At 41.5% G+C, this 72,089-nt stretch overlaps 1 protein-coding gene across 1 annotated transcript; it reads left to right on the forward strand.

Annotated features, from left to right (window-relative positions):
• The first annotated feature begins 7,556 nt into the window (after positions 1-7,556).
• On the forward strand, positions 7,557-34,096 carry pax2a (paired box 2a). The gene is given in 12 exon segments (XM_034152397.1): positions 7,557-7,954; positions 9,348-9,513; positions 10,549-10,746; positions 14,298-14,383; positions 14,547-14,666; positions 15,584-15,628; positions 22,388-22,533; positions 22,535-22,564; positions 24,433-24,553; positions 32,262-32,363; positions 33,803-33,889; positions 34,020-34,096. Coding segments are annotated over 12 exon segments (1,221 nt in total). The 5' UTR covers positions 7,557-7,911.
• Positions 34,097-72,089: the final 37,993 nt, after the last annotated feature.

A 72,089-nucleotide genomic window follows, 5' to 3' on the forward strand; every position in this document is an offset into this window, starting at 1 on the left:
CACACACACACACACACACACACACACACACACACACACACACACACACCTCTCAGTCCAGACCACACAGACTAAGCATGCAATTCATCCATGCAGCATCCATGTGCTTTTCCTGTGCAAAATTAACATTTCAAATTATAACAAATGTAAATTTCATTTACACAAAAAAAAGGATCTCCTAGTGTGACCACCCACAGTTTTATTGACAGTCACCTTTCCTGCTGCATTGCCAGGCCTTGAGATGTTTTATTTTGATGTAATCCTCAGCACCTTGGTAGCTCATTTCCTCACAGCTGGTTTAATGTTTTGGGAAGACGGGAGGTTTTGTTCCAATTGCATTGTACCGCCATTCCTATCTGCTGATCACACTGCGTCTCTGTGCTTTGTTCCTTCTGGAATATTCATAAATAAATGCTGTTGGCAGGCTGACACAGTCCCATCACAACGGAACGAGCCCTCTGTCTCTCATGTCTCCACAGCTGGAATGAAGGCTCATGGTGGCATTGCCCAGAGTGAGGCAAGCAGACAGCTTATTTTTCCACCGTGATTAGCCAAACTGTGCTGCTCATATACAAATGGAAATGGGATGTGCATGAGTGTCCTCCTCTCCTCAGCCTCTCTCTCTCTCTCCCTCTCTCTCCCATCTGTCAAGACAATAGATTTTAATCTTTAATCCATGAGCAGCCATTGAATACTTGAGAATTACAAATTACAGATGTTTTACTGTGTGTTTTTTCTCAGACGACACCTCCTGCCCGCTGTCGGTCGGGCCCTTCAGCTATCATGATGTTACCACACAAAGGTGTTCACACTCGAACATTTGCCACAAACAAATGTGTACAACAGAGACAGGGAGAGGGAGAGACAAACATACACACGTACTCACATTACACTCCCTCATTCTGTGCCATCATGGTACCATATGACACTGTCATCATTTGGTAATTAAACCCTTGCTGGCTTTAAATATGAAAAGCTGGCAAGAGTTGATGATGATGATACTGGCTGTCGCTCAGCCCAGATTTCCAGCAAACCATCCAGACACCAGGCAGGAAACATATTGTCCCGTTGTTGTCTTAGTTTGGCCGTTTCCCATTAGAAGAAAATAAATCTGATGCAAACTATATATTTTAAAAATGAATATGCTGTTAAGAGATAATATGGCATAGTATTTATAATATTGAAATAATTTGTCTAAAGCGCTAACTTCAGACCTCGGGGTGATAAATGATGGGCACAGCCAAGTTTCAGTGGCCTCGGAGTGAGGAGAGGGGGGTGGTGCCAGGGAGAGATGGGGGGCATGAAGGGTGAAGGAGGGAGGTTTATTTAATGTTCAGCCCATGAGCAAGTGGGACACTATTTAAAAAAAAAGAGGAAAGGAGGGGAGGAGGAAGAGGTGGCTGTGTGGTGGGGGTCTGAGAGGATGCAGGGTGGAAGTGCAGGTGAGAACTTTAGCTTTGTGTGGAGGGGAGGCAGGAAGAGAGGGTTTGAAGATACTTCAACATTAACCTGACCCCCACACCCACCCCACTCCCACAGCACGCACGCACACGCACACACACACACACACACACACACACACACACACACACACACACACACACACACACACACACACACACACACACACACACACACACACACACACACACACACACACACACACACACACACACACACACACACACACACACACACACACACACACACTCCCTCCCTTTCAGCCCCCTGGCAATCTTGAACAGAGTAGATAGCATTGACCAGTCTAATGGACTATGCCATAAGATCTCTCTCCCCCCACAACGCCGTCCAACCAAAATCACTCCTCTCCCTCAATTTTCAATCTGCCTCTCCTGCAGACTCCGGTCATAACCCGTAAATGTGCTGTGTGGCTCTGAGAAGAGCTTAGGTTCCATTACTGACAGCCCACACAGCTTTATGGCCATTTAAGCTTCTCGATTTGGGTTCCTCCCATTCGGATGTTCCTGCAGACCCCCAGTGCATCGCCTGAACAGATAGAGGGAAAAAACACTTATTAAGGTCATTAATGTCAAGATTACCAAGGCAGACTTAGCTCTTACTGCTGGAAATGTATTTTTAATACTCACAGCAATCAACAGTTACAATTTAAACACAACACTGAGTGTGTGTGTGCACCACCCTGTAAATCTAAGTTTGTAAATTAGCATAAATTAAATATATTGGCTATTTCTTGCTTGCTGTTGATTATTTTGGAGAATTTGGATAACTATAATTCCATAAACTGTTTATGGATTTATTTATTTTAAACAACATTTAATTGTATAGGTTATTTTATATATTTTCCATACAGGATTATACAATTTAAATTACAAATATAGATATTAATGTGCATCTTTTCTTCTGTTTTAAAGAAAGACATTGCAATGTGCAAGGTTAGCTAATGTTTAAATGACATTTCTAAAGAGTAAGTAAGGAACAAGTCCTTTTTAAGCTGAGTATCTCAGATATAAAGTGTTCCATAATATCCATTACAGGTCCTTGGTCCAGTGGCAGCCTTATTACCATTTCTGAACTCAAGCACTGTAAAGAGTCTTATAATACAGAATGTTTGTTAAATAGCCGATAGAGAAGCTATAATCTTTTAATGTTGAATTTTATAGCTTTATCACGCTCTGTCGTTCTTGTGGATATTGTAATATTGCATTTTTACTGGTTATTCATCTGTTAATGTTCCAGTTACTAAGTTTTATACTCTCCCTTATACTCTTTTTTGTATTCCTTCACACTGTTAAACACACAGAGAAAGTTTCCTCTGGGAAGTTTATGTATCTGTGTGATATCTGACTGGACTTAATCTCTTGAGAAGCACTTTGAGAAAACTGTGGGCAATGGTCAAAGCATTTGATAAGGAAAAATGCGAAGAAACTCAAAATATCAGATGTGTTCGACGAAGTAGGCTTGATAAATAAATGTATAAGTATTAAGTGAATTCTGAATGTTCACTATTGTTTTATGCCTCTATCCTTCCTGCCCCCACCACCACAAGGTGTGTGTGCTGTGTGTGTGTGTGTGTGTGTGTGTGTGTGTGTGTGTGTGTGTGTGTGTGTGTGTGTGTGTGTGTGTGTGTGTGTGTGTGTGTGTGTGTGTGTGTGTGTGTGTGTGTGTGAGTGAGTGAGTGAGAGTGAGAGAGAGAGAGAGAGAGAGAGAGAGAGGGAAAGAGACTCATTATAATTTAGTAAATGTTAACCAGTATTTCAGTGTTGTCATAAGCCTGCACTTGAACGTGCCTTAGCTTAGTTAACACAAGTTTATACAAATAAAGAAATCTCATTTTAATAAATCATTATTATCCAGTAGTGTTTCCAAAGCATGTTGAATGTTGGGCAACTTCATGACTAATATCGATTTATTATTCTGTGCTGATATTATTTCTGCTACAAAAATTATTTCACGAAAGAATACTTTAAAATTGAATATAAGCGTTTGATAGAATGACAAAGCTATTCAACCACAGCCCAAATCAATATTTTCCTGAGTTTTCAGACAAAACGGAGTTGCAATTAAATTAAATCCAGACTATTGCAAATATAGTTTTTTTATTATTATTATTTTATCGATATAGCTGAAACACTGCTCCAGCTGTTTGGTTACTAAAATTGAGGTTTTAAACACAATTTAAGCAAGTTTAACAGTTTGTTTAATTCAGCACCTGCAATGCTCTTTTTGTATTTACTTTATCAAATCCTAGTTTATTGGAGCCGGGTTGCTTCCGCTTTTTGTTGTCGCCTAAACCGTTTAGTTTTGGATGATCGGTCAAAGATTCTGACAACCAGCGGGGAGAAGCTCGACGCCCAGCCGGGGAGGGAGCGCAGGAGGCCGGACAGATCTACTGGGCTGCATCGGGGAGACGCACCATTAGACAAGGGGAGAGCCATGCCTCACAGCGCTGGTCGACCAGGTAAGGATTTCTCCGTCTGCCTCATACTAATGTCACTGTTTGTTTGCAGCTATGTATGTTGGAGCACTGTGTGGGACAAAACTGCGAGGAGGCTCCCTACCTATGTGTCTGGATTTTATTTTATTTTTTACTTGAAAATCAAACAAAGCATAGTTTTCTTTTTCTTTCATATTTTACAGTAATTTCCTCTGTTTCAACTTTTATGTCAGAAATTGCGGTAAATATTGTATATTTTGAAATTATTATTATTATTAATTTTCGTTGTTGCAAATAATTGCTCGTCTATTAACATCACCTAAGCTTGGGGCTGTAATTGAAAAACATAGATCACAATCTAATTCACCTCTCAATTTTGGGTTTAGATGAGAAGATCAATGGAAAACAGTTGTAATGATCTAATTAATTATGGCAAAATTAAAAGCAAGTACAAAATCAATCTGTGATGGTGTCGAGGATAGAGTCAAATTGATATCCATCTGCTCCCGTTATAAAGCACATGAATAAGCAATCTAAGGACGCAGCTGATATCCTGCAGTTTGGCATAGCCTTCCCATATGGCTGTGGGTGTCAGGAGACACCAAATCATTGTGGGGTAAAGAGACTCCCGGTATTATGCGGATGTTTTGACTAAAAGGGAGAAAAGGGGTCCAGGGGAAATGTATACAGTATTACAGTAAATAAATAAGAGTGGAGAGTGAAATGAATCACATCTTGCGCTTGAGTTTATTTAGTGTATACTTCACTGACACCTTTCCTCAATCTGGTGATTGATACTTACTTACATTTGTAATGGTGTAATATTCTAAATAGTAAAGAGGCCAATTGTTTAGAATTTGTATATGCTCATATGGTAAAAAAAATCGAAAACGAAACCTAAATAAACTAACGTTCACACAGAGAGCTTGCATGGCGAAAATGTTAACAAGCTTTACACACTCAAGAGTCAAACTTTTAACATGCAGTGGGAAATATAGTGGATCCCAAAGTTGGGGAGGCCAGGGGACCTTAGGGGTCATGTCAAAATGTTCCTATTTAAGAAAAAAACGTATTTTAATTCTTGAATGTATATCTATAGTCTGCAACTTCCACAAACAGATTTGTACAATCAGTTCAAATTTAATTTTAACATGTAATCACTGTGAACGGTGATCAAAGGGTCCGTCACATGAACAAATATGTGAACCTCAGCATCGTCTGAAGCTTGCAGTAAAGACACATCAGGAAGCAATATCGATTGTTGCGTTACAGGCCATATGTTTCAAAAAACGGATGAGAAGGATTTGTTTTGTCCTCTAAGGAAATTCATCATCCTCCCCTCCCGCCCTGTCTGCTGTCTTTCCACCTCAGTATTTTTATTTAAAAACCAAATCAACGGAATTTGTATTATTATTATTATTTGTAATATTATTATTATTTGTATTATTATATTTAAATGTACATTAACAATGGGGATAGTGTATTTTAGAGGAGATATTAATCAGAATATAGGCCTACATCTGAAATTAATTAAAAACAACCCATATGTTTGAAAAGGAACGATTGTGTGATTATTCACAGTGTTAAAACATATATAAGAATCAACTGTTTTCATAGTGTGTGACAACTGTGCCGAGGCTCTTTATTGTATAATGCAGTCACAAAAAAATCGAAAACAATAATCGCATTAGGTCCTTGGTGGCTGGGTTTTTAAAGGGGTGAATCAGGACTAACAGTTTCTTAATTATCACGCCGTTTGTTTTGCTGTAGTGCTGTGACATGGGGACGTCATCGTAGCAGTGCAAGAGGTACGGGGGGCAAATCGGGGTGTTGTGGGGGAAATAGCAGCAGCTTTAGGGCAAAAGTGCACTGACGTGTGAAATTACAGCCCATGGTGCTACATATTGTACCAGAAGCTCCCTCCCAAAAAAAAAAAAAAAAAAAAAAACAGAAACAAAAAGAGGAATCGTCCTCAAACTTGTCCAGAGGGCAGATCTGGACGCAACACAGAGTCCTTTTCCATAAAGACCACAACCCTTTAAATAACGTTATTATTATTTGTAATAATAATATTATTTATATTATATTAATGGTATTTTACAGATGCCTCTTTCAACAAATACATACATTATACTGAATACAAGAAGATTGCTGTGTTATAGGCTACGTTGTAAACCACGAGTTGGGTGACACTGTACACTACAAACACTATCCTGATATAATTATGCATAATGCATACAAATATTTTTTCAATTATATTTTTGCTTGAAAAACTGCAGCTACTTTAAACAGCAGTAATGTATAGACAGAAGAAAACATAGAGGCTGTAAAAATAATCACTTTTAAGCTATATGATTGTGTGTTTTTTGTCTTTGTTTCCCCTCGGATTGAGTCCTACCGGAAGATATTACGAGTGCATAATACAGCTACAGTAGGTTTCCCCCCCCCCACCTCTGACCCGGCCGGCCCGGCAGCATCGACCTACCTGCCTCTGTCTGAGGAGCACAGCGGGCTGTAACCTACTGTATGAGCGCCATCTACAGAGCAATGCTGCACACAGGCGGGGAGTGGATGATGATGGTGATGATGATGATGGCCTTCTGACTGACTCTCCCTCTGCAGGCTGCGAGCTCACCTTGCACACATCCTGTATGACCACACACGGATCAAAACAGTCAGGATAAAAAGTAGCAGCTCTTGTTTTTGCATCATTATTGAACTCATGTAAATACCTTTTTTGTTAAAGAATGTTTTCTGAATTATTTAGGAATAGGAATATAGGAAGATAAAGCATTGAGAAATTGCTGTAAAAACACACATTTTCAAAATAAAGATTTTATTGCAAAAATTGTAACTAAATTGTGATATTTGAGAGTTAACACTTTGAACCAGAGGCTCACAACGTGGGTAACTGGGCCTCTTGTTGTGTTTGCAAGATGAATAAATTGTTAAATGTATTTTTATTTAAATTATAAGAATAGTAAGATACATTATAATTATGATTTGTTTTCATATATCTTGTTTTAGGTTCTTTAAAATCACTTTTGAAAATGGTGCCAACATCAAAAATATTCACACATGAGTCCCAGTCTCATCAAGGGTTTCTATTGGGAGTCTTTCATATGAAAACATTTTAGATACGTCTCTTTAAACAACACACAGCAGCCTGACAGTGCTTTTACCTCTCTTCAACCCCCTGCCTTTAATTTCCTTGATTCTTCACCCCAAAGTCTCATCATTTCCCATTTCGTCTCCCTCCCCTTCCTGGCTGTCGGATGCAGGGACCTCCTCATTTGAGCTGCAGGTTTTTACGTGGGCGAATCACAAAGTGTTGGAATCTATTGCCTTTGTCTGACAAGTCATCCATCTCTATGCGAGGGGATCTGTGGGATGGAGGTAGGAGAGGGGGGGGGGGGGGGGGGGGGGGGGGTGATCTGTGGGACTGCAGCTTTTAGAAACAGACACACAAGGAGAGGGGTTTCATTCTCAGCCCAAAGCTTCGCTCAGGCACAGCCCATTCCGGAGGAGAGGGGGACGCACTGCTCTGTACTTCGCCGTGTCCATGTTGTTGTCATCTCCGCCCCTATCTGATTAAAGCACACAGCCCGCCGTCAGAGGAGAGGGATTTCTCGGCCACAGATTCGCAAGCGGACCCGTGGAGACTCAGTTATTCGCCTTTTTGTTTTTGCTCATGATGTCCTTAAAAGACAAACAGTGACACGGTTTGAGTCAATGTTGCTGCGACTGGTGCGCTCTGCACACGCCTGGGTCATGCTCTGCACCTGACAGCCCTTCAGAGACACTTTTGAGTTTAGACTTGAACAGGAGGAAAACTTAGCATCGCCCCGAGAAGTTGTCCACTGCCGCGGACTCTTCGCACACGGACTGTTGTTCGCTGCTCCGAATTGTAAATCTTTGTTTTTTCCAGCTTTAAGCTGCACCACAGAGGCGAAACGGCGACCTCAGTCGATTACCTTTCCTTCCTTTGCTATCCAATGGATATTCACTGCAAAGCAGACCCCTTCTCGGCGATGCACTGTGAGTATATTAACTAGTTTACACACGTTTGTGTTGTGACCATATTTTGAATTAATACAGTCTAAGTACCGCAGTTTAGGCTATGTTATGTTCTTTATTTTAGATGTTTAATATTTTAAGTCCATTAAGGCTTGTTATTTGCCATCGTTTTATTATTGTCTTAAACATGTTTGTATCTTGAGTTATTTTCCCAAAAGAATATTGGCAAGGGTTTGCAAGAGTCACTTGAAAAAATATATTTTGTTGGGTTAATGTAGGTGTTAATAAAAAGCAAAATAATAAGCAGAGAAAAAACAAATATATGGCTGCTAAAATGTTTTTAATATAAGGATATTTCTGGCTTATTCCTAGGAGCACGTGTCACAGGAGTTTTGTTTTAATTTTGTTTGCTAAAGCTTTATTGAGTCAGAGTTTAATCAAATTGAGAATATTTGAGCTGTTTTTAGCTACATTTTCTTTGAAGTTATAAATAGAACTTCCGAATTTAAATACAAAGCTTTTATTGCCTGTGAAATCGCAGATGCTTCAGACAAGGGTACGCTGTGTGTAAATAGATGTAACACTTTATTTATCTCCCACTTTAAAGTTAGATGTTTAGTAATACAATTGACGCAGTTCATCCAACTGTTAATTTTCTTCATGTTTTCTTCTCCATACGATATGGGTAAAGAAGACCCGGGCTGCGTGTAAATTATTTATTCCTCCTCATTCGCACCATCCGCGTTTGTAATATGAGTTATCAAAGCTCATTTTAATTATTTACAATAATTGTGCGAGGAAAATTAAACAGGTTGAAACATAATATCTGCGACATGTGTTAGGCTGCAGTGGAGGAGGTGCTCTTGGAAAATATTGCCTATTGCCAATGCACAGAGAGAAAGGAGTTTTATTTTTATTTCTGTGGTATCCAAAGAGCCATTGCGGTGTGCTTTTATTTTTCTATATATTTCATGTTGGTTGCTTGTTTTTTTAATATGTTCTATATTTAAAAGAGACACTAAAATAACCTTATTGAATTTTACTCTGCTGCTATATCTATCATTGTTAAAATTACGTTAGCCTAATATTATTACGACTATTATACATTGTAATAGTGTTTTTATTATTTAAAATCCTACCATTGTTTATTTAAATGTTTATAAATATATCTTTTTATTTCAGAGATAATGCAGCAAGAAATATTGGTGTCAAAATTAAAATGTGCATTTGTGCAAGTGTAACTCTTTGCATGTGCATGTGCCTGTGGATTATTCATGTGATTTAAACATTTAAACCAAAACACCCAAAAAATTGAAATGAACCTCCATGTTCTCCACCTCACGTGAAGAGAGCGCGTGTCTCCTGCAGGTGTGTAATGTTATGCTCCCCTGTGCTGCTGTTGTGTCCCACGCAGGGCACGGCGGTGTGAACCAGCTCGGCGGGGTGTTTGTGAACGGCAGGCCCCTCCCGGACGTGGTGAGGCAGCGGATCGTGGAGCTGGCCCACCAGGGGGTCCGGCCCTGCGACATCTCCAGACAGCTACGGGTCAGTCACGGCTGTGTCAGCAAAATCCTCGGCAGGTAAAAGGGGGGGATCCACTACCAACAGTGTGTCAAACATCAATCTTCTATAGCCCGTATATATGCGCACCCAGCTCTATTTCAGCCTCAGCCATCGGTTATATAGGCAGGTCATTTTTTTTTCCTTTCTCTATTTTTGCTTGAACACAGCAGTTCTGCGTCCGAGATGTTCTATCACCTGCAGCCCTGCAAGAGAAAAGCATCATAATCATGAAACAATTTAGGAGCAGATTTTACAGCTAAGCATTATACGGACAAAAAATATCACAGAGGAATATGAGGCTGTATTCATATTAACAGTGACTACAGGTGATAAAGAAAGCTTATAAAGTAGCACGAGGTCACTTTAAAACTGTATTTTCAAGTCTACACACACGAATGGGAACATGTCTAGCAGATTAGGAAAATAAAGCAGTCTACGTCAACTATAAACACACCTTTGAGTATCATAATCCTTTACAGAAAGCCCATAATACACACGTTATGTTCATATATTTTTCCATCAGTGTAAACGCTGCTTACATCCTGATAAATTAGGTCTACATCATTATACATCAGAGCACACATGCTGTGAGATAATATTTTTGAAATATTTTTTTCAGCTATCAGAAGGCATTTCAGAGGTATTTCATTTCACACACACTGAATGTTTGTCACCAACATTTACCAATAGGTCATGGTGGCATGTCGTGCATGCTACTGTAAACTCATGGAGATTGGAAATGAGGTCTAAACTGTGCTTTTACAGCTAAACTGTCCTTTGTTCTGTCCGTCTCACTGCTTATATTGTGTGATTTTAATTACACTGCTTTTCGTTGAAAAATCCGCTCTGTTCACCTTCCAGCTGACACTCAATTAGGCCCATAAAACAGCACACTTCCACACCAATACATTTAAGCCGCCATCATATTTTTAGGTTTTTTTTTCACACTGTGTACTAAGGTCGGCGGGGATTTGTTTACACACAACATATTTAAGCCACCTTTTCCATCCAGACAGACTCCATTCAGAACCATTCACTCTGTCCCCATGCAGGTACTATGAAACCGGCAGTATTAAACCCGGAGTCATTGGAGGCTCCAAACCAAAGGTTGCAACTCCGAAAGTGGTGGATAAAATAGCTGACTATAAGCGCCAGAACCCAACCATGTTCGCTTGGGAGATAAGGGACCGACTACTGGCTGAGGCCGTCTGCGACAACGACACCGTCCCCAGCGTTTCATCCATCAACAGGTAGGCGAAATAGCCGTTTTACATGTTATGTTGTCTTGAAAAGCATGCCGGATTGTTGCAAAGTGCATTTTTATTTATTTATATATGTGTTCACGCATGTAAGAGAAGATGTTTGAGTGGGAACAATAGAACAGAAGAGGAAACAAAACGCAAAAACCCCTTGCGTAAACTGGAAAAGTCCGTTTTGAAATAAGCACATAGTTATTTTATCTATAGTCCCAGCCGAGCCTAACCGGGGTGGTCTCACAAGTGCAATTCAATCTCCTTTGCGGCCCTCCACAACACAGCCAGCACGGGAGCTGAGGCTGGGGCCACGAAGAATCACATCTGTCTCGATAAAAACCGATCAATACCGCGTAACCAGATCCAAAGGCGGAGGGAAATACCCAACAAAGTCGTTCAATACGCGGACCACACTGCGACAGAAGCGGCAGCAGCCTCTTTATTACCAACCAATTGCTCTGTTTTCCAACACCGAGGTGAATGTGGAGCGACAACAGACCACACACTCCTATAGTGTAGTTGGACAACTCTAAATTATTACTTTTTTTAATTACACATTATAGTATTATTATAATAATTATAAGTACTAATAATTAATAATAATAAAAAAACAATAATAATATGTATTTTTGCACTTAACCTATATTTTTCATATGCAGTCTAACATAATTGTAATTACAGCATGATTAAAATGAATTCAGAATGTGACAGACCATATAAAAATCCCCCTCAAACAGTGTTGATCTATGGGTAAATGGACTATAAAAGAGTTTCTGTTCCACTGAAGCAGCTAAAGCAGCAGACACCCTACACCTTCACCTTTCCACATGAAGCGGGACAGCAGTGGACAGAGTATCTTTAGACAGAGGACGCCGGTGAAAAGCCCTAGTGCATGTGTGCAAAGTGAAAAAAGCCCCATAGTGCCTGCGAGTGATGAACTTTGGTTAGGAGGCACTGTTCCAGAGAGCTGGTCATCGGCATTACATTTTAATGAGCTGAAGAGAGTCTCATAACACATGCAGCTAAATGCAGGAGATAGATGAATCTTAACAGAAAAAGAGAAAGGAATATTATAAAATCAGGCTGTGATGGAAATGATGGTTTCAACAGGTCCTTTTCGCGCTGTTCACTTGTTGTTCCTAAAAGCAGAGGAAAATGTATTTAACTGTGTGTGGAGGCAATGTTTTATGTGTTACTATTAAAAAAACATTTCTGACCATCTGCTTGGTTTTAAACTGTGTGGAACAGCACTATTACAGGAATGTTGTGCACTGAAACTAAGTTGGCCTACGCATTAATCATTAACATCAGAGCTGGTGGCAATGCATAAAACTGCATTTTTTTATTCTTAAAGCATGTACTTACAAATCCTAACCTACTAAGTTTCATTCTTAAATGTCATCCCCTAAAACGTATATTAGCATTTAAGAATGGTTATTGATATTTATCATTATATATATCATGTCGAGAATGCAGCAGATTATTTTGGAATGTATATTAAAAAATCACACCTATCATTTATTATATAACTATAATTTCCAGGCTATTTTAAATGTCTACGGTTATTTCTTGTTCTCACTGTTGGTCTTAAATAAAGGGAGGATTGGGAAAGTAGAGAGGAAGAGGAATACAGAGGCAGTCAGTGAGAGAGAAAGACACAGTGGACCTCTGGTGGTCTCTGTGGTTAAGAAGCTGACCTCTGCTCTGTTGACTAAAGAGGATGTCCTGGCTTTAAACACATTTTTCCTGCATGAATTATTAAAGATTACACCGAGACTGGGTTGCACTTTGTTTTGTCGCTGCAGAGAGGAGTTTCCACCCACTGCAACATGCCCAGAGGACAGAGGTGAACCCATAAGGTCCTAAGCGGCTTTCAATCATATTGATCCACATTTTAATCTTTCTTTGGGGACTTTTTTTTTTTACAACACCCAAAAACCAAAGTCGTTAATTCACCCATCTAAATTGCTTATTCAATATCAACAACATAGACTTGAAACAAAGTCCTTGAATTTATGAGGCTCCCTGGAGTCATGAGGTCAGATAACTGTTGTGGTGAGATGTTAGAAATTCAAATAAAATATTGATGTGTGTTTTCTGGAGGAGGCTGCTAGCCTTTGTTGCCCTGCCTGAAGGAGAGAGTATGGAGGACACATGAGATAGTGAGGGGAATGAAAAAAAAGAGTCTGATGTACATTATTTGCCCCCGAGGAAGTTAACCTCGCAGCTGCCTGATTCAGAATTGATAGCTCATTGCTGGATGCTGCATGCACATGTGAAAGTCATTCGCCTCATCTGCAGTCTGTAAAAGTCTGTTTTTGTCACACCTCCCGAGTGAGAGGGCGTCCATGTGGGATATCTGTCTCTGCACAACGCTGCCTGTTATTCAATGATCTCACGTACGTCTGTCAATCAAAAGATTACCATAGTCATGGTTTAATGTAATGCGATCATGTCCCATAAGAGCGATCGCTGAGCTTGTGTAAATCCCACTGTACCTTTACAACAATCCTCATTTTAACACATGTAGCATTATGTCGTATTTTAAGTTTTCAGTTTATTGTGATGCCTTCTTTTATTTTTTACTTAATTAATTCAAAGAGCACCCCGGATTAAAATACAGCGGATGTGGCAGTGGTCTCAGGTTGGGCCAATGAGACACTATTGCTTTTCTGTCACATATCATTTATAGATCACCATTTGCATTTGCTGTTCCTCCCTGCCATTCGCCGTCAACTTTTCTATCCCGGTGTCCCAATCAATAGGCTCTGATCCTCAGTGAGCCTGGTGGATTCCTGTGTGCTACACTGAGCAACACAAATACCAAAAACTACAGCAGACGCCCGAGCGGTGACCGAGAATAAAGAGAGAAATAAAACATGATTTGGAGAAGAGTTGAGATAGAAAGAAGGAAAGAAAGAGATAAGGGTTTTGAAAGACAGTTATTGTAAAGTACAGTAAAACGTAGAGCACATTGGACAGTGAGCCCGAAATGAGAAAAGGGGATGAGGTGGTAAGAGAGAGGAGTTAAAGATCAGGTTTGAGAGATGGAGAGAGTACAGAGAGAGTGAGGGGAAAAGAGGGAGTGGGGAGCAGGAGAGGGAGATTATTAGACTTGGCCAGGTAGAGCCAGTGAAGCTGATCATTGAGGTGAATTGATGTGATTTCATGCTTTGTTTGCAAGATCATTCAGACCAAAGTGCAATGAAGACTTTCCCGCCACATCACATCTTACTGGTTTGGGGACTTTATCATATTTCTAACCTCAGAATCCAGCTAGATTGAATCCACAATCTCAGGGGGCAGCCCCCATTCAGCCTCACACAGGAGTAGAGAGATTGCCCCTAAAGCCCTAAGATTGGCTATTTGTGACAGAGGCCTGAATATGAGGATACGAGCGCCCCAAACGATGGAGCACTTGTACATGCACGGGTGTAAGTGGAAGTGATGTGCCGTGTTTAAGTGTCCCGAGGCGGCCGGGCTGGTGTGAAATCTCCATGCTCTGGAAGCAGTATTGATTGATCCGTGTCTGTTGTTCACTTTACCAGGATTATCCGCACCAAAGTCCAGCAGCAATTCCACCCGTCCCCCGACGGATCCGTGACGCCGCTCTCCACGCCCGGCCACACCATAGGTAAGTGTGAGGGAGGCTACACACAGATTACCACACAGTCAGATGAGCCGCGGAAACAGGAGGAAAACACCTAAATATAAACACAAACATGCATTTTGAAGTATATATACACCTGAACACACACATACTGTACACACACACTAACTCAGCTCTCTCCCATCAGTGCCCAGCACAGCTTCTCCCCCTGTGTCCAGCGCCTCCAACGATCCCGTAGGTTCCTACTCCATCAACGGCATTCTGGGTATCCCTCGCTCCAACGGCGAGAAGAGGAAACGAGACGAAGGTAAGGAAGACACAAGATCCCTTTGTTTTCCATCCTTCTAATTCTCTCCATCACTCGTCTCCTACTTTTTTTTCCCTGTGTGTGAAGAAGATGGCATTTATGACAGCGCTGCAGCCAAGTGTGTGTCTGTGTGCTGTCTCCAGTGACTTGTTATGTTGTATATCAGGCAGGGCGAGTGTTGAGAGAGTGTTGCGATTCAATCAGCTTTTTGATGCCCTGCGTTTTACCATACGCCTACAGAGCTGCATCTCAATTTTATACCATGCTCAGACGTACTGTAGATATATCTCATATAGCTGTCATACAACTATAATCCCCCTTGGCAAGGCATCAGAGCTACTGCTCCTCTATAACGTAATAAAACACAGAAAGAGAAGCTCTGTTGTGTATCTGCGCCTAGATACTATCAGTTAAATACTTTACATTTAATAATCCTGCACTGGATACTTACTGTAGATATATATTATTTTACTGAAGATAATCTAAAAAAGCATTAAAATGTTCTATAATAAAGTTTTTTTTAAGACTACCAGGGCAAGAAATGAGACTTAGATATGCTCAAAGATTACGTAAGTGGGAAGCCTATCCGGTCCAAGCCAGAATTTCCCATTCCTAGGCGAGGCAAGGCAAGAGAGTGGACACACACTGCCTGAGGTCTAATAGATTATCGGTTTTGCAAACAATTGGCTTTTTTAATGCCTATGAATTAACATGTCCCCGGTGGAGGCCTGAACAGGTGTAGGAACAGACCGGTGGAGGCAGGGAGGGGGCTGCATGTGTGTGTGAACATGTGTGTGTATATGTGTGATGCTGTTGTACTGTTTAGAAGTGGCTGATGGGATGAAATGGTTTAAAAATGATTCCAAAGAGCACTCATCAAAACAGGCCACTTCCTTCTTTTATGTTTCTCTCTTTAGTTCACTGGAGTGGCAACCACATGGATGGAAGGAAAATAGGACATTGTAAGTTGAAGTACTACCTTTTCTTTTGCTTTGGTCAATCAGACCACAACTCTGTCCTCTCAATTACTGTTTCTGCTCTTCCGGGGGTTATGAGTTTATGGGGACAAGGCGGGGAAACATTTTCCAGTAAATAATCTGCAAGGAAATTAAAATGAATTTAGCTAAAGTGACAGTGGAAAATCAGGTGTTCCATGTAATGGCATGCAGTTCAATATACAGTAAAGCACAGTATAGCTTATTTTGATTTTGATTTTGATTCTACACATAATGATTTAGTTTTTTGTTAACATATTTATTCTTAAATAATTCTAAAATGTAATTTGGCCTGCAGCCCTTGTCATTATTCATTATTGATTAATTTGAACGGCTCACAATTTTTTTTTTTTTTATTTTTTAGCAAAAGGCAGACCATTTACCTGAGCTAGCTAATACAATTTCAAACACAAAAAGTTACCTAGTCAGACAATTCACAAAATATATACATGCGTAAACAGATAAGTAGTAAGTAATAACTTATTTTTTTAAAGGGGAGCTATAGTGCAGAAAATATGTTTTATGTTGTTTAGAATATTGTACAAATGACTCTGTTGCATGTCTGTAAACAAATCAAAGATGTTATGCTTGAAATCGTCAAATGCTTGTTCCTACATTTTGATAATTTGACCACGATGAACATGAAAAAAAAGCTATGTACAGTTCTTGTACCACCGGTGGTGTGATGGTGGTGGCGTGTGATCCATGTGTGGCTGAAGTCAGCAGTTGCCCTTTGAAGAGGAAAAAGGTCCCCATTACTGGAGGGCTGTAGAGATAATGTAGTGTGACACGCGTTATGTACACGGGGTCCCCGTAAGACGAGCTTCAGGGACGTAGGTGCCATAAGAGCCATTAATCTGTCCTTGTCATGTGCTATTGCAAATTAAAAGTAGCATGTTACACTGGACGGCTTCAAGTGAAGATGGGGGGAGGTAAAAAAAAAAGAGAAGGTAGAGCAGCTGAATGAAAAAGTGGTTTAATGAGGGGAGGAGGGCGGAAGGAGGCCCTGGCAGCCTGAATCTCTGAAGATCTGCGCATGTTAGGTAGACACCTATCCATGGAAATGTGTACGAAGTGTGTCTGTTTGTATCTCTGTGGCTTCAGATGTTCCTCACACAGTGACATTTAAAAGAATTTGCAATTCTGCGGAGAGAAGCTATTAATTCACAAATTAACATCTCACCCCCCCCCTTCCTCTATCTTGGATGTGCAAGCGATCGAAAAGACAAAAGAAATAGCCTTAAGGGGGGAAAGAGAGTCTCAGCCCTATCTGAGGAGAGATTGGTTTGCATGTCTGCAAGCAACGATACCAATTATGCCAGTGCTGGGAGAAGGAGAATGTGCCCCCTCCCTCCCACACACAACCCCCCCCAACCTCCTCCCACCACCACCACCATCACCACCACCCCAACCCGAATCTATCCAGAGCCAGATTTATTTGTGTATCTCATTACAGGAAATGGAATGTTGTTCCTGCCAAATGCATTAATAGTGAAGTGGTGAAATTAGCCTGTTGTACAGCATGCTCTCACTCAGTCATTTAAACCTATGGTGGAAGTGGAAGCCAAGAAAAGACAGAGAGGATTGGGTGACAACTGCTGTGGGATTGTCAAATGTGCATTACAGCGCTAGAAGTCCATGCACTCATTAAAAAAAGTTTGGGCCTTCCAGTCGTTGATCCAAAATATTATGTAAAACATACCTGCTCTAGTTTGTTCTAGTTTAAAAAGGGAAATCTGTAGAGGTGTTGCTTTATGTAAATGCAGTGTTTTCCTAGTCTTAGCACACAGTGACAGGTTAGCCCTGCTGTTCAGGCAGGTTGATGTGACCTAGCTGTATGTATGTCTCATCGCTGGATGGAGCCCAGTGGAGCTCTGGGGAGGACAGGCAGTCGGGAGCTACAGTGATAAATTAGATGGAGAAAGCAAAGGTCATAACTTGTGATTGTAGCGTGGGTGTAGGATGAGTGTAGAAGGAGTTGATGATTGTGTGAGCGGGGAGAGAAAAATATGGCCTAGCAGGTTGTTCATTCATGACATAAAAGAAAGATCGCACCAGGAAGCCAGAGTCATATCCACCTTGTTCAATAGCCTAAGGAAAAATGAATAGAGTCACTGGTTTGATTTGTTCAAATTTGATACTTGGCCCTTTTTGGAGATCGTCCGGTGTGGATCTTTTAACACATGACCCATTTGTGGAGTTTGAATCAGTTAGTGTATGGATTTGAACCTGGGCCTACACTGGTTGGCTAGTCAAGCCAGTCCATGACAATGAGTCAATAGAGGATCACTTTAGAAAATAAATGCATCCAGAGCGAGACAGAAATAAATGGAATCATGAGCACCATGATGGCCCTGATGGGGTGTGTGTGAGAGAGAAAAGCCCAGGTTTGAGAGGGGCCACAGAGCGTAACATAGAGACAAGAAGCTGTTAGGCCCCCGACAGTAGAGGAAGACACAAAAGGGTCCACATTGCATTTCACCCCCTCCTCCTTCACTTCTCTATCTCTGTCGTTCTTTCTCTTCAACATTTAATTTCTCCTCTTATCGACCCCTTCCTCTTTTTGAGTCTTGCAGGTTAACCATTTGCATTCAGCAACATGGCTGCGTGAGACCCCACGTTTAGTTGTAAACAATATACAATGAGGGCCGTCACAAAAAATATTAGGAGAGGGAATTCACTCAATGAAGAGGAATCATGTCAGAGAAAAGTCAATTACGGGCAGCGATGCCGGGAATTAATGGAGCGATGCATTACTCAGCTTGAGGAGGGAGAAAAAGGCAAGAGAAAAGAGGGGATACGTTAATTGCATTTCTACAAATACTCGCCACACAGGGTGGCGACGCTAAACGACAGAGTGGTCCAGAGGAGGACAAAGAAAAACAAGAGATGGGAAGGGAGTCTTGCTAAAATGTGCAAAAATATATTATATACAAATTAGTAGGGGGGAAGATTATTTAAACATATTTACAAAGAAAACCAAAGTGTTTTAAGATTTCTATAAATAAAGTTTCCTGTAGTGCAGCAATATGCTTTATAATGTATTGTTTAAAGACATATTAAAATATACAATTTGCAATAGTGTACCTAAGTAATATAAGTAGCCAGGAATCATATTGCCAACCTTACAATTAAGAACACCAACTCTGATCTACTGCCACTCTCTTATTAATGTTATAAACTCACAAACTGCTTTCAAATAGCGGTGTACTTTTTATTTATTATAAAGTTCTGCTGTGGCCTAGATCTGAGAGTTTATATGAAAGTAAATAAAATAACTAGAGTGCTTGAAAATACTATCAACACAGCCTCAGTGCTGGCAGTCAGTGCAAATATCAAATAAGCATCACTATGCCTGCTGACAGTCAGTACACTGGTTGGTGGTGCTAAATCGAATTAATAAAGCTCTTAAACACGCCACAACATAACAGGATCTTAACAGCCATGGCAGCGTTGCTGCTTCTCCCCCTCTCTCTCCCACCCCACCCACCTCTCTCCTTTCCGCTTCAGAGGTTTCATAAATATCGCTAGCTTACAGGGAAGGAGTGTTCACCCTCTGGGTATACCAGTTTGTTTGTGCTCTCTTCTATTTTTTTCAATCATAACTGCATTTTTAAAAACATCAACAAATGATCCACAATTTGCGATAGCAACATTTCACCTATCAGAGAGGACTCCCAGCATCTGATCTAGGAAACCCAGTGTCATTGATTTACGGAGAGACACAGGCGGTGTGTAGGAATTCATTTGCCTTTCAAACAAGCCCCCACCTCTACTCTCGCTGAGTTATCTTATCAGAGGGACAAGGGAGATGAAAGAAGGACATAAAGTGCCACCATGCCACCACAGGACGTTAACATCCCCCTTAGAGACAAAGAAAAACAGAACAGCTTTTGATAACATTGTGGTCTGTCTCACAGTCTCTATCGCCGTTGGTTAACGCTGTACGTGTGTGATCAAATGGCTGAAAGAGCATTTAGTGAGAGTGATTATAAGTTTATATTGTTAAACAATGAAAGTCACCCTTTTATGTCCATTGACTGAGTTTGCCTTTTGGTCTGGTGGTAGTCTGCTTGAATGTTTTATACTTTTTTAATTAATGTAAAGCTTTTGGATACAACATCCTTCTGTTCAAGCTGAACAAAGAATGTATTCACTGGAAAGTGCTTTTCTTTAGAGTTGATTTGTGAATGTCACCACTGAAGAGTCTTGTTTTATCTTGGGTTTGTCTCCTAACACTTTGGTGTTAAAACCAAGAGATGCAATCAGCTGGTGCTCTGGGAATGATAAGAGAATACCTGCTGAGACACCCAAAGGGGTTGAAGAAACACTGAGAAAATGAAGCCAGTCAATGAGAACACACACACACACACACACACACACACACACACACACACACACACACACACACACACACACACACACACACACACACACACACACACACACACACACACACACACACACACACACACACACACACACACACACACACACACACACACACACACACACACACACACACACACACAGACACACACACACACACACACACACACACACACACACACACACACACACACACACACACACACACCACACACACACCAACTGACAGTTGGGCTTCACACTCCACTTGACACGCTGACTGTCAAAGGATGAATCTGATTTATTGCTGCTATTTTATGATATATGTCAAACATGAACCTCTAATGGCGAGTTCTGAAAATAAATGATTTAGTATTATTTCCATTTTAAGGCCAAAAGCAGTAATTATTTCACCATATAAATGTAAAATGTGAGTTAGGGCTGAAAAGAATGTGGCATAAATGAACATGATTAACAACCTTTAAAAACACCACAAGGATTTAGTTAATGTTTATTGTGTTATAATGCCCGTCAATCAATAAGCTTGTTTTTTTTTATTTAGGAAGTGAGGCTTTTGTTTACATTTAGATCACGTGAAGGGCACCAAAACGTGTCCTATGATTGGAAGGCATGTCTTTTGAAGCCAGTACAGAAGGCCTGATTAAGCGATTGAGGGGGTGCTGAGTATAAGCATGCTCCTCCATAGTGAATGACAAACCCATAGTGAATGACAAACCCTCGCTATTGATCTGCGCTTGGCTCTTTTCTCAGACCAGCTGATATGTGGTAATTAATGACTCCATTTTCTCCTGTACCACAAACAACAATTTAGTTTTATACAGCAAAACTAATGGTGAAACCCTAACCCTACACCCAAGGGAACTGTTTGAAAAAGGGAAAAAAAAGCCTGTGTTAAAAAAAAATTGGTTAACTGATGGAAGGAAAAACACATGTGGCAGGAGAAAAACTGATTCCTTCATAAATGTTACACAAAGCTAAAGTCAATATATTTTAAAAGAGAAACACACATATACACACACCCTTCCATCTACATGTACACATACACACACTCTTACCCAATTGCAGTCCTCCATTCCATTCTCCCCATGGATCTATTTCTTGGTGCGAGTCGGGTTCATCCTATGGCCTCAGCCATTGAAAAAAGGTCAAGCAGCCGAGCAGAATGGCAATAACGCCCCTGAAATGGTACCATCAGTGGAACATGATTGATCAATTGAATTCCATAGCACAGAAAAATGTGGGATTAAGTAGAGTATTATACGCACAATGAGTTGAGGCATGATGTTCATTCCAAGTTCATTTCGCCTCCCTCCTCTGCTGGCGGATCAGGCAATCAATAGCGGCCTTGCATATCATATATCACCGCTGGCTCGCCCAGGAGAGAACATAATCTGCTGCAAATTTAGAATGACAGATTTGTATGGGAGCTAAAGCCCTCATCCACTGTTGGCGGCGGGATATAGCGAGGAAGGGAGGGTGGCGGGAGGCAGGCAGTGGAGTGGAGGTTCCTGGGATGCTGGCTGGAGGTTTTAGCTGCAGATATTTTTTCCTTTCAGTGTTCGGGACTTGATGAGTGAGCAGAGGGAGAGCTGCAGCGGCGGCGCTGGGCTCCCTGGCCGAGTTGATAGGGTCAGAGATCAGGAGAACGAGGGAAGCATAGACTCATTTGTTTATATAGAGTGTGACTGAGTGAGGAAATGCATACGCTTGCCCTCGTCGCCCCGTCCTTATTCGGCCCTGAGTACCGTCCCCACTCCATTCTGTTTTCCAGAAGACAGGCAATATGTGGGGGATGGAGGGAGAGAAAGAGAGACAGAGAGAGGGAAGGGTAATATGTTCAGGAGGAAATAGTACAGTTAAATAATGGCCCTCCATTTCCCGCTGGCAGAATGAGAGGCTCTGTATGTAATCGCCAGCCCTACTTTCTCCTCCTGAAATACACGCTCTCCCTTACAAGTATGTATTTGCACTGAAGGTAATCCATCAATTACCATAGACCTATCACATGATGACCGTGCTGATGGTGGCCACGAGGAGAGGTGGGGGGGAGGCAGGGAGCTGCTTGAGTGAGTGTGTGAGAGGGAGAGAGAGAGACAGTGAAAAACAGAGAGGGGGATAAAAAGGCAGACATGCTGGTGGATCTCCCTGAATTTACTGCTGCTCCTCATGCCATCACTCTCACACCCGTTGAGCTAGATAAAAAGTAAAAAAAATCGGCCTATGCTTATCTCACATGGCATGCCTGCTAGAATATCAGGTTAAAAAAAAGTTGGAGCTTTTCCCTGATGCTAAGTGTTGTTGCTCTTCCTTCCCTTCTCCCTCTCCCTCCTTCTCTAGATGGCTCTGATGGCTCAGGCCCCGGCAGCGACTCTCAGGGCAGCGTGGAGAGTTTAAGGAAGCACCTGCGGGCGGACGCCTTCACCCAGCAGCAGCTGGAGGCCCTGGACCGTGTGTTCGAACGTCCTTCTTACCCTGATGTCTTCCCCTACCCCAGAACACATCAAACCTGAACAGGTTGGCCAAACTAATTTCTTGCTCAAAGCAACCTACAAGCTACCGCCTATTAAAGCATATAACCTTTATTTACATTCATAAAACTTAAACAACATGAGACTATTAATTTTCCATTGGAACTCTATGTGGGTGCCCATGCAGCCTTAGCAGTGCCCTAATTGAGTTCATTTTCATCTCTGCGCGATCGCAGGGAATTACAGCAGCGATAAATCAGGGGGACAGCCCCTCAGCCTGCTATACAGCACCTAATGCAGCTAATTACCAAAGTGATTTCTACGGCAAGATCAATACCAAAACGAATTGGAAATGACTTGCAATCACAAAGAGTGGAGGAGAAGGTATTAAAAAAGCGAGAGGAAGGTGGAGGAGGGGGAGAAAAACGGCGTCAGAATGGTCCAGAAAAATCAGTTTTAATTTAATGTAATATTAATCAGGCCGCTTTCCACTCGTTCTGTGCACCTCCTTTTTTCTCCATGCTTCCAACACCCCCTCCTTTTCTTAAACTGGTGAAAAGGTGGGATATTAGGCTATTAGGGGCTTGTCTGGTGTCTGCGTCAGGGCATTAAAAAGCCATTTTGAAGAGGCCAGGCTGAATAGGCCTCATCCCTCCCACACTTCTGGCAGCCATGTGGTCAGGTCATTCAGGACCCTCTGTGCTTGCCACTCGCCCTCCGCCCAGCCCGGCCCTGCCCACAGCCCATCTGCATAACAAAATGGCTCTTGTGCTGCTGAGGCCCAGCGGAATAGAGAGGAACATCCAGCCTAGTGCCAGGGAACAGTTGTAAGCAGACAATTAGAGTTTATCTGAGATAGAGGCAGACAAGGCTGGGGTCACCAGCTCACCCCTGAGGGACCCCTTCCCATTGAGACAAACAGATGCACACACGCACTCTGACACAACACTCACAGACACAAATGTGTGCACACACACTTATCCTTTTAAAGAAGAAGAGTCCGGTCAGGAAGTGTCATCTCATTAACAAACAGGATTTATCACAGCTGCTAGCTGAGTCTTAACCTGAGTGATAAATAGGGAGTTGATTCTAACATGAACTTTTCTCCTGCAGTACAGCAGAGTATTGCAATTTAGTTTTTCGATTGAATTATTGTAAAACATGAAAGTCGGCTGCAGCTGCACGGTATGTTTGATCACAGATGAAAAGATGTGCAATAAAAAAACTTCAATATAAAGTAAAAATGTACTAATAAAAGTATGAGAGGGGAAAAACAATACACACTATTTTATCATTTCATCAACCCAGTTTTATGTGTTCATCCTATAGGCGAAACACAAAGGTTGATTTTGAGGTTGTTCCCCCCTTTAAAAAACACACCACATGTCTCTCCTGTAACAAAGCCCTGAATGTCTCCTCCCTTGACTGGTCACAGGGATGACTGCAGTGGAGCACAAAGAGCCAGCTGACACCCCGTCCTTTCACTCCTCTCCCAATCCCTCTCTCATCCCTCTCTCCCCTTTCTGCCTTTTCCTCAGACAAGCCCTAATGCATGCATACATCATAGGTCTTGGTAAAGCATGGGGAGCAGGGTCAGGACGGGTTGGTGAAGAGGGGGGGGGTTACAGAAATCAAGGGAAATATTCAGAAGGAAACACAGTGAGAGGATCACAGGCAGCTTCCTCAGATACACTAGGGGTTTCCTTCAGACATATTCCATATAAGAATGCTGTTTTAAATCTCACACACGTGGGCTTGCATGCAGTGAATGAGCAACATTGACAATATCATGACACAATCTGATGGAATGTGAAATGTTTTAAATAAAAAGTGTGAATTTTTGATTGCCACCTTGAATTAAATGTGCATTCCCTTACTGATGTATTTTTGCATGTTTTGTGTATTTGTCAACAGGCGAATGAATACTCACACCCATCCCTGAACGGCGGCCATGATGACGTGAAGCCGAGCCTCTCCTCCAGCGCCAGCTCCGACCTCGCCTCCAGTGTCTCCCAGAGCTACTCTGTTGTGACAGGTACAATTTGACTCATGCTACATTGATCCCTAAAACACAGCTGCAGCAGGTCGAAAAAAATCTGCAGCAAGGTGCACAAACTAAGTGCTTGAACCCAGACAGTGTATTTAGCTCCGCCTCTGCTGCTACGTTTTCCCGTATTGTCATGGCATGCTCCTGTTATCCAAAGTTCTTTTTTGTATCCCATTTTTCCAAATTACTCTCTGACCCTTTCACCAGCAAAATGGATCAGATTTTACTTATTCCTCATCCCCTAAATATTCTTTAGCTATAAGTGAGAGCAGCTGACAAATGGGACTATACCTGACCTGAACTGAAAATGCACTTTTCTTCAAACTTGGTTAACTTTGACTGAGCATTGTAAAAAATCCTCTTCATATTGCATCATCATAGAGTAATCAAGATTTTGACTGCCGCTTCCTTATGGCGCTACACATTTTCCCAGCTATATTAAATTCTTATCACCAAATGAAAAAGCTCTTTCGAGCCACTTTTTGAGGCACTCTGTGTATTTATTTCTCGGAGACAGAGCGAGGCGATATATCATCTGAGCCCATTAAATCCTACAGGCCTTTCACACGCTGCTCCTAACTGGCTATTGTGTTAGCCCGGATTGGCCCGCTAACAGATTGACTGGGAGCACTTCTCATAAGAGACAGCTGCTGTTCTCGCCGCGACACGACGTTGTCATCAAAGGCTATGATAGCCTGTTGATTGACAGCGGCTGGAGTAGCACCGTGGCTGGCTGGCTGCCTCATGCTGTGGAGAGAGAGAGGGAAGGAGAGAGACATAGATACAGTTCAGACAGTAAAAAAAAACTAAAATTACAGTTTTTTTCCAATTCATGAACTGGCTGCTGTTTTCAATAGTGACTTCAACTGAGTGCCAACAGGTAATGGCAGGTGCAGTGTATTGAATATCTAGCTATCTGTATCATATAACCCACACTGACCCACCTTGTATTGCACTATGGCTCCTTTTTCTCTGCTGTCCAGGTTGATGGCCGCCTGGTTAATTGAAATGTTGTTTGAATGTGGCTGCTGAGGCTTTTTCCCAGGAGAGGTTAGGTTTACTGACTGCAGAGCAATATGCCATTCTTTTAATAAAACACCCATAATTATGCAGTGGGCATCAGAGTCAATGAGTCCACTGTGTGTATGTGTGAGAGAAAGAGAGAGTAGGTAAAGGGGAGGACAGCATGATTGAAAAACTGCAGTGGCCCTTCTCAAATGATCCCCACAGTCCAGCCCCGGACCCAAACACAGAACTACTGGAAAAGAAAGACCCCTTTTTTTATTCCTGAATATGTGGGAGGTAGATTTGCCCCAGAAAGTTGGGCCTCACGAGAAGAAAGGTGTGTTTTTGTCTTTCATGCCGGGCTCCTCCTATGAAAGCGGTCTCGCTCTGGGGAGCACACTCATAGCAGGTGGCCTTCCAGCCACCTGGGGGACGGGGGCCTCCTATAGCGATACATGTGAGGGCCACAGATTGCATAATTAGGAGCCGAACAAGGAAAACTTTTCTTTGTGTGGAATATGACAGCAAACTTAAGCCTATTGCTTTTGAGTATTTTGAGCAACAAATTAAAGTCAAAAGTAATTTCCAGTTAGCTTTTATTACTTAATTTGAACGACTATGCAAAGCAAAGCATGAAGCACTTGATTGGGTGTAGGTTGTCACTGCATAATATTATTTTTTCTTCCATTAGCAAACCCTGTAAATAGGAATGTATGCCAAGGCTGAAAAATGCTAAATTACCTTCCTCACTTAGGCTGGGATCCAATTATCAATAAATTATGCTCTCATACTGGATGGAGCCACGCGATTATATTCATTCTTTAAATGTTTTCTGCTCCCAATTAAAATTCATACAGTTATTGATCTTGTTGATTTTTATGTCCTGGAATTTGCATAATCTATTAAAGATGAATGATTAATGAAGTGCTCAGTTTTGCGTTCCAAGGGCGCCAGGGAAAGCAATGTCGGCCATCTTTTGTGTCCTCTGTATGTGTGAAAGAGACAGTTACCTAGGAAGGAGGGCGGCAGCCAAATTAGGGCACTGAAACGCACCGCTGGGATTCAGTGTGAATCACCAATCATTGACAAATGATTTTCTCCTTCCATGACAATCTTTAGATTTGAAAAAGTGTCAAAGCTATTTGTAGTGAAATTATTTTCTCATCGTCTACTAAGAGAAGTACAACAAATAAAGCATTTGTCAAATTTGGCATACTGGGTGAAAAAGAAAAACTGTGAACTTTCTGGTGTGTACAAGCTGTGAAGAAGCGTATGTGTCTGTGTTCACTAGAAAAACACACTGCTCAGTGCGTTCAGGTAGAGAACAGCATGTCATGTTCAACCTCTGGTCTCTGGCTCTGGTCCAGCATGTATGTGTCTGCCCAGTTTTCCATTGACACCTGAAAATAGACGGCATCATAAATTGTCCTGCAGATCCATTGACTTCTAATCCCTGCACAAGTTTATATTTAGAACAAATGATAGTATAGAATTGTTACAACATGATCACTCTCACCAGAGCCTGTGGGGGGCTGAGTGTAAATGGGAACCCCTCTGTCCAGTCTCTATCAGATGCGAAGATTCAATGTTTTTACATCCCTCTCTCTCCCTATGAGAGACAAGAAAAAACTGTACAGATGAGGTGAGAACAACCTCGTGCTTAATTACATATTATTTCCAGCTGAAATGTACACCACACTGAGCTCCTTTTATAACTTGGCAGTAACAGCCTTTTGCTGCTGGGTGGCAAACAACAAGCAGCCACCTAACCGGCGCTGCCTGGTGTGAGGCATGGTGGCAAACAGCGTGTCTCAGCATCGTAAACGCCTGCAGACCCGGGCTCAAATTAATGTTTATATCATCCCCCCAACTAAAGCACACTAACCTGTGAGCACACTTTTTGATAATGAATGACCTGTCCTGTGTATGTAAGCTATTTGGCCATGTTAATATTATTTACTTATTCACTTTTCATTTGTTCATTTCTGGTGCAAGTGGTAAAATATGTGTGTCCCTATCAAGGTAAATGTAACGTTTAATTGTGTCTAGACTCCTCTACAGACCGTACGTACTACTACACAAGACACAAGTTTTAGTGATAGTATAGTATAGTGATCTTGAAGATACTGTAGGATTGGAAAAAGTTCTCTGCAGATTGAATGTCAGCCTTTTGAAAACAAGAGTTCTTCAGTAAATGGTTTGCGCACCGAAGTTCCTTGGTGTGTGTTTAAAAATGAAATGCTCACTTGAGAGAAGGCCGTTGTAGCTATATCTGGACGCATCACTCCGAGGACCATTGTAGGTTCTTAACAGTCCATTTCTATGGTTGATGGGGTCTGCAGACGTGGTATCAGTGTATCAGTGGTGGAGCAGAGACAGATGTTGGAGAACTCTATAGCGTCTCCACTCTCTCAGAGATGTGTTTGCTGGGGAGAAAAGTCCCCAAGGACCCTGAGTTTATCTTCCATCTCCATCATCAGGGCCTGTGATTTGACAGGCTCCCTTTGCCTGGGCTCTGCCTCGTCTCCAGGACAATAAGCAACACCATGTCTGATTAGTTTCAGAGTTCAGTGGTCTTGAACGCAGCGTTTGTATCGGTTGTTGTTGCGTCGTAACCTCTGTCTGTTTGACAACGGTTGCTCAGGCGCTGAGAAAACAGAAGCCTAGTATCCAATGTAAACAGATCTGTGCTAGGCTTCATGTTTGGCAGCATAAGTCTTTCACTAAAGTTCATAATAATGTCCCAAAGGTTTGGTAGGCCAAGCAGTTTCATACTTACATTAATGTAACTGCTCCTTAGAAAACTACTTGTTTGTATTGTGTGAGCAAGATTCACTTAACACAAACCCAATCCACTGTTTAAAATTGTGGCAAACTGTCATTGGATTATGTTTTTCAGGCCGACACTTGTTGCGCATGTCTTTTTCTACCATATGTTTTTTGTTATGGTTCAGGCTCGCTGTGATTGTTGTCAAAATCGTAATGACGCTGATCAAGCTGTTCGTTAAATATAATGCTTTAGGTAAACCCTAAAATAATTTACTGTTATCCCCCCGATCAAACTCAGGGTAACTTTTGAAAGCCGTTTTAACTTTAAAGACTTAAACTGAGTACATTTGAGATATAATGAACTGAACAGCAGAACTGAGGGCCAGCCATTTGCAATCATTCCTAAATGCGGACCTTGTTTCAAATAAATTCATGACATACTTGTACAGTGCATGTGACAAACTTTAGGTCCATCCAATTAAATACAAAGCCCTCTCATTAGAATATTTCTGTTCATGCCAGAGTTTTGTGGCAACCATCCTTTTAATGATTTGATCGTAAGTTCAAAAATGTCCTCCATAACAATGCTATTTGTCTCAATAAGATGAAAGTATTCTGTGTAATTGCAATACCTCTGTCTAAATCCCCATTTACAGCTGTCACAAAGACAAAGAGATTTGGAGAACTTCCTTTAGACTTCTATGGGAAAGCAGTCGCTTACGTTCCCTGGCATTAGGTTCATAGGGCTGACAGGGTTGTTTCCCCCCTTCCATACAACAGCCCTTATCTTAATGAGGAATTGCAACACACAGTCCTGTTGTAAAATGACAATGATGGGGGAAGCAGCTAATGAGGCTATCATGGTGTCGGGAAAGAGCCATCTCTCCCTGCAGGCCCCAGCCAACAGAACGGGCTCACGGCAGACGTGGCGAGGCCGGAGACAGAGCTCACATTGATTGCATAGGTTCAAGAGGCAGAGCCGGTGAAATGAAAGATGCCAAGACTCATCAGCCAAATTAGATCAAAGTGCAGAGTTCTGAACTGTCTGCGAGCCGTTGTTTGGTTATTTGTGGGAGTGATTTTGTTGTGAGAAAGCAGCCGTGAGATTATGTTGTTTGTTTTCCCCAGAACCTTTGGGAAATTTTTTAGGCATTTGAGCTTGATTGATCAGGCGCGATGTGTTGTTGCATAATTTCACTGGTGTATGTTTCCACTTAGCTGAATGAATTACTGCTGCGTGCATATGAGATTATTATTATATACTTTGTAATTGATCAAATCGACTGCTTATCTATTCAGAATTCATATGAAATGTTGCATCTTGAGTTGGTGAGAGAGTCAAAGTTAATGGGAACCGAGGAAAGAAAATGTTTTCCAATCTTCTTTATTTTTTTATTTCCTACCTATTTAGGGTTAAAAAAACCTCTTGCAATTTAGACTTTTTTAATTTAATTTAATTTTTAAATGTTACAGTATGTCCACTGTAGAGGACGTCAGGACCATTTTAGTTTGAAAAGACAGCCAAAATTAACAGATAGACTATGGTTATAGAGTGATATTAATACAATAATACATTCACCTTTATTGAAAACATAAATAAGTAATTTATCTGAACATTGCTGTTTATTTGGTCACTGAAAAACTAGTCTTTCCAGATTTTCAGACTTTGTAGTCAATGTACTGGGAAAAGTACCTCATTGACTCCAGTCGGCACGGGCTGTAGGGTCATCTTGACTAGTGTTATGGATGTGGTCTCCATTTGACCATGCTCATAGAAACAAACTTGGCATTCCTGAGGCAATTCTCATTTGTCATGGCTCCACTTAAAATAAAAACAACAATAAGACATGCGTGCTACTCTTGGCCCACAGAGGGCCATGTCTTTCCTGCTCGTCCCTATCTGTCTCTATGTCTGTATCTGTGCGCTCATGGAGCCTCCTGCATCTTTCCACCCCTTCTTCTTGACCCTCTTCTATCCCAGGTGTGAAAGCCTCATCTCTCTCATCATCTGAGAGCTCAAAATCTGAATCTCCCTGAACTATCTGGTACAGGAAATGTCTGCTTCAGTTCCGTCTCCTGCAACAATATTGAGTCATTAAGTCCATGCATGAAGATGGTCCTGACGTCCACTAGAATGGACATTTATAAAAGAGCTGTTATTTCAAAAATTGAATTATTGAATTGCTTTCAGAACTAATTATATAGTTCCTCACATGTTAATAAACAAGAACATATATGATTTTCATGGTAAAAAATTACAATTATTCAACAATATTTGACTTCTCCTCCTGCTTCTATAAAAAAATTGTTTGGTATGCCAGCCATTTTGGATGAGAAGAAAGAGGAACTTCCCAGCATGCAATTTTAACAAATGACATATCACTGGAAAGACCAGGATGTCATCTGTACAGTACATCAGAGATTGATAGAGTAGCTCAAAAGAGTAAAAGGAGATGCATGTTCACAGTGGACATTTTCAATGGGCTGGGTCCCAGGAGGGTAAAGTAGCAATTGCTCTTTTACTACTCATATCAGAAATCTGTAGAGATATGGAGTCTCGTCTCGGTTTGATTCATTGCACTGTTGTAGTGTTCGGCTATGCAAGACAAATCTAGAAAAAACGTATGCTGCTTAGTTGATTTGCGTTTGCAAATATTTTTTATTTTAGTTGTTGGACATTTAAACAGCTATACATCCATCCCTACATCCATCTGAGTTGCTGAAGTGAAAGTATGTAGAGTATGTGTGGATTTGCATGTCTACATCATTTATTTTTCTTGTTTTCCACCTGGCAGACTCTCACCCATCATATCCACCTTCCATGTGCGTAAAGCGAGAGCCCCATGAGGCATCATTTGCCCCCTTCACCCCCTCCTCTACTCCCAGCTACCCTGCCCATGCCCACGGCCCCCGCTACAGCCAATATGCCCGCCAGCCTTTTATAGCAGGTACAACTTTACCCATAAGGCCCTGCAGCCAGATCAAAATCAAATCAAGCTCTCTATTTTAGTTGTTCATTTTTGATAATTTAGTAAATGTAAATTGAAGCATCCACCTCTCACGTTGCAAAGCCATCAATCCCATCATGCTTTGAGGCCTCACTGTTTTGTATACAGGAGTGAAACTGACTGTTTGCCCCTCATTAACAGCAAATGTTCTATCCCCCTCTCGGGTTAACAATGGGCCTCCAGGTCCCTTCAGCCTCGTGACAGGCCCAAGGTCTGAGGGGCCGGAGGGGCCGGAGGGGGCCAAAAGGGGGGGGGGGGGGGGGGGGGGGAGAGCTTGCAGAGGCTGAGACTTAAGGTTGATGCTGCTTTGGACCCGCTTGTCCCTGTCCTGTGTGCCCCTTTATCCTGACTTACCCGGTCACTGTTAATTAAACAACCAAATGTGGTTCAATGCTTTTGTCACTTTCAAAAGCTGCTCAGAAAGTTGGTATATGTCCTTTACAAAATATACGATTTTTGCATAATAAACAATTCAGTAACTTTCCTCAAAATAGCACATATATATGCAATAATTGCACTGTGATATGGACTGGGGACCTGTTTGGGGAGCACCTTTCACCTGATGCAATGTCCAGCCCCTTGAAACCCCAGATAAGCAGAGCAACAGTTTACGTATTTGTTTTCCTGTTTATTACTTTTGAACGATTTGACTTGCATACTATGAGAAATGAAATGCTGTTATACAATGTGACAGCAAGTGGCTTGTCTTTGCTTGTTATTTTCTTCACTATATGCTATTACCTTACTTTGGTGATATCAAGTATCGTGGTTGAAACATTGAATTCAATTTTCTTATAAAACCTGATGTAAATGCTTAAGCTGAACCATCAAGTATGAATAGAAAATAAACATTCATACTGAACTTTTATGCATTCAAGCATCATGTAAATATTTTCCCTCCTTTGTGCCTGCAGGTCGAGACATGGCCAGCACCACCCTACCTGGCTACCCGCCTCACGTCCCCCCCACTGGGCAAGGCAGCTACTCCACCTCCACACTCGCTGGAATGGTTCCTGGTAGGTACCACTACTCCCTTTTTATGATGCCATTAATTTTAATCTTACAGCTTTTATTTTCAGTAGGTACCCTTCAGTTGATCTTGGTGAGGTCACTTTAAGCTAAACAAGTAGTAATACTTCTCTGTGATGTCTCTAAAAGTGTGCATGTAACACATACAAAAAGAAATCACTCTTTGAATTACTGAAGAAACCTCAAGGCCTTGCTCTTGACCCAAAGGATTGAAGAGAGCTTGTTATAGCTTTGTTAGACTGCGGTTAGCGTGTGGTTAGCGTCTGCGGACGAGGACATTAGATGAACTCGATAGGCGATCACCACAATCAGTGGCCGTGTGATAGGACAGTTCCTCTCAGTTACACTCCAGCTCCCAGCGCTCATTACCTCCGCCGTGTCCACACAGCGCACTCTCACCAGCCCCGTCGATAAACACTGCTTTTGCTCCTCTCCTCGCCTCCCCGGACACCCAGGGCTGCAGAGCGTATCTCTTTCCCCTCTACTTAACCTGCAGTTCAGGTTCACAGCAAACAGTTAAGGGTCAAAACACAGAGGCGTGGAGGGCCTGTAAATATTTAAATCACTATCTCTCTCAGGGATGAGCTCAAGTTACACGACCAGCACTGGGGATGCTATAGCTGGCAGCATGTGTAGATCTCTCCTCCAAACAACTGAAAACACAATTCCTTTTATCGCTCGGAGACGTGTACCTATCACAGTAACCAATAATCAAAGCAGGCGTGCAGTATTTACAAGTGAGCTCACTGTGAACGACACGGACATTTTAAGGAATACATGGAGGTAAAAGCTGAAATCTAAATGAATACTACTGTAGAGTGCTTATGGATCATACTAGCACACAAGCACAGCTGTGTTTTTAATCCAGAGGTTGCATTTTTTTTTTCATCTGGCGGGGAATGACTAAGATTTATTGACTGGCCCCAAACACTGTTAAAGCAAAGGCCATTCCTCAGCAGCTTCAAATAAAGCTTTTATAGTGTCGTAAAAGAAGGAAACCTGTGGACCCTAAGCATCACTCTCCGAAATCCCCTCAGCCTCCCGTCCTTTCCACCACGTCCCGCACAGGGAGGACAAAGAGCGAATGAGAGTCTCAAAGAACCTATTAGGGATTTTTGAAGCGAAGCCTCATCGCTTAAAAGTAGGGAAAAAGCAATGCAGTCCTCACTTAAGGAAAAAATAAAGGAAATCCTAAAGACTAACAAAGGATTAATAAAACAATCAATTCACCTGAAGGGACCGAGGAGACAAGCTATGCAAGCAGCTAGGATAAAAACGCAGCATTATCGAGTGACAACATTGTCATAGACCTGGAATGTGACTCAGTGTTAGGGCTTCTATAAAAGTGTAATATTTTAAGAAAGCTGTCTGTCATTTAATTTGTAAGCTCTTTGCTAATGTTTGTATTTATTGATCTGTTTTCTAGGAGGGGACTTTTCTGGAAACCCTTACTCTCATCCACAATACACCACATACAACGATGGATGGCGGTTCAGCAATCCAGCATTACTAAGTAAGAAACTTTCCAACATACTTTAACATTTTTATAATATAAATAAATCTCCAGGCTCTATATATTCTCATGTCCTACATGATGTTTGGCCTCGTGGTTTCCAACGGCTCGTTCTTCTGTTAACTTTCAGGTTCCCCTTATTATTATAGTGCCGCGTCCCGTGGCTCCGCACCACCCACTGCTGCCACGGCCTACGACCGCCACTAGTTACTATGGAGACCATCTCAAACTGCAGGGCCAGGGATATGGCCTCCATATTGTCCATGTCTGAGAAACACTGAGGTCAAAGTGGTGGAATCCTAAAGGAAACCCTGTGACGTTACACGATGTGGAGGAAGGATCGGCGAGGTCAACGCCGCTGCATCTCGCCCAGCTTCAGCGTCACACACTTTGGGTCAAAATGGCCTGCGGGGCGTTCAGAGCCCACCCATCATGCCCTCACTCTCTCAAAGGCCCGAACACTTCCAGAATGACTTTAAGAGATTATATAAATATATATATTATAAAATATAAATTGAAGAAAAACAGTGTGAAGAATACCATGTGGAAAAAAATGTTGTGGGTTTTTATTTTTGTTTCTCTGTTGCTGTTGTTGTTGTTGTTATTTTATTCATGGATCCTCACTTTCCTTTTTTGTGATGAACTGCAGTATTTTTCTGCTCTTAAGAGAGAAGTCCAGGGGAAATGGCAATGGTCCCATAGCTTGACGATGCAGTGTTTCGAGGGCTTTACTCTGGTGCTTTGACTACGTCTTCTGCTCCCATTTCTCCTGTCCCACTGACATCATCAGCCTAACACAGCATGTCCTACAACGTTTACTGACCCTATATAGACCAATGGCAACATCACACTCCCTGTGGCAAACAATCAGATGTAAAAATGTAAATCATTTTGCAAAGTATTAAAAACATGGTGACCACAAAAATGGTCTCGCCAGAATTTGAAATACTTTAATTTATTTGTTCCGTTTCTGTTTTTTAATGTAAGAAAAAGGCTATCAAAGAGTAGTTCTCACCTTTCTCTCATTTTCCAGTCATGTCCATGTCAATGCATGATCGTCCTTTGCTCTTTTTTTGCACTATATCCTCTGCTTATTTATTTGATTTGGTACTGTCAAATTAACCTACCATTTGAAAACATAAGTTCAAACTTTTTATGTTGGATAGTTTAGTTGTAAAAGCACAAAGCAGACAGACATGTGTGAACATTCTTTTCTGAGTAAAAGCAATGCTTTCAATTTTTCTGAGGACTTCGAAGCCTCATCCCTATGGCTACATGAACAAATTCAATTCTCCTGGGTTATACTCCATTCAGCTTCTTAGTCGTACCACTAGATGCCTACACTGTTTAGAAAGCTGTTTGCAGTTGAGCAAACTAACTGTAAATTAGCTTCAACAATTGCCTTACAAGCCTGTTCTTTCAACGCAAATTCATGCCTGTTCAACTAAATTAATTGCCTTTACAAACACATATTCACAACCCTCCTTGATTTACGTTCTACTCTCCATAGGGACTGAAAGGAAAAACTGATTCAGTTTGCTTTTTGGGAAATATTTTGTGAATGTACTATTAACTACATTTGCCAAAGACTTAGTTTGATATTTAATATTTTATTTACAGTATATGTATGCATAAATAAAGCAGTATTATCTTTTAAATGAGTAGTCAACACTGAACATGTATGCCGTGACTTTTTAACGGTCGAACAACATGATGCATATGACTGTAATGAAAAAGGTGAAATTCAGTTACTCAATACTCTGTCAGTTGCAACAAAATGCTGCTTTGTAGAATGATTTGTGAATAATGTGAAGACAATTCTTCTCTGTAAATAATATCACACACACACGCAGCATATCATACTAATGTACTGGCTCCCTTTGTAGATATTCAAACTGAAAAAATACATTACATTTGTGTCTTAATGTAATGTTGTGCTCTGAGGAAAGGCACAACTACTGTATGACCTGTGGCTACACATACTGTAGCAGCGGGTTCCAGATGCTAACATCACATAGGTTGTCTTTGTCATTTGATTTTGTTTTCATGATAATGTCATGATAATGTTTTATGTCACTATGCAATGAGTTTAATGGCTTTCTGTATCATCTGTTGTTGTTGGGCTCAGAATAAGTAATCCCCATGGAGAACAGCATATAAATGAACAAGAACAAAAGACCTCCAGTGTGAAATGGTTTCTCTCTCATTTCACAAATTCCCTTAAATGAGGATGCGATCAAACTGAAGTCCTTGGCAACAATCAAAGATATTGTCCTGTTTGCTGTTAGTAGATGTTGTGATCATTATGTTAATCCAAATTACAGTCATCTGTGGCTCCATGTGTAGAAACACATCCACACTTATTACCTGTCACCCATCTCTCCTTGCTCCCATCACTCCCTCCGCCAATACAACGCTTTAGCAAAAGGCATCCAACATGAAGTTTACTTTAACTCCACACAAGCAAATACATCATCTGGCACCAGCGTTAACTGTCGTTGCAGAGGGCACCAGATAACAGAGAAACAGCGGCCCTGCTCTTCAGGAGAAGCTATCCTCTACAAATTGCACTTGGGATTTGCCTATTTCTGTGTACATGTAGCTCGACATATCTGAAAATGAAACACTGGCGCAGAGTGCAAGCCACCGTCATTCAGGCGGAGTCTTTGCTTTAGGAAGCGGAGCACCTCTAAAGGAAAGGGTCTTCTGCTGTTGTAAAGATGATACAGGAGAAGTGTCATGGACATAAAAAGGATTTCTGATGAAAATCTATACAGAAAGCCTTGTGGCCTCAATCATTGTTCTGTTTCAGTTCTGTTCCAATTCTTTTTGTGCACATGAGAAATAAATTCTTTTATATGTCAGTCGTTGACTCGGTGTCCCCTCATTATTAACCCCATAAGAAAATGATTCAGAGTTCAAGGTTTCCTGCTGCTGGTGTATTGATGTTTGGTTTTATGAGGACTAGAAGGCACTCATACGGGTTACAGCTCTCAAATATGAAATACAGAAACAAATGCAGAGCACGTTGCTTGAGTGTCTATCTGTAGAATTGATATAGATTATGATTCCTGTTCAAAGTCGCCTATACAGTAAAAAGGAACAATTGCATTATGTTAACACATCTGTGTTTGTGTGCAAGACAGAAGACAAAAGAGAAAATGTTGAAAAAAATAAAAGGAGAGAGTAGAGGGGGAAACAAAGAAGCGGGACAGTTGGAGAGGCAGGAGAGCGTTGCCCCGGCTTTAGACTCAAGTATATTTAATGATGCATTGGTTTCATCCTGCCATACCACACTGCTGCTACCCCTTCTCCTCTCTAAACTCTCTACTCTGGAACACACAATTGTTATAATTCAATTTCACTGCTTCCTCTGCCTATTGTTTATTTCATGGATCCCCTGTGAAGCATCAAAAGCTAGTGTTTCTGTCAGCCCCCTAACTGTCCTATGTGTTTGTCATTCAGGCCTTGTTAAAAGATAAAACACACACACACACATACACACACACATACACACTTAGACTCTCTCCTCTCCCAGCTGAGAATTCCCAGTGGTAAAATTATTCCATTTAGATGGGAACTTTTTTGTCACAACCCTGTCTAAATTGGCATATCTGGCTCTCTTGTTGAAACCAATAAACTGTGAACCCGGATGCATCTGTCAGTCAAGCTCATCTTTACTTTAGCGGGCCAGATGACAACAACAGGAGAGGAGACACACACCAGCAGAATGGGGCGCACTGATTGGCTCTCATCAGTTAGGCATTACGAGAAGCACCTGTCATCCTCGGGGCTTCTCAAACCCCACTCAGAGAGGCCCTGCCACGGGGGCCAATGGGCCTCGCGCAAGATTTACTCAAACACTTCACCCTCATTGTCAACTTGGCTTGGTGATGCCCTACAGCTAGGCCTCTTTTGCCATGATTCATGTCTGTCACTGCTTGGTAATATATACAGTGAAATAAGCCCATTGTAAAGAGCTGGTAGATGGACACAGTCTGAGGCAATTCCTTGCGAAGTTTACGTTTTATTCAGACATCGAGATGTTGCACTAAATACATATTCAATTCACTTTTTTCTCAGCATTTCTAATTCAATTAACCAACACCAGTGAAAATGGAAAATACTACTTGTGTACTTCATATCCCATTATATCTCTTGTATAACTGGTTCTTTTTTCACAAAGCATTTCTACTAAATATATATAAATGATTGGCTTATAAATTATGAAACAAACCCACAAAAAGCAAAAAAGAAAAGTCCCTAGGTTTTTGTATGAATTGTAAGCCGTTAAACCTAAATCCCTTTTAAACTTCTCAGATGATTTAAATGATCAATTAGTAACTGTTCAAGGGCCAAAGAGGTCAAATTATCCAGTTACCTTGTTACTCTGGCAACCACTGGACCTAAATACCAAACAGTAGATAAAGCAGGTACAACTAGCTGCACCTGGGGCAGTAAAATACAATGCACTGATGCGTTAATTGTAACAATGCAATAGAGCGACACATGAGACTTAAGCAACCACAGCTGTCAAATAGTTTATATTTTCATACCTACAAATATAAATATACTTAACTTTCAAATGGAAGACTTTTAATCGTAATTGGGTATTTCTTGGTTGTTGTGTATTTTCTTTAAACACAATACACAGTGACAAGAAGAGTGAAAACACCTAGAATTCAATATGTAGTGATTTCTCTTTGTGTTAACCTCCACACCATGAGAGAGCGAGGCTCCATGAATCTGGAGGTGAGACACGAGCGCGGCATTGTTCAGAGGCGAGGAGCGTTGGTGGTCTGGCAGTGACGTCCTGTCATCTGCCTGCATGGGAGCCTGTCATCAGCCTCATCATGTGGCTGTCATAGTTGATGCAGGCGAGGGGAGAGGCCAACCCTGCTGTGTCAATCAACGAGCCCTCATTAGAAGCGGTTCTAATTAGTGGCTGCACGGTCGCTGTATTGTTCACAACGCCGCCTTCGTTAACTCTGTTAATCCCAAATGGATTTAGGTTGAGAAGAGGCAGCATTACAGCCATCCAGAGGTATAATATGAAGCTACTTTATGTGTTGAAACAAGTTATGTTGTTTGAACTCGAAAGTGAATATAGATATGAAATTGTCCCTGAAGAGGCAACTGCGTGTTTATCACCCTGGTCCAAGAATGAACAGGTTTTAAATTAAAACAAAGGTTTTGTGAAAATGTCCTTGTAGAAATAAATCATCATCTCATATTAAAATTATTTCAGTGTGGCAGGGGTGTCAGAGAGTTCAAGCCCGGAATCTGATGATCCTGATCCTGACAGAACGATGATTATGAGGTTATTTTCACTGTTGTCGGGTGAGACCATCCAGGCGACAAGAACATGACTTTGTGATGTTTGTAATGAGTGAGCATTGATTGACTCTGCACAGCCTAAAGAGGTTTCCTCCATGTTCAAGCTCAAAGGATGCTCGGGCTCTGTGTGCATCCTGTACTGTAGCATGGTTCGCAATTAGAATAATGAGAAGTCGCAGAGCTGTCTGGAGAAACCCAATTGCTGCGTTCCTCAACCCAGGCCTTATCTGCCAACTATATGCTATAATACCATTCCCATCCCAGTTGGATCACTCACCAGCGCAGAGCAATTTCCCTTCAGGAGCTAAATTATCGTTTTGAATGGCCATTGTGCGACACGTTGTGTAATTAAGCACCAAATATGCCTCGCTACCTGATTATGTCACTCTCCAAAGGGGCTTAGGAGCTGAGGGATGGTGTTTGTGTGAGTACATCAAGTGGTGGGGAGGGATTCCAGGTTGGGGAGAAAGTGTGTAAGGACGTAACAAAAGGCCAAAATGTGTAAAATGGGGTAGCACTGACCTGCGTGCCCCCATCAAGCTGAGAGAGGGTCTCCTGTCTGACAGAAGCCCAGCCTGAGGAGAGGGGGGGGGATTGTTTGAGTCCAGACTGTTTTGATACTGTTTTGCAACACGAGCATCCAGCCTGCTGCAGCTCAAGTAGGAAGAAGAAGATGAGGAGATGAGGCAAAGAGGGGAGAAAGAAAAGTGGGAGGCCACAATCACCAACCCCCACCACCTCTGACTGGCTCCCCACACCGCTACATCCCCCCCAACACACACATACACACACACACACTCCCGGACGCCTCTACCCCCTCCCCTACCCAACACCCAGTCACTGTCAGGCCAAACACATGATGAATTGCCCTGTCAACAGAATTCATTCAGGGACCAATTAATTCAGCAGAAATGAACTAGAGCCATCAGTCGCTGAAAAACTCAGTGCAAAGAGAGCAAAGTAGCCCCACTTCAGAAAACGAGGAAGCGAGGGAGAGAGGGGAGAGAGGGGTGAGCATAGTGGAGACGAGAGGGCAAGCAAAAGAGAGAGGGAGAAAGAAAAGGAGAGGGAGAGAGAGAGCGTGGTGGAAGTTAGTCTGACAGAAATTGGTCATTTAATGCTTTAGCGCACTGGAGACAGCCCCTGTCATAGACGAAGGCATGGCAGGGGCTCCCCTGGTATTTTATTTATTAATTATCCTATGCAGCGAGGGGCCTTTAACTGTCTCAGTCCAGCCCCGTCAGCCCGACTCCCTGTCATTTTCTCTCCACAAACAGATCCTTTAACACCGCGCTCCAGGTTAATGGAGACAAAGCCAATATCCAACCAACCTTGCCTTCTCCCCCAAATACAGTATTCATCTGTACCTTATCCAGGTAATTATGCCTCCGACGATCTCCTGAATATGTCGTTGGGATGCTAATAAACCACTTTGGAGCTGGCGTGCAGAACACGTCTGACCTTTTCAACTCACTGCTTCATGGTGGCTACGCCTCCCAAGGAGGGCAGCAATTATTTACACCTTATCGGGAACTGCATGTCATCGAGAATAAACATAGTTCAAATAATTTAATGATGGCTGCATATTATTATTCAGGATATAAGCAAGTCAAACTCATGTACCCTCATAATTGGATGATGATATGTAACATGGTTGCATGTGAAATCTTTGTTGATAGAATAAATGCTTTGCCACGTACAGCTACCTGTCAGGAGGGATCTTACTCCCAAATATTTGTCATCTCAAGGGCTTCATCTCTGTTTCCTTAGCAGTGTGGAATAAATTCAACAGAACTGTGCTTGCCAGAAGCTGTTTTGTTGGCGGTGACAAATTAGCACTGTGAAGGGCGATATCAACACCAGCTAATTAAGGTGTTGTGTGATTTTGGGCTCCAGATCAAGAATCTGCTGATTCATCCCACGGGTGATTATGATGTCCATATGGTCAACGTACAGCGCGGTACACAGGGAAACACAATCGGCCCGCTGCAGCAATGGCTTTGCCAAAAGTTGGATCTTGTCTTTTGTGGCGGTGTTGGGTGGTGTTCATGAAGGCTCTGAATTATTAACAGCATCTTTTCTTTAAGCCCAGGATCCTCTAGTGGAAAACACGGGATGAAGGGCAGCTGGGAGGCTGCCTGCTACTGACTGCCCCTCTTCTCTGACAACAGGAAGTGAAATTCAACGCTATTTCCAATGTTATTCATTGATGGGCTGGTGTACCTTGGATGCCCTCTTCTTAGTGTCACTTGGTTCAAGGAATCATCACAACTCAAGCAACAAAAAGGTGATTTGAATATAGATGATCAATGCTTCTTCCTCAACAGATATTTTAGTGTATTTTAAGCTTGACAAACTCCAGGGACTCTGGAGGCTAATAAACTCTCTCGCTCCCATTCCTTTCAATTCAGTCTTGTAGTGCTAAGCACAGTGAAAATACACCTAATAGACAACACAGGCATACAAGCCAAGTGAACCTGACAAATGGAACAGAAAAGCTAACAGAGAAGAAAGAGGTGCTTAGGCCAACTGTCACAGGTAAAGTGCTTTCCTGATTTCTGTTTACTCACCATGCTTGAAACTTGACTTGTTTTCCCGCAGCTTACTGAAGAGATTCTGTCTGTGAGTCAGCTGGTTGTCAGCGTGTCTCACGGGCAAAACCGCTCATTTAGCATAACATTTGGAAGGTGGAAAAGTTCTGAGGTGCAGGTTTTTAAAAAGTATGATAACATACAAAAAGATATTGTATGAGGTATTAAAAGAGAGTTTGATTCAACGAGAATATATACTACTTAAGCTTTAAGGCAACCTCATCTGCCTCTCATTCCACTCACACATGGAAATTCGTTTTATGGAATATAAAGTGTAAAGAATTAGAATAATATAAGGATGGGAGTGAGACCTACAGAAATACACTGCATATGAACAGAGAGGAGATGTGCTGTAGAATATAATTAATTAAATGAGACTAATTAGGAACATGAGAGCAGGTGCCAGGCTATGAGCTGACAGGGAAGACAGCAAGACAACATGCCAGCACAAAAGAAGAAAAGCACTGCCACACACACACACACACACACACACACACACACACACACACACACACACACACACACACACACACACACACACACACACACACACACACACACACACACACACACACACACACACACACACACACACACACACACACACACACACACACACACACACACACACACACACACACACACACACACACACACACACACACACACACACACACACACACACACACACACACACACACACACACACACACACACACACACACACACGTGTGTGTGTGTAAGTGCACCACCAAACACACATACACACTTAATGCACACAAACACACAGCTGCGGTTATGAGGGTGTATCGTGACAGGCACGGGGACAAAACAACTTTCTGCGTTTTGTCATGTGAAACCCCGCAGGAATACTCCTGACAGGAAGCAGAGACCCAGGCACCGTGGGGGTCTCTTGCCTTTGTCTCACACACATTCTCTTTATTATTTTGTTCTGCAATGGTGGAAAGAAGTTTGCACAAGCCAAAGATTTCTCTCCCCTAATTATTTCAGCACTTGCTCCAGACTACAAGCGGTGCAAATTCACAGACTGCTTTTCTTCCTCTCTTAAAGAGCTCCCAGAGCTGCCGCAACAGGGTACATTTACATTTGATATGGTAGAGATTTATTGGGAAAAGTCACACATTTCCAACATTTTCATCTAGGGATAAAAACTCAAGCTGAACTGAAATACACTTAATAAATGTCTACAAAATCATATGAAATGAATCCAGTATTTAAAACTTGATGTAACATGGACACAAAATGTTTTCATAAATTAATTACTGTGCAGACAAAACCTAAAGACTGTGAACAGTGTATTTAAAACCGACCTAGTTCTTCATTTTGAATCCTAACACTAACCCCAACGCAAAAGTTAAATAGCTGCAGCAGTTATTATCGCATTGTTACGTGCCAACAATTGTAATTTGTATCCTTGTTATGAATGTACTACATAAATGAAATGATACAATAATTTGTGTTTTATCCAACTGAATGAAGTAGAGCTGAAACAATTAGTTGAATATTATTCATCAGCTATGTTAAAATTCTAATTAAGTCTTTTTTTTTTACTGGATATGCCAAATATCTGCTGTCAGGTTCTTAAATGTGAGGAATTGGTGTTTATCCATGTGTTATATTATTGTAAATGTAAGCTTTTTAGATGTTGGTCTTTTGCTTAGATAGAAGTCACTTTGGAAATGTTATCAGGAGTTTTTTTCCGATATTTTTGATATTCCATATTGAGTAATGAATAAAACCCAAACATAATCTGTACCTTAATCAATAATATTTATTTTCAGCCCCTTGCTTCCAAATTCACAAATAGTGGTTAGTTAGAAAAATAATAACGAACTGTAGGACAATCTAGCATGTAGCATTGTTCATTTTCATTCACCAGTATGTTCTTCCTTAGGGAAGAAGCCAACGAGAGAAAAAAGCCAACAGCTTGCAGAGTGAAAATAGCTTGTATGCTTTCACCGCATGGACTTGACAATGAGGTTAAATACTTCTTTGCAAAGTGCCACAAGTAAAAACCTGTCCCTGCCAACTGGATGTCAGTGTGCTGCTTGGAATCCATTCTACACAACTTATTGTCAGGTTTACAAAGTAGGCAAGCTTCTGTGCTGCTGAGGAAAACAAAGCAACACAGAGGCTTTCTCTAACTTTCCATGAACAATATCAGCACTTTTTACTCAGGTTCAGATTACAAACATGGCACTGTAAAGGGGATTTAAAAAATCAACAATTTCTTAAAGACGTCCAACTGGAAAGCAATGGTTTCCAAAGATTACCGAAACCAAATTTCCTCTCTTTTTGATGTTAGAATTAATGATAGCAGAAATGCTGTTGTTTTAGCTTGAAATAGACAAAGAGGGAAATCATTTTTACAGGAAAAACATGATGAAACCTCAGACTTTCCCGCTATCAATCACAGCCAAACAGCAAGGATCTATACCTAACTTTCTCTCTAGATAAAACACAGAACAACAGCATTTAGAAAGCTACGTGGTCCTGCAGCCAAGACTCTGCGAAGCGGACAGCTCAATATCTAGCCCTAGTGCGGCTTGTCAATGCAACACCAAACTCAAGACAGAGAGATGGGGGGTTGGTGTGGGGAAGGCTTTTTTAATTATCTGTGGTTGGGTCGGACTGTGCATCATCATTAGAGAGACTAAATAGCAGTGGTCACTGACTCAGGTAGTGGTAAACGGCACAATTAACAAGCTGAGGAGGGAGAACTGTATTCAATTTGAAAGCCTTCTCTCCTAATCCATCTCCAGTGATCAGCAGTGCTGCTGAGCTACGCCCTTTTACATTCAATTACATTAATCAGGTTATTACCCAGAAAAAGTCAACATTTTAATCAAGAACTGGCAAAGTAGGGCAGGACGTTACACCTAGACAGGGCTAAGTGACAGTCAGAAGAGGGGAGTGATGGTATTCTACTGAAGATCATCTTTTAGAAAACGGCACAGCACAGAGCGGTTTGTAAGGTCTTGATGCATTCATTTTGCTATTCAGTTGATTTTGATAAGCTCCATTTTTGTCAGCATTCACCAGAATGTATATGTCGTCATGTCTACATTTGTACAAGTCTGAATTAATCCCATACTTTAAGTGGGTACTTGATGGTGTACAGCATGTCAAGAATTCATTTGCCTTTTCTGTTTTTTTGAACGGCTCTCGGCTGCAAATCCACTGGATATAATCCTTGCAGGGGTGTTGTTAGCACAGCAGGTGTGTAAGAAGCAAAAAACACAGCTGCAGGGCATCCTAATAACTATCCTCAAAATCCTTTGACGCATTCTTGGAAACTACACAAGCCATTATTCATATATGGATGGAAACAACTTGTCTAAATGTAGAGCGGTCCACTGTGGTCAGGTGGGGGATTATTTCATTCATTGCAGAAAAAAGCCAATTTATATGAATATGTGCTTACTTCACAACCAGTTCAAGTGGACTTTGCTGACTGATTGCTGACTGCACACACGAAGTGAATCTAATTTAGTAGAACCTCTGGCTAAGCAGTAGTTTCTCGCCCAGTTTTTCCCACTAACAGGGAAGAAATCAATTCTTGGGCATCTATGACATTCAGGAGATGCTTGTCTGGTTTTTATTTTTACTTATTTCTACACTTCTTTTTGCATTTTGGCTTGTTAAGAGTTCTGTGATGGCTGACCCGGGAAATGGTTTCTGATTAATGGAGGGAAATTCTTGTTGTCCACCACATAATGAGAGAAGACAGAGGTGAGAACAGCTCAATAGGAGAGATAACCACTCTTTGATCCAAACGGTCATGCAGAACCTATACTCGCTGCATCGTCAGAAAGTCAACTGTCAAGCTCCTTGTTTTGAAATCTCTCCTCATAAACTTTGAAATGGCTTTGAGATAGTTTGTTTTACAAATTGTAATATAAAAGTCTGTCTTTTGTTAATAATATACTTGCAAATGATAGCAAACTATCTGCCCTTTGATCGTATTCTTTCCAGATCACGGCCGCCAGACTTTTGCAATATAATAATTGACTTCTTACACTTCGTTACACACAAACAGCCAACCAGCGATATGGCATGTTCACGCATATTCAAAATATTAAACTGTCTAAGTGCCATTTCTGAATCCCCACTAACAAGACCCATCTCAACTTAAGATGTCTTGTTAAATTGAGACCTTGTTCCCCAGTGGACTTAAATGTAAAACATATCTCTACCCTTGACAAGCAATGTTAATCCATTTAGTGTAACGAACTAACATGTCCCTAATTAAAATATGCCTTTTAATGATACATACTGACATCCTGGAAAACACTGTCACGCTTCCCTCCTTTAATACAGGAATATGCTAATTGCTTCAGTAACACTGGTGTTCAAATCCCAAGGCTACGGCCACATCCTGGGGGAGTTTCTGTGTTGGGGTTCTTCAAACCTTTCTGATCACAAAAGGGGCCCCTTTAAAATCTTCTTGAAGACTGGTTTGGCCAGCAGAAAATGTGAGGCAGCTTCAGGGACTGGCACTGTTGATTTCCATTCATTTACAGACATTCAATTTACCATCAGGAGCCTCACTCTACACCCCTTCAGTCCAGCTCTTGAACCTATTGGTGCTGGAGGGCAAATAGAGAGCATCAAGCTTCCACCCCATCCCATGGCAGCTCATTTAAAACAAATCAGGCTGATTGCTGAGTTGCAGCACTCACAAGGCCCAGGTGATAAAGCAATTAAAGCCCTCTAATTCTTCGGTTCGGAAAGGGCCAGCAGGTAATTAATTATATATAATGGAATCCTTTTGTTGCCTCTGCTCCACATTTGATTTTTGTTTCCTGATGTGTGAGGCTGTTTATTTGAGGGCCAGTAAATGGACAGGTTCATGTGGGAGGAGTCTGCAGCCCTCAGTGGCCGTCACCCTGGATGAGTGAGGCGATGGTTAATAGGCTCTCTCTGGACAGATGAGGTCCATTAGGAGGTTAATTTAAAAATGAATAGAGGACAAGGAGGGAGAAACGGATCTAGTGACAGAGAGAGGGCTGAGCACAGTTCACACATGGGAGAAAAATAAAATATAGCATGAAATATTTTTTCTCTGTGAAGCAATGCTGCTAACTACGCATGGGATAATTAAATAACCCAGGCGAACCATTTAAGCAGATTCTCACAAATGACCAAATGAAAACAAGGAAGCCCGCTCTAGACCGGCAGAACCGAACACATCCATGAGGCCATTTTCTTAAACATTGAGGCATTGTTCAGATGCATGGACTGCAGCCCCTGCCTCCCAATTTCCATTTCTTTCCCCCCTGCAGAAAGGTTGAATCTGATCCGGACCCATTGGTGTGTGGATAATGAAGGGGTTACCAGGAGCTGGGAGAGGCCCTGTAATTCCCCGCACCGGGGGAGTGGGTTTTTGGGTGGGGTTTGGATGAGTACCCCTGCTCCGTGATGCATGCACTCATGTGAGCTTGTGACAGCCTTTACCCAAATCCAAGGCCAGACATAGAGGCTGCATGTATTATATAGAGATACAGTACAGAACAAGGCTTCAAACATTTTATTGCTGCACAAACGCTTTTTGCCCCCACACAAATGCTGTATACATTAGTGTTTGTACTACTTTGATCTTCTGTATTTATTAAAAAAGGATCGTAGTGGAAAATCATTGCATTGATTTCAGTTGCAGTGTATTATTAATTAGTTTATGCATAATGACTCAAACAACTGATATCGTCATTGACATGAAATTATAGTTAAAAATATGTAAATGAAATCCAAATCCCTCACGTGCTGAGCTCATAAACCTCTTTTTTCAGCAGAAGTGGGAGTATCCCAGCTCAATCTAAGGTCACGGAAATTTGCATATCATCTGGCAAAAAGGGTTAGCCAATGTGTGGGCGTCTCCCTAAGGGGGGTCACCTTAAACATCAGTGTTAAGGTACCAAGAGACCCCCACCCACTCCAGGGGTTAAGTATCTCTACTTCATTATGATAAAGATGTGAACAACTACCTAACCTACCAAACGCTGTCAATAGACATCGAGTCCTGGCTCTTTCCAGCCTCTCTCAGGACTCGGCATGAGCCTTCATCCATCATCTGAATACTCTAGGCCCGAATCATTGCCGATCATTATAGTAACAGTGAGAGTCCTGATGATTGGCCACGATTGTTAGATCACAGGGATCTAAGGGGTGATCCATCACGCTGGGTGGCACGCTAACACCTCTGTGTGATGGGGTTCAGCTCAGGGGTCAGGGCTAGGTCAACCAGAAGAGAGCCCCTCCACAGAGAATACCTCCAACAATCCCAGTTACCTGCAAAAGGTCTCCCAAAGTGCAAGGGAAAATCATTGCTATTTCCTATTTGATTACTCTTGTTGCATTAGCAGCGAGTACCAATATATTGATTTGTCAAAATGTATTAATACGAGGAGATAATCCTGAGACAAACTGAATCCGTTATTATCACTTCAGAACAGCTCTCTATGTTCCACAACGCGAGATGAGGCACTGACCCGATCCGACTTGTTTCTCAAAACTGGTGCAACACAGCACAGTAACCTGAGGCTATGTGTTGTCATCCAAATGAGATAAGTTTATTTTCCCTGGACTAGCATTTGTTCCATCAGCCTGTAGGGTCGCAGACCACAGTGGGAAGCAGTGGGGAGTCCTTCTCAGCACCTGCAGCTCTAGCGAGGTGGCCCGCTAGCGAAGAGAGGCTTTGGCCGCTGCCCAAATATCTGCCTGCGCCTTCTGTGCAAACGCACCAGCCTTAGGAAACCAGGAGGCAGCAATATTGTGGAACAAATGTCTCCTAATCTCAGCCTGCTGGTCTGGGGTCCTGGGTGAAGCCTCCATGTTGTGCCAACCAAACATTTAGCCTTTTAGCACTTAAAGTCTGATCCTGGAGGGTGGTCACACAGGAGAGAATTTATTTTAGTTAACAGGACACACCTACAAAGGTTTCACAGCAGCGTCAGGATCTAGCACTTGTTAGAACAATATTTAAGGAGATTTCTATCTTTGACTTATCATAATAACTCTCACAACTCATCTAATGTGAATGTCTATTCTCACATTTGTAAAGTTTCAAAATATATGATTTACTTTTCTAATAAATATAGTGCACTTAAAAACACTTCAAATTTGGCACAACCCTAATAACACCAGCCCAAACGACAACTTCCGTGGTCAAAAAGTGAAGTCAATGCGGAAGTGAGAGAATGACCCTACTTCTCACTTCATTAAACAATTTGCCAGCCGCAGTGCCCAACACTTTCAGCAACCTTTCTCAGACCATACCTATCTTCAAACGTTGCCTTGATTTTAACTCAACTAATCACCTGTAAAGTTTATTGACTGCATGTCCACTGACAGACTGCATGGGCAAAGTACTCAAAATTGCCTCAGTAGGGTCCATTTTACGTTTTTTTCTTTTTTTAAATATAGATTGTCTTTGTTTTCTCTTTGGATTAAGTCAGCATGCACATATGAGGCTGTGAGCTAAATGTGTCAATAATTACAACAGCAGTTATTTATAACATATAATGATAAATGATGCTCATAATACCCAGTGAGGCCATTTTGTTCCCCATACATTTCTTAATGAAAGGAAACAATGTGACATGTGCTCTATTGTCCCCTAGATAAAGTGTCACCCATGTACACATATCTATTAATACATATAGAAACATTAAATCTAATTAAAGTCACTGCAAGAAAAGCCTAATAAGTCATGTATGTGGTAAATGTGTTGAAGCTAACTAGCATACCTGTGTTGTAAGAGTATTTTAATTACTTTTTGACAATTCTGGTCTGTTATTTAAGGTTCCGTGGTGACATCCTGGATAATTTAACTCTCATATATGTATCGTCTTTTAAACTCTAAAGTGATTACATACACTTGGTATATTTAAAGAAGATCATAAATAAGGCTGGCTTTGGAAAGAAAATTATCCCATATTATTCAGTAGAATTTATCATTTAGGGGAAGTTACAGCACGCAAAGCCAATTCCAGTCCATTCAATCAGTGAACAAGACCTGTGTCTTTTGTTGCCTGGCACACAAGAAGTTGCCCTGTGGAGTGTGTTATTGGAAAATAATATTTGAAATTATTTTCCTGATCACTGGTTTATCTCTTGGAATTCTTCCACCAAAAGTTCTGCGATTTGAGCAAAATAAACAGAAAGGCAGTCATGTACAGTGACTGAAATCTATTTTTACTGTTCCAAAAACTGACTTTCCATTTCTCATAATCAGTTCTAATAGATAACAATTAAACCTTAGAGTGCATGAAAAGAAAAGAGTTTTCTGCTTTCAAATTCAGTATTCATGTTGCTCAGTGTTCACTCTTTAAGTTGAGTTGCATGGTGAAGAGAATATAAAGAGAACAGGTGAAACGGATCAAAGGACCATAAAAAGATCAAAGATTACTACTAACTGATCCTGTTAAATGTGTGCGTATATGAAGGCCTATATGTTTATGTGTGTTAACTTCAAATGAGCAGTGGACTAGGGGGTGGAGAGAGTATCTATGGCAACGGTCTGGTCCCCAGCTGTCACAGTGAAGAAGAAGATGGGTGCCATGAGCGAGGAGACCACTTAACCTCAGCTGCTCCTCAGCTTAGGGGAGTCAAGATGCTGCTGAAACCCTTACAGAACCTCACTTAATATGTAGACAATAACCCCCCTTCAACAGACAGAAGATGACTTCAAACCAGCCTGTTAAAAAGAAAAAAGAGAGAGAGAGAGAGCTTTACGGAGGCTCGTCTTCCTCGAAGTGGAGTTCACTATCAGAAGCTCCAACACAGCAGATGGAGTGTTTAGGGGTACGAGAGGGGGGAAATTGGCAAAAACTAATTAGATCTGGTTTAACTGGAGAATCGCTTCAATCGTTAACTGTTAACTTCTGATAGAGGGATTGCCATTTTGCGGTTTTTCCCTTTTTTACTCTGCAGTTACCATCTGCTGGAAATACATCAAACTACACAAATAGAATACAAAACAAAATGATGGAAATAATCGAGTATTAGTGTTTTATCTAAACCAATAATAATGTACAGCTGAATCACCATTTCCTAATAAATGTGATGTCTCTAAAAATGTATTACATTTACGATAATTTAACATAGGTTAAAGCAGCAAATGTTTACATTAGGGATTATAAAATGAGAGTTTGCTAGACTTCTAACGCTCTAAAAAATAATGTTTAACTGATTAACAAAACAGCTGGTATTTCATTTCAGCTCTAAAAATGTTACTATCAGTTGTTTCTGGAAAACTAAAGTTAAAAACTCAATTAAATACAAAAGAAATACATATATTACATATTTCTTTCCAGCGCCAGTCAAAGTTCACGATAGTTCCACACCATGTAACACCCCAGGTTTAATCACAACTAATGACCAACACTATGGAGCAACACTGCACTAGTATAGAAAAGTAAACAACCAGAAACATTAGATCTCTGTATTTCACCACTGCTGTTCAAAAAGTGAATAATTTGGGGTTCATCAACTGACAAGGTTGGACTGACGGACTTGGTTGGAGGGAGGGGTAGGTGGGGGGGGGGTTCTGACAGGGTGTCGTCGCGGCTGTGACACATATTGCCGGTGACAGAGGTTAGAGGGTCAGACAGGAAGGTCTGTTGTTATGAAGGGGAAGCAGGCTGCATTGTTTCGCCCTCACTCCCTCCCTTACTGCGCAGCGATGGCCTAATCAGGCTTTGTCGCCCGCCTGACACAGACAGCACAAGCTCATCTGTGTTTTCTCCTTTATCCACCATTGTCTCTTTGTCTGCCCCTGTCTCCATTTCTGTTCTTCTCTCTCTTCCCCATCTTCTTTCTATTTTCCCTTTTTACATGTATCCTTAGTTTTCTCTCTCCACATAAGTCTATCCCCAGAGGCGTACAAACTCCTTCTGGCTTTCTGTATGTGCATTTGTGTGTGTGTGTGTGTGTGTGTGTGTGTGTGTGTGTGTGTGTGTGTGTGTGTGTGTGTGTGTGTGTGTGTGTGTGTGTGTGTGTGTGTGTGTGTGTGTGTGTGTGTGTGTGTGTGTGTGTGTGTGTGTGTGTGTGTGTGTGTGTGTGTGTGTGTGTGTGTGTGTGTGTGTGCACCTTGGGCCATCCCATGGGAGGTTTCACAGGCTTTAGAGGCCAAATGAGGTGTAAGTCTATTAAAAAGGCAGAGCAAATGTGCGGATTCCCAGCTTGGCTTGTCATTCAGGTGCAGTTAATTTCCACTTGATCAACAGTAGACGTGTTTCAGCAGTGAGTAGGGGGAGTGCACAAGAGTATAGGTCAGCTTCAACACATCTACCTACTTCTCTTAGGAGAAGGGCTTTTAAAGCTCAAGCTACAGCTGTTTATGTAACACAAACTATGTTCCTGATCACGTGTAGAGGTCTGATCTAATTCCAAACACTGTCACAAGTTTCCACATAAATTCAGAGAATGACGGATCGGTGCTGCATCTCTTAGCAGGTCATTTGCAATGGAGATTCTGTTGATAACCATTCATTGGAAACAGGACAAAACAAGCATGTTTGTAGGCTACACATAGCCCGCTGCTAGCGTATATGTGCCATAACATCCCATGAAAGGACAGAGAGATTAAATAGGCCTGTTTATTCATATGAAGATGACAAATGTAGTAAGCTGGAGGAAAACGAAAGGCTCGGAGGACACACTATTCATTATAAGAGCGCCTGTGGGTCATCGTGTTTTTTATCTAAATCAGGTCCCAGCCCATTTTAAAAACCACACCACCAGGCTAGGCGCATCTGTTTCTGCTTAACCTACTTCAGGTGTCCAGGTATTGTTTTGAATACATTGTCCCATAAAGAACATATACAAAACGGAAAACCTATCCGTTTCGATTGTACCTTGGCAATTCCATTCTTAAGGAAAAAAGGCACTTCAAAAGTTAATTAATGCCCTGTAACTATTTAACCAGCACTTACAATGGTATGACTTGCTTAAAGTAAATATATCGGCAGTTTCCTTGATGTTAGAAGTTTTAATCTTTTTGGTTTTTGCACATATTGTAAGTCGCTTTGGATAAAAGCGTCAGCCAAAAGAAATGTAATGTAATACACAGAGAATGGATAGCCTATGAAATATGCTGATCACCACCTGAAAAAAAACAATAATAGAAATGTGATCCTTTTAATTAGATATGAATTATAATCAGCAACTCCTGTGAGTAGGTGTAAGCAGTGTGTGTTGGGGGCAAAGTGACACGAGAGCAGCGTAACCAGAGACTGTCAAGGATAATTACAGGTGATCGTGAGTGTAGCTTGCACTGCTAAAAAATTTAATTTGCTATTGATTTGATACTTAAATGGCCTACGTCTATTCCTATCATTATAACATGGAAGCAGGACTGCCAATACACAAAGACCACTGACTCCTCTCAGGGTCACTCTCTTTTTATATACTCAGCAGCAAATTAATTCCCAGAATCTCACGTTGCTAACTCACACATCCTGGCGCTGTCTCTAAACGCAATATGATAACACTATGTGGGAATGTGCCTTCATGTTTTACTTTAAAAAGCCTACAAAATATTACACATTCCAAACACTTTTATAGATTTCATATTAGTATATTGCGTATAAATGTGCAGGAGGCAGGAGATTCGTACTCAAACACAAGCCTAAAAGCCAAAATCATACTGTACATCTATTGACTTCCAAATATTTAACTGTGAAGAGATTTACCTATGGATTATGATGTTATCGTCATGGAACTTTCAATGTTATCACTTAGTGGATTTACATTAACATGCACTTTAGACTCTTATCCCAGCTTTGATCTTAATCAGGATATTATACGTTTACACGGAAAATGAGACGAGAGAAGTGACTGTTCGTATCTCTGTATACCTTTCATAATATTTATGTTGTAGGTTATCAGCTGTCTGAACTCTGCTGCGTTTACCACTCTGATGGATTTAGCTTCTCAATCTGATCACTGCTAATTATGGACTGTAGCTACAATACAATGTATGCTCTTCATTGCCAAAGTCAGACTTATACCCTCATTTCAGTACTACATTTAATCGTTTCTCATGAAAAAATACGTTTTACTGACCAACTACTTCATAACTTGAATTGATATTGCAATTACAAACATTACAGACAGTGATCACATGACCTGGATAAGGTGTCTGATACATTTCTATACTGAAAAATCTGAATAAAGGCTATTTAGATTTTTAGAACCATGAATGATGTGCAACATATAAAACCTGACCATAACCAGGATGCTAATTTCTAAATAGCAATCTGTGTCCAAATGTATTACCAACCCAGACATCAACCCAGTAATTACCAAATCTATGCCGTCATGTCCAGCAGACTGAAAAACACTGGTGCCTCAGGTTGCTCATGCTTCCAATCTGATTCTTAACCTATTCCTGTATGACAGGTTAAAGTTAAGATAGTTCCTCACTGGGAAATATTTTCTTACTTTTCCTGAGATAGATGTTTGTAATATGAAGATGATTCAAGTCCATCGTTCCAAGAAAGAGAGCAAATGGGTTCATGAATTTTAAAGCCTCATTTTACATGGCACTCAACGAGATTGCAAGATTTGTTGAACCGTGCGCTGATGATGAGTTGGATGTGGCGGTTTACTGACATCACTGCAATGGTAAATTCGTTTTTGAAAGTCTGCGCGTTGGTATGTTTTGATAAAGGTGGTTGGACACAGAAACAGACGCCTGCCACTGCAGTCTGAGTCAGCCAGGGAGCGGCGGCTGAGAGGGGGGCCGGGGTCAGAAGCCCTGCTCTGACCTCTCTGGGCCTATTTCTCTGATAGACATTTGTCACTCTGCTGAGGGCTGTGTGCCGTAATAGATTATTGACCATCTCAGCAGTCCCATCACTCCACACAGCTCAGCCACCTTTATCGCCACACAGAAGAAAAGACGGAGAGCAACAGTAGGAGGAACACGGGTTATGATGAATGCAAAGCTGGTACTTTAAACTCAGTGAGAATCAGTGAGTTATTATATTCACGTGAATTATTGTGTCTTTTTCAATGAAACACCTTAAATCCCAGCATTTACTAGATGGATTTTCAGAAAGAATAGCAGCTGAGGATTGTTTTAAATGGGGTAGAAAAGTAAGTGTCTGTCTCTTTAAAAAAGGACACTGTCCCTGATGAATTAGAGGAAAAGTAGGTCTTTCCTCCATATTGTGTATTTTGTGTTTTGGCACATTCTGGGCTCCTTAATTGTATGATAATTCATCTCGGAGCACTAATTTACCCCCTGCCAGTCGCTTTAAATGTTGGACCATTTTGTGAACCGACACTCAGAATTAGAAATGAGCCCATAGCTCGAAGGAGTGTGTCTTCCAGCTAAGGAGCATATTTATACCCATATTTTGTAAGAGTTTTTTCAATCATTAGAGCTCTCGGCACATGAGTGCACATATGTGGTATTTTCTAAAAAAGAATACGTTTTAATGGTTGATGTTTCTTGATTTGCCTCTCTCCCCTCTTCCTGAAATACTCAAACAATGATGTATGATAAAATAATGCGCTGGCTTTTCACAGAAAGGCTTATATTCACAGACAGGCTTATATTCTGAGAAATAAATAATTGTGATATTTCAAAGCAAAAACAGCAGTAAATGTTGTGCAGCAAATACGTCTTTTTTTACCACACTCAAACGCACACATAAGGATTCAAGTCCAGCACAGTGTGATGTTTTGATGTGGCATGTTGGGTCTGCAATATGTCCCTCTCCAGCCATTCATATAATAACTACCTGCTGTTCTGGTTCTTGGGCCCTGTCTCTCATGCGATTGGGGGACATTTAGGCTTATTTTGCCATTGCTTATTTAGCCACGGGAGGCCTATTAATTTCAGCGGGTCCTGTCCTCTCCAGGGGCGATCGCTACTCGCAGCACGCGCGTCCCATTGTTTAGATCCATTTACATCTGTGGTCAATGAATAATGACAGCTCCCGACACAGCCAAACACATACTTGCACACACATGCACAGGGACACAAATAGACAAAAGATGAACACAGATTTCCCAAAAACTTTAAAAAAAAGGAAAATAAAAATATCTGTGCTTTATCTGTGGAGAATTATGATTAAAAGCTGCATAATGGCAAAGGGAGCTGTTCTCTTCTTTCTGATTCTCCACCCCGTTAGAGATTTTGCTGGTACGTCTGTTATTTTGGCACCATCCCAACCGTATTTGACCCATTAAATTAGCCACATTGGTTGATATGGTGCCATGCTAATGTTGAGGGTTTCTCTCCATCGGGTGCACAGACTCCTGGCACCCGCTATTTCACTCTGGCTGTGCAAAAGAGGCTGTGCCACTGCTACCACACATCATAGAATATTAACCCTTTTCTGTTCCCTGGCAAATGCACCAGATGGCACAGCACAATAACAGCTGTCAATTTCAAGGCAGTGCCTCGTTGGTGGATTTTTTCCCCCTTGCTCTTTGGGACGCTGGGAGGATTTTTTAAGACATAATAAGCGAACTGATGTGCTGTTTCAGATCGTAATGAATCAAATGTTACAGTGGAGCAAGAAGCGTGTTTCCTCCCTGGGAAACCAAAGAGGTGTTGCAGAGTGAGTGCAACTGCAAGACACAAACACACACATAAAGACACACACACACACACACACACACACACACACACACTGCCACTGATGGAGCCTTGGAAGAGATCTCGCACATTGAAATGTACGGCACCAGGTTGAGGTTTCCCCTCCTTCCACCCGAGCGATCGTGGCAGTCATGAGAGGAAGTCCCTGGTGCCCCTTCAGCTGCCACTCTAGTTAAATTAAAACTGAGGCCTCCAAATACATTCCTCATTGTAGGCCTTAAGCGCAGGAAAGTTGTATTTGGCTCAAGTGGCGGCTGGGGATTTGTCCCCCTAACCCAGTCCCAGTCGCCTTATTTACATGATAAAAGCTGGAAGTCAGGAAGAGCCACAGGCCCCGGGCTGGTATTTTTTTCATTTATTCATTTCTTTACCAACATCACTTCTCCTTCATCAGAGGCAAGTGACGGAATCATAGTAGCAATTTAAATTTAGTTTAACACACTCCCTGGGAAACAAGACAGGGAATTGCCTCTGTGCCTGTCATGTGTCTCACAGGGAGTGTTTTACATACCTCCGGCTGCCCCACCATGTTGGGATTTGCCAGTATCAGGGCTTCCCCGGTCATGTTTTGAATGGCGCCATTTCTCTAGTTTTCAAGAAGACCCAACCTACTGCAAAATAACAAGAGTATGAAAAAAGTCATATGTTTTTTGAGTCTCCTTTTCAGTTCAATCAACTGACTTTCTCCAGCTGGAGTTATGAATGGCAGACACAGACTGTACTGTCACAGAGGTCATCCATCCCCCCCTCATACTGTGCTTTGTAACTCAATTTCCCACCTGGCTTGAGCTGAGGGCGACACGCAGAAGTCAATTCCAATAGCGACTCCCCCAAAGTGCATGTTCAATCGAGAAGTCTGCAGTTTAACCTGAACGGACTTCATCAATCGCACAGTTGAGGTAAATCAATTTTGAATTGACCCAAGTCTCAGCGCTCTCTCGGGGTGACACCACACTGTCTATACGTGCTGGCTGTCCGCACCTGACTCTGCTAAATGAATCTGACTTAATGACATCACACTGGAGCGAATAACTACCATGCTTGGCAGATATCCTCACACTCATTTCTTTTCTTGGAGTCTTTTTATGCCACAGGTTTCTGGCCTTGAGGCTAAGAGGAGAGCAGTGCAGTCAGCAGGAGGTGAAATCCATACACATCTCCTGAGATCTCATCACACTCATCAGTGTAAGAACTCATATAATCCTACTAATGTCTACAGGCCTGTCAATAGCAGCTCTCACTGAGACAAAAGTGTCCTGATTAGAAAATGAAAGTGCAAACACACTTAATCTGTAGGTGTGTGTGTAACAGAGGGAGAGACAACCAGATGATGAAAAGCTAGTTAGGTGAGGAACACACTGGAACACACACATCATTGAATTTGCATGAGAGGATCGTCTATTTGTAATTTTCATAATTAGCAGTATACCTTTCACATCTACAAACGCCCTCTTCATATCCCCCCTGCCATTTCCCCCGAATGGTATCCTCCTCCTTTAAGATTAATTGAAGCTGGGATAAAACAAAATGGTTCCCAGGGGGTGGCCCACTGTTTGTTATTCATGTGGGTCTGAAAACAGCAACAGTAAATCCTCTAAGTTGTTGTTAAGCTGGGGATATTACCATATGTGTGCCATTTCCATAGACTGACAGCTCCCTCTGGATCAACTGGGGACTATTGATCTTGCAGCACTCCATTTCAAGTTAATTGTGCTTGAAATGAGGTCCACACTCCCAGGCATACCTTTGTTTGAAAGGTGGATATTATTTTTTATTTGGCAGGATGTTGATATCAAAGACACAGGATATATTCTATATTTAGTTTATGTTTATCCTGCAGAAGCAGTTTCTCTTGCAGTGATTGGTCAAACAGTCACACACTCATAATAGGCTGAAGAGCGTTAGTTTGAGAAGGTTGTTTTTCTTGGTTGTGATTGGACAGAATAGAGCCCCTCTATAATCTATAAGGACACATGCATTTATTTTGGAACATAGGTTTTTGGGGGGATAATGTGTACATGCATTTATGTATAAGTGTAACGAATTGTTGTTTTATATTAAAGTAGCAGTTGTTGTTGTTATCTTTTGGGTTAGGGTTAGGGTTATCTGTTTTTACGGAGTGCCTGACACAGAAGAAATGTGTGGTATCAACTAACACTGTTTCCAGCCAAGAAAGCAGACTTTCCCACCAATTGCCAAAGCACAAACAAGCACTTGAGTGAGTATTTCATCTACTCATTTGCGGCGATTATTCAAAGTAAATGCCTTAAAAGCTGCTTATGTAAGAGTTCTACCCTGCGAACTCATGCCAGACACAGAGGAAGGTGAACCATGCTGCTGGAAAACACAGCCAGAACACTGAAAGTTTCACAGCTTTACGGCTACTGTATGTAGAGCATAATCCTTGTCATGATCCTTTGCAAATCGGATTAGCGTATGTGACATGTGTGTATTTTTACAGCTACTTTTGACAGCCCGGCAGGAACAGAGTGTGAGAGGTAGACTTCCAAGGAATGAAGCAAAGTACAACCTCGTTAAGACAAAAGAGAAAACAGTGATGTAAGCTCTGTTATGGCCCAAATACTGCCACTCTCACTGATTAAACCTCTCGGCATCATAATCCTGCCTGGAACTCATGAAGACTCTTTAAGAGGTGAAAAAAAGGGGACACCAAATGAGTGTCAGTCCCAATCTGAAGAATATTTTGGAATATCCCCATTGCTTGTCCCTCCGGGGCAAAAAGCACTCTCCTGGGATGAGAGAGGAAGCAAATGCTATCTTCCCCAGTAATCTCTCCCATACCAGTCTCAAGTCCCTGACTGCTCTCTGTTTGCAATAACAGACCACAACATATAAAAGATGTGTAATGGAGGACATTAAAGGGGCCAGTGTATAGGCAGGATTTAATTTGCATGGCAGATTAGCCTTCTAGTCCCACTGGTGGGGCCACAGCCTCGGGGGCAAAGTCACCCGTTTTCTGCTTTCCTCCATCTCTTTTATTTCTTTATTAATAGGATCTAGTCACTTCTTCTAGTCAAATTTCCATTAAGTCAATTGAGTGGGCCAATATACAGTATAATCTGATTTCAAATCCAGCAGGAAAATGCTTAACCAGTGGCTGCATGCTGGTTTTCCTCTTCAGGCTACTTACAGAGGGAGGAGGAAGATAAGAAGGGAACACAGAAGGAGGAAATCTCTGAGAATCACTGAGAAAATGCAAAAGAAAGTATTGTGTTCTTCAAAGAAGCAGCAGTTTGTTTCAGGAAATGCTCAGAAATACTTTGTTTATGTTCGAGTGACAAAGCCCTCTAGAGGCCGTAGGTATTATGACGTTTTGTTCGTCAGGAGCAAAGAAGGACAAATTGTAACGTAGTTTTAGAGCCACAGAAGAAGAGAGGTCAGGGTTGACGGATGGGTTGACAAAACTTCAGACTTTAAACAGTTTGCTTCCCTTTTCTTTCAAAAAGTAAATGTTGCTTTCTTATAACCATGACTACAATCATTTCCTAAAAATGTCCACTTCTTCTTCTTTTAAGTACTGTAAACAAAATTGTGAACCAAACAATAATGAAGCACAATGATGTACATAAACCTAAACGAACCATAACCGTCTGTGTAAGGCACAACAACAGTTTTCTTTTTGCCGAAAGCACCAACAAAGTACACTGTTCTGCTGATATCTGTATGTTATACCTAAAGGATACATTTTTCAAATCTTATAAAGTATAAAATCCTCCAAAAAGTTGATGATTTTATTTTTACCAGCCACTGAAAAATACGTAAAATGTACTGCATGAGCATTTGCAAAAGCGCAATAAAAAAGAAACCTGAGTGTTATGTACAAAATAAATACATGTTACATCTTCCGGGCTACCTATTTCCAAATCCCAGAGGAAGCGGGAGAGATTGAAAGAGAGAGAGAGAGAGGGAGAAAGCACGGCTGGAGGCTTTTTGGTCTCTGCCCTCTGCGCACTGGCCTGACTGGGGCCAAGTTTCGCCTCAGTGCTCCGGCGAGCCTCAGCTTTACACACACACACACACACACACACACACACACACACACACACACACACACACACACACACACACACACACACACACACACACACACACACACACCACACACACACACACACACACACACACACACACACACACACACACACAACACACACACACACACACACACACACACACACACACACACACACACCACACACACACACACACACACACACACACACACACACACACACACACACACACACACACACACACACACACACACACACACACACACACACACACACACACACACACACACACACACACACACACACACACACACAGCTGGGGTTACCAGTTATTAGACAGCAAGAGGAGAGAGCCAAGTACACACTTTCACAAAATCATGCATTCATAAATACATTTACACATCCTGAACTCTTCTCCCTACAACATATAAGTGAGTGACATGGAGGCGAGCGGCTTGACAGCTTGAAATGCTGCATAAAGGGAGAGCCATTATAAATACAGGGGGCTTGTAATGAGCTGCAAGGGCTTTCTGTATCAAAAATAATGAAATGTATGTTTACGAAAAACAATTTGATTTAAAAGAAGAGAATCTAAACTAATATACATTTGCCGTAATTTATCCAAGCTGCCAATGTAAAAATCATCATCTGTGAGCGACTGCAGGGGTGTCTTCTGTTTTGACTTTTAAACTTTGCCTAAGGTCTGCCAAATGCACGATATCTCGCACTATAGGTGCATTATGAATCCTGTGATGTCAACCTTGAATTACATCTGTGCATCCCCACCCCAATCCACGTCTTATTAACATAGAAGGCAACAGCAGCGGCAACAATGTTTTGCTAACGGTTCATGCATTACTACTCAGGGGAGGGTTAGCACCATGCATCCCTGCATCTCAAACACACACACATGTTCCCCAGTGTGATCCAGTGGGGGGGGGGAAATAAAACAACACTGCTGATCAGAGCTGCTCAGCCCGCCTGCTCTGCACTCCTGACAGAAGCAGTGATGTTTGAGATGCAGGGAGCCCCGAGTTTGTCCATCACTGATTAGTAAAAACTCCTGCTCCTCCTGCAGCTGATTTGTGCATCTTTGGATCTTCAGACAGGCTCTGAACAAGCTTATTTTTACAATAAGAGATAAGTGGACACACACAAAGACACGTGTAAACAAAGGCGCACAAACACACGTGCGCGAGGTGCGTGCACACAACGCAATGCTCTGCAGTGCACAGGAGCTGTTGTTTAATTTGTAAAACACTGCTCGGCAAAGCTGGAGCAAAGCAGGCAATTAGAGGCTCTTCTTCCTGAGCACTTGACTGTATTCCTTTAACCTTTACACAATGATTTATGTCAAAGGATTTGTCACCTTCGCAGTGGGGCCTTCACACACAGCTTTTCAAAACACACAATAGGGGAAAGGGAGGTGAAAAAAACTTGAAATCCTCCTGTGAGGATTTGGGAACTTATATAACTCCCAATTATCAAAACTTCTTGCAGTCTTTGCAGGCCTCCCCTCTGTTTGTAAGACCCACAAAATATCTACAGTGCCACTGAAGAGTGTATAATGCCTGTGTGCCCACATGACTGGCGAAAACACTCCTGCTCTTTCTGCCCCGCTGAGTCCTGCTGCATAATGGGGGCCTTGAAGGCTCTGGGCTCAGAGCAGGCCTGCCTAACAAAGCCTTGGTGGCTTGCAGCAGACAGGAGAGTGTGTTTGCGAGCCAGTTGCCAAAAACTAATTTTCAGGAGGTTTTCTGTGCTGCAGTGGCAGCAGCATGACAGTGTGAGGTTTAGATATATTGCTGAGCGAGGAGGGCTGGGGATGAGATATGTAGGTCTTTTGTAAAGGTCCACAGAGTTGGTTCGAATCCAACTCACAATGTTCACAAATTGGCAGTTTAGAATACATTTCAAAAGTAAGTTTTCTTTTTTGTTTGTTTCTTTGCAATTAGTACATTTCCAACACTTCATCAGCAGCAGTTTTTGGAATTAATATCAGATTAACCACACTGGGGAATCCACTTTCACTAGACTGCCAGCTAGTCGCGTATTTATTTCACTCACTCTGTATCCATCTCTCATGAGTATTTTTATCCTCTATCCCCTCACCATTCACTTTCCTTTTTGCTGCACAGTAATGTACCTGTTTACCTGTTGGGTGGTCTTGAGCTGGGCTAAACTAAAGCCGCAGTCCCTGCAATCTAAGTGTAGAGTAGCTGCTAATCCGATTTCGGGAAACAGCCAAGCCCCCACCGCTCTACCCTCCGACCCCCCGCCCCCCCTTGCCTCTCCCCATCCCGGCTTATCCCCGTCTCCTCAGAGAAGGGAGGAAATAGCAGAAAAATTAGTGACAGTGAGGGAAATGGAGGGAAGAATATTTAAACTGGAGAATTTGGTAATTGGTATATTTCTCAGCAGATACTTAAATACTTTAGGACTATACAAGTGGGACTCTGGCCATTTAATAAGGTGCAACACTGAGGACATATTACCTGCTCATTGACTGGTCTCTCCTCTGAGTCCACTCTGCCCTCTCTGGTACGTTGCCGGGGCCAAACATAAAGCAGTGTTTCATGGTGCTGGGGCTTATCTGGGCTCTGGAAGTATGTGAGACATGCCAGGAAACAAAGGAGCGTCTCTGCGCCCACTAGCAGGGTGAGCATATCCCTTTCACAGGCCACACATCTCCCTGGATTTACTTATTTGACAGGCTCATGGTGGTTTTCAGGGGAGAAGGTCTGCACCTGGAAAGAGTCTGACCAGCATGGCACATGGACCACCGTTACTGGGGGAGGGGCAGAAAGCCCAGTATCATAATCCAATACATAGGTAGTTTATGCATGTCGTGTGTAAATGGCATGCTTGATTTATACTTTCTAACCTAATGTGTTTTGAGAAATTTGAAATGGCAATATCAAACATTCTTTAGTCAACTTAAATAGCCACAGTCGTAAAATAATTACTTGACAATTAAAGTGTTAACAAACAACAGATCATAACTACATTTCTGTTTGAAATGCGTGTGTTTTTTTGTAAAGATTTTAATATCATATATTATTACTCACAACTTCTTATTTGTTGGAATAACTTGTTTATTTATGAAAGGAAATACATTATTTAACTCTCATGAATCCTGAACCTAAGTTAAATCAACATTACAATAATTGTAACTTTAGTAAAAATACAGATTCTACAGAAAGGCCCCTTGGATTTGAACATTATTATGCATTTCCCCACAGGAAGCATTGTAAAGTGCACACAATCTTATTTTCTGTTCTTAGCGTCAAACATCAAACTACAAGAATCTACAAAATAATAACTATAAACAAAGAGGAACAATGAAATGGAATAAAATGAAAGATATGCTGAGAAAACTCCACCTGCACTGAAGCACAAAACTTCATACAGAATTTCAAGTAAATTCGAGTAAACTGCACATATTTTTCTACTTTCCACCACTGCCCAAATTGTATGGAATGCCATATGAATGTGAAAATGCTTCTAGCTGAATGACCCATATACAGCTGTGAGGGAGGAAGGGGGCCGGAGAGACTGTATATTGCATCGAGGCTGGAGTCAGACTCTGCTTACCCTGAGGAAAGTATGGCCTCAACTGGCCAAACATGAGCAGTACAACCAACAGCACAGCTTTCCCTCCATTCATACAGACAAGGCAGTTTTAAAGCGTGCAAATTATAGAAAGAGAAAATATGTAGCTTAATGTTTTTAATTGCTCAAAATGCTTATTTTGAAGCAATTAAAAAATATTGATGTTATTGTGGCAGGCACATTGCACTCTGAAGGTGCAAAAAGGCAGACAATTAAATGTCATACTACTGACATGAATAAATCTGCCGAAGTATATTTGACACGGGGAATCCCACAACACACACACATACACCGTGTTGTTAGGCCAGCATTGTGTGTGACATGAGGCGATCGGTGTCACTGTGTCACAGCTGATCCCTGGTGTACTGTCAGACAGCAGAGACCCTCAGGGCCTCCTTTACTACTGAGAATACAAGAGTCCATATGGCATCTGTCGTGCCCAATGAAACACAAGTGTGTGTGTGTGTGTGTGTGTGTGTGTGTGTGTGTGTGTGTGTGTGTGTGTGTGTGTGTGTGTGTGTGTGTGTGTGTGTGTGTGTGTGTGTGTGTGTGTGTGTGTGTGTGTGTGTGTGTGTGTAGGGTGTGCAATGTGTTGTGCATTTCTGATTCTGCCTACTGAGTCATCTTGTTGCAAAGCTGAAATTCAATGCTTTTCCCATACTCTCATCGGACGATGACACACTGTACCCCGCTACCCTGCTGGCCACCTGCCTAGCTGATTAGCCCCATTTTCCAGAGTTCCTCCAGTGTTTATTTGTCCCATCTTTAACGACAGGTCAGCCTGGCTGCAGCCACTGATGACCTTGTTCTAGCACTCCTGACACAGTAGGATTGCTCCATAAACGGTGAGTAAAGACTGAGTGTCTGGGGGTTAAAAGCCTCCACTGTCACTAACAAAGGTAAGTTAACAGTGACTGGTTGTGATTGTAGTAGGGCTTCTGATGGGACTGTTACCTCAGGTTCCTTTTAGGGGAGAGTGAGGCTTTATTACCTGAACCACAGTTACCTAATTCTCTAAAATCAATATCTTGCTACTGCTATAGGCTAGAGTTAGAATTCAACACCACAGAGGAGAAATGTTTTGTTCCTTGGTTGTTTAATAAGGCACATGTGTTGTGTGTGTTCTTGTTTTAAATGTATTTATAAGTCATGTTGATGCCATTGACTCCTACTACCTGCTTGCTTCTTCTCTAGTGCCACCAGAAGGTTGACATTTTTTAGCTTTCAATAAAAAATCTATTTTGACAACTATTTTGTAACAAATGTATGTTCCCAACAGGACACACTCTTAGTTAATCCCTTAAGGACTCATGCAGCGCCATCATCAGATGTATGACTGTACTACAAAACTTATTTAGTGACATTTCCATCAACATTAGCTGTACTTTGTTTCAAGTGCTAATTAGCAAGTCTTAGCATGCTAACAGGCTTAATTTAATCGATGAATATGGTTAGCCTAAGCCTTGCAAGGCCCCTGCTAGCATGGCTGCAAACTTTTATCTTATTTGAAAAACTATTACTTCAATATTTGACTTTTCAGGAATCTGAAAACTAAACTGAGAATACACAGAAAATGGTGAATGTTTTACTGTTAGAAGCATTTTCTAAGAGTCTTCAATCTCAATGAACAAAAAAAGGCCAACCATTTATTTGTTTAACCTCTGTGTCTTCATCAGAGCGACAAATAAAAAGTGCTGATCTAACACTTCTTTAGTTGCTGTGAGGAGAAGCCTCTTGAGAAGGCACCAAGGAGCTCGGTCCACTCCCTGCGTAGACACAGACAAAATGCTCCAGATTAACTGGTTTTCTTAGAGTCTCCTCTGACAAAGTTTCTTTCAGAGGCTGAGAGGCAAACAGGCCCGGTGAAAGACTCACTCCCCATTAGTGGAGGTAAACGGCTCTTATGTGAGCAACCAGTTAAAGCGGGGTGGGATAAAAGGCCTCTCCACACACTTCTTCAACCAGATTAGAGAGGTGACTCTTGTCTCGAGGATGTAAATGTTTATAAGCGCACATGCTGAGCACTCTACCATAGGATCCTGAGCGGTGTCAGTTTAACTTTAGTCATCGGGAATTCACAAGGCCATCAGCAGGTAAAAAAACGTAATCATGTATTTAATCTACATTCAATTAACTCAAACGAAGTAATATTTATTTTAATCTTTATAATTAAATTGTATCATGACCACTGCTTTAGTATTACATGTGGAAGAAATATAGTTTAAAATAAAGTGAAATATGCCAAGAAACTCTGTTAGACTTCAGGTGCTCTAACAACTATTCAAAATCATTCTTGGAAAACAGATAAAAACATTTGACAAGAATTAAAAAAGCTAACGCTTGAGAGTAAACTAGACTTGATTTTAAAGTTGTTAATAGTTTGATAGTTTGTTTCTTTATGTAATATTAATTATAAGTGTATATAAAATCTCATGCAGTTTTTGTGGGTTGCCAAGCTATTACAATGCATTTTTACCATGCCACTTCTTCACCCAAAACTCTTCCTGACTTCTTACGAAGGAGGAGGGGGGGGTACAGCACCTAATCGCAGGCTCATTGCTTTCTTGCCAGCTACCAGCCCCTGATTGCATTTCAGCCGAGGAGTAAATACTACATGCTCAGTTACCAGGTGAAATCAAGCAGGCAGATGTGTCTGCAGCCTCAGTAGACACTCGCTGGACCCTGCCTCTGTCTACCTGTGACACACAGCTTCTAGCCAAGTCAGCTGCTGCTGATCCATGTTGCTGAGTAGGGGTGTGTGTGTGTGTGTGTGTGTGTGTGTGTGTGTGTGTGTGTGTGTGTGTGTGTGTGTGTGTGTGTGTGTGTGTGTGTGTGTGTGTGTGTGTGTGTGTGTGTGTGTGTGTGTGTGTGTGTGTCTGTGTGTGTGTGGGAATAATTACATTACTTAATAGATTAACAATCAACTATTTGTAATGAATAAACATGGATTAAGGATCTCTTTATTCAGTGATATTATTTATACCCACACTGCAAAGTCCACCAGGTCTGTTTGTTATGAAAAGGGCACAAAGGTAGAGAGCAGCAGAGGTATGTTTGCCAGAGAAGGGGTGAGAATACAATCGCCCTCCTTCCAAGGGTCTGTAACCGTAGACTCTAATAAAGTCACTGCCTGCAAATAAAGAGCCAGCTCGCGTTACAACAACAAGGACGGCATTATACAACTCGCCTCTGGTTTTGAAACACACCACCAAATGTTAGAAGGCAACAAACACAGCACAATGCTTATCTAATATTCATGATCTAGTCATACTGAATTTTTCTCATTTGTAAAACAGCTGATGATACATTTATATTATTAATGCTTAATCCAGAGTTTGATTCTCTTGTGTAATACTTGTAAGGTTTGTTAGAACACTGTGTTACTGGCTAATAGTGACAGTGACTGCGTGAACCTTTAAACCCACAAAGTATTTGTTTTAACCTTTAGTTGAAATACATGTTGATCATTAAACTACAGTATATTTTAAAGAAACAATATCAAAGAAAGAGAAAAGTAAGCTGATTTTTCCTTAATTCATTAAATTATCTCTGACAAAACAGCGAATACAATACAATACAATTAATCAAAAATGAAGTAGCAAACATAAGTTAAATCTATAACATTAAAATGTGTGGTGAGATGGATTGGACTTTCCTCTCAGTGACTACCTTCCCTATTAAACACTTGTCTTTATTGTGTCAATAGTTGCATCCAGCCAAAGTTTGCAGGAGCCTCTCTTTCTACATTTCAGGCCTCCCCGTTGCTTAAGGTTGTGACCCCTCTTTTTATTTTTCCCGGGGCTGTTGGGTTAATGAAGTAACAACAAACTGGGCCTGCGGCTAATTTGGAGTGGCACTTCCTGGCCCCTCCTGTCTCCACGAAGACGTATTTCATTTTCTCTTATCTCTGCCTCGGTCATGTGGCTTTCCGCATGGACGCCCATGTCTCCCCCAGTTGCACGACTAATGGAAACTTCGTTAATGTCATTAATCTGCAGACCAGGACATGAACCAAACACGTTTAACCTTTCTGGGCAGCCCTCTGCCACCGAAGCTGTAGCGAATGTCCACACACTCTGTACTTGTGGCTCAGTGTGATGTGTAACGATATGAGATTCTCTTGTCCACGTCGATCTAAGCCTCTATAAAGCCAAGGGGGACTAATATGGGACTAACATCCAACATAGAAAGCTTGACACAAACTAAACCCTCCAAAATATTTGTAATTGATCTGCTGAGGCAAAGTTCTACCAGGAAAATGGTTGAAAGAGTGTTCTAAATTAATGCTGCATAACTCAGTTTACACCGATTATGTATGTTTTCTAATCAGCCTCACTTGACTAGAAGGGAGTTCATAAATGACAGTACTATTACTTCCACCATGCACACTCAAACAATGGTAATGTCAAAAGACTGCTTAATGACTAATCAGGTGGCTGTGATTCATGCCTCATTCAAAGCCCTTATTCACACATTCCACCATCTCCATGAATGGACACTCTCAGACCCACATGTCATATACTTTCATTCATAAAGAAGAAAACAAGCAGCAGAGGGGGAGAGAGGTTGAAAAAAAAGAAGGAATCTCTCTGGTAGGATGGGTAACCCAGGGGACATTTTCTTTTGTGTGGCGCTCAGCTTATGGGGCCAAATGCCAGCAGGCTTACCTCCACACTGTCTGTCTGTGTGTCCCCCTTTCCTTTGCACACAGTAATTAGGAGGATCTTAATGGGGAGGGGGTTTATTAGTGTCTGAGGAAGGCTTTAAACGTCACTTTAATTAAGGGGGATTCGGCAGACAGCTTGTGTGGCGATGTCACCCCATTTTAAAAAATCCTTGTTTGGTCACAACAGGAAAATAGAAGTGGGTCTTTAAAAGGAAGGGAAAAAGGGCTTTCCAGGGGAAGCCAGTCTAGACCTGCGGTCAGAAACAGCATGGATAGTCTAACCCTGGCTAAGCATTAAGAAGATGGTCATTATCTGCGAAGAAATTCCTCATGTGTGCGTATAGGGAGAAAATAACCCCCCCTCCCAAGAAAAATAAATCAGCCAAACAAACCCCTCGCCCCTCTGAAACTGTTAAAAGATAACCTCACTGCTAAAAAATTTGGAGGGATTAATTTATTCCCAACATATCCTCTATGGCCATTCATGCAGGATATAAAATCCTAGATTATTTCCTGCTTGGTTAACCCGCATCCGGCCAGTCCCTCTCACAAAGCCATTCTAATGTTGCCATTAGTTATGCTCCTCTGGTGGCCAAAAGATTGATCCCAGAGACTTGGAATCCAATAAATGTGTACATGAATGGCAGAGGGAGATAACACGTTTCCCTCAGATAGTGCGAGGGGCCGACCGTGCTGAAACACGATTGGGAAAAGATGAATAATGATATGTTTGAAAATAACCTCAACCTTTTTTTTCTTTAATGCTGTTTCTTATAGTATGCACTCTTTTCTGAATGCAATATTAGCCACTGACAAGCGTGACATTTTTTTTTTTTTTACGTGATTGCAGCAAGCTTATGTGTCAGGTTTTTAAATACATTTGAGTTTGAGAAAATAAATTAGGAGGAAGCCTCTCAGTCAAAACCAAAAAAGGAAACTACAAACCCAAACGACCACAAAACAATATGTACTCACTCATAAAAGCTGGTGTTGTCACAGACATCATGGGGCTGTAAAAGTGGAGTGTTCCACAATAACTGCAGCTGCTGGGAGCCTGCAGAGGGGATCTGATAATGGGCCCGAGGGGAAACGACAGCGTGCTGAGGGACCAGGGATTGTCTGGAAGACAGATAAGGAGCACAGGAACAGGTTATCAGACAGTTTATGAGGTGTCACTCTGCACAAACACTCACCTGTTCTGCAGGAAGATCAGAGACTCACAAACAGGCGTCCCATTAATTCATGCAGGCATCTTGCTGTTATGGATCATTTGAATTCAGATATCTTTTACACCTTTTAAACAAGGTCTCATGCACAATGTGAAGAGTTTTTTTAATTCAGAATTAGATCTATTTTACGTTAAATTTCACAACAAATATTATCTGTAAATATACATTTGATGCATATAGTTTTATTAGGAAAAACTTAAATGGTACCTACACCCAGACATGTAATTGTCATAATTAAGACTCAATACAACGTCAGGATTTGCACCGTAACCCCAGGTGACATTCAGGGTTTAGCCAATAGACTGAATAAACTGAAGAAAAGGCTTTCCGTCTAACATGAAAGGAAATCTATGCTGTGCTTCAAAACAAGTAAACACAACTCAGAAAAAGCTCATGGGACCCTCAGGAACTCCAGTATGTCGACCCAGAACTGTTTTTCTTATTGTCTAACAATGTTATAAGAAGACATGTCAAAATATAGATATAGATACAGAAGTCACAAGATACAGTATATATAGATACATTGTCTAACTGGACTAGCTTGTCTAAGCTAGATTAGTCATCTGTCACAATGCACTTAATTGGCGTCAATCATTCAGCAATACACAGATTTTTCTGTTGTATAAGGCCACTAAAACATTGGAGAACATACAAGCATAGCAATACAATCTGTCTAAAACCTTTATAATGTTATACAACGCAATTAATTATTTTAGTTGTATGCTTTGAGTGGACATTGATGTTGAGCAGTGGGAAGAAATTAGCTAAAAGAGCATTTTGACTAAAGTAAATGGCAGCTGTAATGGGAGTACATAGCCTTGTGGCATTATTGGACAGGTATCTCAAAAACACTTCCTGTGTAGGCAGAGAGGCTTCACCTCACCCTGGGCTATTCTGAGAGAAAGACATAATGCCAAAAATGGTGTTGGCAATAAAAGAAAGCAACCTTTTATACGTATCACTATGAATGCTCTTGTACTTGTTAAAAAGCATTTACTTTTAGTTTCTTTGTTTTAAATTAGACTCATGCTTCATTCGCTTATTCATAGCTGCAATGAGTATTTTATTTCTAGTACAAGAAATGCTTTTTCAACAATGAAATCACTCTAAATAAAAGGAAACAATGCCAAATTCTCTTTTCCAGTGACTTCCTCCATGCATGATAACGATCACCACATCATGAATAATTAAAAGAGTATATTTTGTTATCATCTTAAAGCAGCTTGTCCCTGTAGACTATAATGTACAGGGGATGTATGCCTACTGAAATGTTTAATTGCTTAATATTTCTAAAAACTTTGTCATATCACTCACACATTATAGTTTACTTTTACATTAAATAACACAGTTACATGACATGCTTCAATGTGCAGACAAAGCCACTAAATCAGAGAAACCGTACTTTTCCATTAAAATTAACTAAACAAAAACACAGACCAACTGTAGACTGCTCAACTGCATGGGTACATCCTCCAGATTTTTTATCATTATGCTTTCACCCACATAAATGATCAAAACAAATGACAATCTCTGTGCAAAGAAGAGACAGAGCCCACAAAAGGGAGGCTGACAGCCCTTTCCACAACAGATGTTTTTACAGAGGGGTGTCTTCTCTCCACTGAGCAGTCTCACACATGAGAGACCCCCAAAAGCTTCAGAGAAACGTCCAGAAAACCAACATGTAAATTTGCAACTGCCATGTCTCAGACTAGCAGGCCCACGCCAATGTATTGCTTTAGGAGAAAAACAAGGAAAAACAAGAAATAAACATATCAGTGAGGATGATAGAATAGAATTAGAACTTCAATACGAGAAAAAGACAACAGACAACATCGTTATGTGTTATCACGGAAAGATAAGTCCCTATTGATCCGGGTTGTGGGCAAAGGCTGCGCTATTGACAGGAAGACAGAATATGTCGGAGGGGCAATATTTCATACATTTGGCCTGTTCACTCCATCACTGTGAGAGGGTGTTTTTCTGGGCTGTATATAATAACACGTGTGCTCTTTATTTCCTTCAGATCAATGGTAATGCGAGGGGGGCCACACAAGATGGATGCCAGGGGCAGGTTAACCTATCGACTGCTGAACAGA

The sequence above is a fragment of the Trematomus bernacchii genome, unplaced genomic scaffold (genome assembly GCF_902827165.1).
Source record: "Trematomus bernacchii unplaced genomic scaffold, fTreBer1.1, whole genome shotgun sequence".
Classification (NCBI taxonomy): domain Eukaryota; kingdom Metazoa; phylum Chordata; class Actinopteri; order Perciformes; family Nototheniidae; genus Trematomus; species Trematomus bernacchii.